The following is a 72,089-nucleotide window of genomic DNA, read 5'->3' on the forward strand; positions in this document are numbered from 1 at the left end:
ATTTGCTTGTCCAGAAAAGGCTAAAGCTAAAATGGAGAACCAGGAGAAACGTCACCATTAGCCTCGATCAGAGCCAATAGGGATTTACTCTGAGAGTAAACGTCGTTTAAATCTGGGGTAAACCTTTAGAGTTATCAACGAAACTGAAAGTAAAATATCTTCATATGAACCAGTTTATCACGAAGGGAAGGTTAGTTTCATCTGGTCTTTATAAATTTTTATGTTATGACAGGTGTAGTTCATGTTATGTTGGGTATACACTGTATAATTTATTTTCTATTCAGGGGATAAAACCTTGTTAAGTTTCTCAGTTGAGTAATTTGTATAATTTTAAACGCATACACTGTAAAAAATCAAACTTGCAATTGCTGAGCTTACAGTCATTTCTTTCACAATTTAACAATAAAAGCTGTTGCCCCATAAACTCAAATACATTAAGGGTTTCAACTAATCCTTTAACGTTTTGGAGCAAAAGTTGGTCTCAGATGAAATTTATTGCTGGCAAAATGAATGAATTCAAGTTTTACATGAGTTGAAGCTGTTGGCGCCTTTCTGTGCCTGAGCACGCATGCGCATTCGTATTTTTGGATACTACGGGGTCTACTTTGCACTTTTGCAAGGACTGAAAGCCACCTGGCCGTCTGCCTTAATGCGAACACGAGGCTTTTTACACCAGGAGCTGGATGCTAGTGATGGGATTTCCAGCTCTTTTTAGAGAACCGGCTCTTTCGGCTCGGCTCACTAAAAAGAGCCGGCTCTTTCGGCTCCGAACCGGCTCCTCAGGTTGTTTTGTTGCTTTAATTAATTTATTATTAACAATAATATAAAATTATGCATAAAAGGAATTACTAATGTAAAAAAAGTGGTTTTATTTATATATGTTTATATATAAATATATGCGGTGGCCCCTAGAGACAAAGCACGTGCAAACTCCAAAACACATTTCTAGCGTTAACTGAATTTCCAAAACAGAGCTACCTAGATCACTTAAATTACACAATTGAAAGCATATGTGTATTGTTTGTGTATTTATACACAAGCACTTGTAAATATTCAAATAATTTACCTTTTACTACCACACACCAAATCCGGTCGTTGGTACTTCCTGGCTTGTGTAGCCACTACACTGCGCCTAGCATCCTGGAGCACTTCTGTTATCTTTTGTACGTGTTTTGGAGTTTTTATGTGTTTTGGAGTTTTTACGTGTTTTGGAGTTTGTACGTGCTTTGTCTCTAGGGGCCACCGTAAATATACTTTTATTTATTCACTCCACATAAAATGTAAGAAATAAATCATATAATACAAAAACCAACTATTTATATTTCAGCTTTTAACTATTTAAATTTTCAGCTTTTTCCTTTTAAACAAATTTATAGTGAAACAATACAAACACTGCAAACCACAACACAATTAAATATAAATTAAAATATGAAAACAAAAAGAAGATGCACATTCTCTGTCATATGGGCCTGCATGAATTTCTAAATCCTTTATCATCCGCAACTGAAAATAGTTGTGGATGATTACTATACCTTTCAAATGTGATGTTGTTGTCCCTGGCTCTCTTTCTCTCTCTCTCCCTCCCGCTCTGTTCCTGTGCTACTGCGAGTGTAACTCCCGCCCCTCCCCCCTCTTCCCAGCGCAAAGCACAAGGCTCGCGTGCGGAGGGAAGTGGAAAAAAAGTGCGAGAGAGAGGGTGAGAGAAAGAAAAAAAAAACCCACGGCTCCCAATAAGGAGCCGGTGTTCTGAGAAACCATCCTACTTTGACAAATCGTCCTACCCGTATTATGATTTTACGGTGACTTGTGACTAAACCTAACCCTACCCTTAACCATAACCATAACCTGTTGAAAGATTTTTATTATGTTTATGTTTAGAAGTACATTTCATTTAAGGTTTTCTAGATGTGTTTGCTCTTTTACTCACCCACATCCTGGGAGCATGGGAGAGGTCACACCTTGTCTTATTGTTTATTGCCATTTATGCTTAGAAATGTTTACTCATATATGCTTAGAAGTATATAATCATTTGTAGATTGAAAGAATGTCTCATCCTAGGAGGTCTGTAACAACTCTGTGTAGCATGAAGAGGGGAGTGCGTTCACTCCTCCTCAGAGTGTTCTGGCATAGATCACACGTCTCCTAGGAGAGGCCGTATCTTCTCTTGCTGATATATGGTATAGCAAACATACGTATATCTGTTTGAGTCTAAGAGCCTTTTGTTTAGATGGACCGCTAGACTCCTGGCACCAGCTTTGGGGAGTCTTCACGGGATCATATCTCACTCCACACACACACACACACACACAAGGTATACATCATATGTTAATGAAACTATGCATATTCATGTAACCACAATAAAAGAGCAGTGTTACGGGAGGGCGGACGAGAGCAACTGAGGTCAAGCGAAGGAACGGCGCCTGTCCAGTTCTCTCCCGTGCACGTTAATTTGTAAAACCTGTCTGAGTGTCACTTATTCCAATCTGAGTTGCATTACAGGAAAACTCCTGACATAACCTTAAGAAGTATTCCGGATGGGTGACAGAAAAAGAAGTTAATTTGGGTTTGGTGCTGTGCGCATGCGCGGCGTCTGCACAGAAACATCGGGTAGGATGTTTTTGAGGTAGGATGGATTACCAGAACACCGGCTCCTCGTCAGCCCGGGCTAGTAATCAGGTCATGACAAGTAAGCTCTCCAATTCTCACCCTCTTCCCTCGTATTATCCTTGCTTTTGCTTCCCCGTACACTGACACTAATCTCTACTCTCCTTTTTCCGTAGACCGTTCGAGCACTTCCTCACAGCCCCAGAATTGTGTTGCTTGTGTCACTGTAAGTATAACCCCCTGCACTGAGTCCAAAACATGTCTGTGTGGTCCACCCGCATCGTGTCATAACAAAGAGAAGAGTTCGGACTGTGATCTAAATGGCAAATTTTCAATGTACTGCAAAAACAAACAAAAAAACATTAACAGCATGTGTCAGTAAAAACATCAACAAACCTCCAGTTTGGTTGAAGCGCTGCTTTAAATTATTAATGGAGGAAAAAACGCAGTGTTCCTCTCCCAGTACTGTGTATCTGCTGCATCGTTCATCCACTGCTGTTTGGGTTCAGCTCTCCTGGTGCTGCTGTCATAACGAATCATCTGAACTTCATCAATCATCTCTGTCACGGACCCGGCTCTGGGGACTCGGGGTCCGTGAGCAGTGTGGGCTATTATTATTATTATTATTATTGTTATTATTTGGTGTGTGTGTCGTCTGCACTGCTACTGTTCTGTCCACATTTGTATGTAGGCAGGTGTGTGTGTGTGTGTGTGTGTAGCTGTTTTCTGTGGCCAAGTCACAGCCACCTTCAGGCCTGGTGGGTGTGGCCCTGCTAGGGGACTGGCCACACCTGAAGTCCTTGCCACACACCTGCTGCTGATCTGGGCTCGTCGGGGGAGCTATTTAGGAGAGCGATGGAGTTTCCACCGACGCGGGATTATTGCGTTAGACTTCATGTCAGTCTTCTAGTTTAGTTTAAAAGTCAGTGAGTGTATGCCTGCTGGGATTAAGTGTTTTAACGGCTGTCTCTATTGTTTTCCTCAGGAGGAGTGTGGAACGAGAGAGAGCAGTGAGCACGGGGAGTGCAGAGACACAGGAGCAGAGAGCACTAAACAGGGACTTTTTGGGAAGAAGACACGACACGGGAGTAAAGGGAGAGCACGGGGATTTATTGTCATTTTCGCACTGTAAATAAACGCACCACTTGCAGTGAAGAGTCCAGCGTTCTGGGTCCTCCTTTCCCCCACATCCCCACGGCTTGCCCTGGCAAACTGTGACAATCCCAACAACCTAAAACTCTGGGAAGTCTTGGACTTGAGAAGACGCAGTGAAGAAATATTTCAAAGAGTGGGTCACTGTAAGAAACAGTTTGTGTATAATTATTTTACTTGATAAGCTGTAGCGATAAAAGGTTTTAACTCTTTATAAAAATGAAAATGGTATTTTGTGGCGAAAATAAAAGTTTTGGTTACAGCCACTAAATTACCAACAGACCCCCTGACTGATGTCAATTACAGCTGTTGGATCGTTTAGAAAGACGGCAGGTTCACTTATAAAAAAGATGTGCAATGAGCAATTTAAAGAAATAGCTAAGTTGATTGATTTGATTTTTTTTTTAATTTGATTTTTTATTGATTAGTGTGGAATAAGGAATATTTTACTGCTACTTATACTTATTATCAGCATTATGATTGCATTAATTAACTTTGCATTAAGTCATGATCATTGCATTAAACCATATAATAATCACTTCATTGAAGCAGTTATTGAAGCTGCTGACATTACATTAAAGTCTGTATTACAGGTGTTATCATAATCACATAATAATCTCTCATTGCAGGCGCAACTGTAATCATGTTATACACATTGCAATTCTGTGCTTATTAAAGAGTTGTGGCTCAGTCAATTAATTAAAAGGATATAAGCTCAGTTGGGCGTGAATGTCCCGGCGAAACATGGAGTAAGTGACTTGGAGCTATGGAAGGTTCAATGCATACATGCCTACAAAACACATATAATACATATAATCAAGAAGCAGGCTTGAGTGAAGGCCTGAATGTATTCAGCTTCTTGTCGCATTTGAGTTTGCCCGGTTACAGGTGACAGAGGAGGTGGCCAGATGACTACCATCCCCAAGGACCATCTGGAGGATGCAGCGAGTGGCCTTATATGGAAAATGTGATAGAGACAGGAACTTCTATGTCTATTTTAGCTTATGAAAATGAATATTTACTGTATCTGACATATCACAATCTTTGTAAACGCATGAGGGGGCGTCAACCCTGATGAATCAAAAGCAATCTGAAGTGTATTTTTGGGTGGAGTTCTACAACTGATGTTTGGCAGTTTGTACCTCCCCGCATGTGTATTCAATAAACTCTTCCGTTTGATTGCATCCTTCTGGGCCTTTGGTATTTTGTTTTGGATCTCAGTATTTTGAATCGGGACATTAGCATTCAAATATCTCAGTGAATACAGAATACAGAATAAGGATTACCACAAAGCAAAAAATCAAGAGACAAGGCTAATCAAAAGGTATTGGCTGAAGCATTTCCTTATTACGCCAACCCTTTTAACAAAAAATCTTTTGCATGCAGCTCCTGTACACAGGGCTCGAAGCAAAGAATAAAACAAAGCAAAAACAAACAAACAAACAAACAAAACAGTTCAAAATATAAACATCATTTCTCATCTTCTAATGCTAAATGCTAATTATTGGGAATTAGCTTGAAATGCGGGATTTGTTTGTTTTATGCATTTATGTATTCACCTCACACATGAACAATTCCCAGTTCAAGACCAGGAGGAGACACAAACCCAGACTCAGGGAGTCATGAGAAAGTCTACTCCTTCAGTCCAAGCAGGAATAAATGGGAGGCTTGTGTCAGGAAGGATATTCAGTATAAAATCTGTACCAGTTAAAGCATGAAGATTGGTCCACATTGGCGACCGTTTGGGAAATAAGATGAGAAGTACATTAAGGTTATAATATAATTATAATATACAGGGATTTATTGCAGCTGAAACAGGCTGCAGTTCTCTGGGGATCAAATGATGCAGAAAAAGGCTGCAACAAATAAAAAGACAAAAACATAAAATTCCTAGATAACCTGTTGTCACCTCCTGTATTCCCAGGAGAAGCAGGAACATCAAGACCATCAACATGTAAACTTTTAAGAGACTTTATTAGTTTTATTGTCCACAAAAAGAGACTCAGTGCTTCCTGCTCAGGTGTCAAAGGTCCATCAGAACAAATAGGAATTCATCCTGAGAGCAAACGTCAGTTATATCTGGTTTAAACTCACACATTGAACCAGTTTTTGATGGCATCATAAAATCTGTTCTTTGTGGCTCATGTTGAATTGGAAACAAAAATATCAAAAATGAATTCACTGAATTTCTGTCATGTGGCGCTCTGTGGAGGGTAGAGCAATAACTGTGTGATCACAAATTTGTGTAGTTATTGAGTCGTGATATTATATTGATTATATGTAATTATATTGTCGAAAGCATCATATTCTTTTATTCATGTCTTCTGTGGTAGTTATGTGTTAGCATTTTAAGGTACTTATTTAGTTTCAGTACAAGTCTAACGTTGGACCTACTTTCAGCTCAGCCTGCTCTCTACTGTTATCATTCTCATGTAACACGCTGTTACCTCTGTACTTCTCGGAAGTGAGACCCAAACAAACAAAGGATAAAGAGTCAAACAATGTTCTTAAACAGAAAAGTTAGCTCCTGTCAGCTTTTTTCTGCAGCTTCAACACTGAAAACTGTTTGACTGAAGAGAAATTTCAAACCTCTGCAGATGTTTGAACACCTGATGCTCTTCTTTTCATTTCCTTTTTTCTTGGTACTTTTAATATTTAAGTTCTAGTTACTTCATGGTTTAGTGGTCAACACGTTTTCTTTACACAGAAAACATCAATACTTTTAGACTTGAAGGTGACACAAAAACCAAATCAAGCACATGGATCCAAAAACATAGTGTAACACAATAGAAATGTGTTTGAACAGACAAATTACAGCTGCTTATAAATTAAAGTGAAAGCAGCATTTAAGATAAGAAAAGTTGAACAAAGGATAGAAATGAAAGAGCATCGTCCAGTCTGTTTTTAGGAGAGAGCTGTTCCCATAGTTCCAACAGAGGTGAAGCAGCTGCTCTAACAACATTTTTTTTGTTTCCGTTACACTTCACTTTAGTTTTAAAGGCACATTATTTTGGAGTGATCTGTGTCAGTGTTTGTATGCAATGCTATGACGTCTTCTCCAACATAACCAGATCATTACTGGAAACTGTTACCTCCTCAGAGACTGCACCAAACCAAGTGAGATTCATCTAAGCTGATATCACATTTTTTCCATCATTTTTTTCATGTGAAAAGTCAGATCTCCCCTTTAGTTACATCATTTTATATTTTATAGTTTAGTTTATACAATAGTTTCTATTATTGAAGCAAATATTCATGAAACTGTAGCTACAGTCACATGGGAAGAATAAACTCAATGTGGATTCACAACAGGACAAAAATTAAGAATATTGTGGATTTTATTAAAAATCATCACAAACAGAAAATAAATTAACAGCAATACTTACATTTATCTAATAAACAAACACCAGATATAAAAAAAAATGTTTACAAGAGAGAGAAAAACACCCTTAAAGTACTGAAATACGAGAAGGAAGTATTTCATCAGCATTCATTAGTGCTGAAAACACACTTCAGTCTCAAAATATTTGAAATGACATTTGAAAGAAAACTAAACAGGTTTATATAAAAAGGTGATAAATTTGTCCAACAAAATAAGAATAAAGGTAGAAAAAAATAATAAAAACTAGCAAAACCAGACAATACAGGAGGCAAAGTCAGTGAGCACACAGGGAACAAAAGGAATGAAAAATGTGTTCACAGCATTATTGAAAAGCTACTAAACACAGTGACAAAGAACTCCATCCATCCATTTCCTGTCCTGCGTTCTCACTGAGATAAAATAAGACAAGAGTGGAGTCAGTCCTCACACACCAGGGCAGAGACGAAGTAACCTTTATCATCAGATTTGTAAGTTAAAAAATAGTTTACTCTAATAAATTCGGTGATTTAAAGTCTCCAGTTAAAAATGTGAAAATCCACAAATGTTACGTTACGGGAAATAAATCACCAAACCCTGTGAGTATATAAGTGTCATGCATGTAGGTGGACCTGTGTGTTTCTGTTTATGTATATCTACATTTATACAACTGATACTGGAAATATTTAATTTAAATTAAAGTCAACAAGCATGATGGAAAAACAATGATTCACAGTTTAGAGGTAACGAGGTAACAGTCCTCGTTTCAGCGCAAAATTTACACAGAAATTTAAAAAGAAAAAACAAGAAAACATTATTTTCATTTCTGCAAATCAGCATATTTACATTGTAAACTGCAAATTGAGAATTTACCCACAATACTGTTAGAGCAAAACTATTTGTTCTAATTTTGTCAGCTTGGTGTTTTTGTAAACATTCTTATTGGTGTTAATATTTATCCAAACCACAGAAGTGAAGCATCTGTCCTGTTCTCTTAAAAATCTCACCTAAACTCACATAAAACAGCAACAATTGTAAAACTAAATAAAAAGTACCTTGTGATTTTTTTAACATCAAATCACACAAAAAACAGAGATTAAAAAAAGGGGGGGAAAGCGGAACACATTTTATGAAAGCTTTACAGTTTCTGGCCAACAAAAGTCACACTAATGTTTCACTGAACTGCCTTTAACTTTGATGATGGCATGCATTCACTTCATTAAGCTTATACTGTTTCATATATTTATTTCAGTGAAATGCACATGTTGAAAATGATGTTTCATGAACCACTTCAATAGTAACTTGAGCCTGATGACTCCTGGCATCAGGATCTTGTCCGTGTCATCAGGGAAGACAAAATGTATTAATGGAAAAATCTGTTCATTCAGTGTAGTCAGGCAGCCAGCTGACCCCACGTTGATGAACCTTGACCTCCGATACATTGGAAGGCTGTTACACTACCCAGGAAAAAGTCCATTTAATGTATGAACTCACTGTGAGCAGTGATGTCTGTCATTTAGGCTTCACAAGGAATCATTTTCTCTTGGACCTCACGGTTTTCTACAGCTGTAGGTCAGAAACACATCGTTAGTCCACAACACTTTTACAAACAACTGACAGATCTGAAAAACTTTTTAATCTACAGAGTGCACATAAAACTCAAAGAAAACAGATCAGAAACATTTCACCTACGAGATGGAGGTCGTTTGTCTGTAATGAAAGAAAGTAAAAAACAGGGTTTGTTAAACATTATGGATTTAACTCTGTGATCTTGTCTTATTATCCAACAGTCATATTCTCAGTAAACTCTGGCTCTGAGCCTTACTGTAATAACTGCTGGATGAAACAGTGTGATAAAGCGATGAGAGACTCGACGACATCTGTATGCTTTTCAGCATCATTTCATTCACACGGTTGCTGTTAACACGCGGTTGCGGCTTTCCAGTTGCTCGCGAACATACACACCAACAACAACACTGAAATCCAGGACACTTTTAACCCGGCGAGGCATCATTGCAGATGCCCTGCAGGTGTGTTCACCTCCCCTGCAGCAGCACTGCCAACCACACCCCGCCACAAACAGATTTAGTGTTCAATGTGAATAAAAGAAAGCATCAACTCAAAGTCCTACAAAATCTGCTTTGTCCTCTCACCTGTCTTCTTTTTGTAGATAATGAATCCAATCACAGTGATCACAGCAAGAACACCCAGAGCAAGAATCATGGGGATGATCATGAAGAGGGAATTTCCTTTAGACCAAAGAAAAACAAATCAGAACCTGAACAGATGAAACAGGATAGAGAAGATCACCAATCAGAACAGATAACAGCACTGATTATAGACAATAAGTCTGTCACTATATGCTTTACCTGCTGTTCATATCTGAATATATTCACTGTGTCTGTGCTTATTTACCCACATTTAACTCTGATGTCTTTGTGTCTCTGGCCCACTGAACTTCTGAGAATAAAAACATCCTTTTTAATTTAGTCAGTAAACTTGATTCTAAAATCAAATCATTACCTCTACTCGTTTTATAAAACTGTGGAGTAACTATACTCTGTTAACTGTGGCTGCTCATTCACAAGGTAAAACATGATTTGGGAAAAAGCATTAGTGTTTGGTAAAGAGTCTTAAATTCCTTTTATGTTCTTAGTTTGGAAATACAGCTCACTCTTATTTTCAGCAGGTTCACATAATTATTTCAAGATGGGAAACATGTCCCAGTCTAGACTTTAAGTGTGAAATAAACTGACAAAGTTGTTCTATTTTTAACACATAAAACTGCACAAACTGCCCTTTACTATGCACTATTATATTACAGTAAACTAAATGTGTGCTTCTGACCTTCATCACTTCTGAGTGCAGACTGACCTTCATTGGTTCTGATCACTGCTCTGTCCAGTCTGGTGATGATGTCCTTATTCACACCACAGAGCTGAAACACAATCATAGCTCCTCCAGTCCTCAGGTTTGACTGATGAAAGAGCCAGATCAGCAGAAATCTGGAGGGTCCCGTCATTGTTGGGCAGGATCTCTCCTCTGTTCACACCCTCATGAAGCTGTTTCCCATCTTTCCTCCAGAACAGTTTGGCTTTGTGTGGATAGAAACCTGTAGCGTGGCAGGTGATTGGAGAGGAGGAGGAAGACTTCTGGAGGAGAGACACTGAGGGAAGAACTGTTGAAAAAATATAAAAGTGTTCGTTATTGTTATTATTACAAATTGTATGTTTGTTGACAATCAATCAACCTATAGTTGATTGATTGTCTTTCCAAGTCCAGTTAAAATCCAGTGTTATTGCACCTGTTCTCCTCAGAGAGCTCCCTGAATAGTTCAGATACTTCTTCAGCCACTCAGGACAAATGTGAGTGAAGTAGTTCTTCTGTCTGGCTGAGAGAGCTCTGTCAGAGTCACACTTCTGTTTAGCGATGACTGCCTGCTGCTTTGGAGCGATCCACGTCTCTGTCTTAAGGTCAAACGCCAAAAAGTCCTCGCCATCGTAACCCAGCTGATCGTAGCCGGTCACATTATTTGTTTCAGTGTCCCATTCGCAGCCATACATCTCCTGATAAACATGCACACCTGAAAGACAGAAACAGTACAGTGAACCAGAGCAAAGCTGCAGCACAGTCTCATATCAATACAGACACATCAACCAATCAACAGTCACTGAAACAGAGGATCTACTGTTTCTCCTGCTGTTTACTGGCTCAGTGGAAACTAATTAAAACAAACTCTCATCAACACAGTTTAAACTTTACAGAGAGAAAACAGAAACAGACTGAGATGCTACACTCTGAGTCCTTATCTAACCTGCACTTCTATAGACATAAACAAATAGGACTACAGGTTACACGCCTATATACATAATATATAGGCACATACAGTATTTAGAGCTTAAACTAATCATGACAGCACGGTGGTTAGCACTGTTGCCTCACAAAAAGAAGGTCTTGAGTTTAATTCCACCATCAGGCCAGGGTCCTTCTGTGTGGAGCTTGCATGTTCTCCACGTGTTTGCAGGGTTCTCCAGCTTCCTCCCACAGTCCAAAGACATGCAGTTAGTGGGGATAGGTTAATTGGAAACACTAAATTGCCCATAAATTGCGAAATGGTTGTCTGTGTCTATGTGTTAGCCCTGCGACAGACTGGAAACCTGTCTAGGGTTTACCCTGCCTCTTTTCCCTAAGAGAGCTGGGATAGACTCCAGCAGCCCCTGTGACCCTGAAAAGTGGATGGATGGACTAATCATGACTTTGAATATTATGTAACGGCCCTGGCCATATTTTGAATCAAGATGTCTGGATTTTGTTCCATATGTGTTTTCTGTGCCTTTAAGTGTCTCTGCAGGTGCTCTTTATGATTGGAGAGATGGGAGCTGCTGATTGATTCCCATCATCAAGTGGCCGCTTTAAAAACCCTCTGCAGCAGTTGTTCCCTGGGAGTAACTGACATTACTGTCTGTCCTTGGCCTCCAAACCCTTAGTGACAAATTGTCATGTGTGTCTTCAGTGAACTGTTGGGTTTGTATATAGTGTTGTAGACACTCTTTTAGTGAAAGCTACTGCCTGAATGCTAACAGAGGTCTATGGTCCCATCTTGTCATTTTGTCTGTGTCCTGTTTTCCTTCTCTCATCCCAACCGGTCGCAGCAGATGACCCCGCCCCTCCCTGAGCCTGGTTCTGCCGGAGGTTTCTTCCTGTTAAAAGGGAGTTTTTCTTTCCCACTGTCACCAAAGTGCTTGCTCATATGACTATGATTGTTTTTCTATGTATCTATTATTGTACGATTTACTGTGCAATATAAAACGCCTTGAGGCGACTGTTGTTGTGTTTTGGCGCTATATAAATAACATTGAATTGAACTGAATTGACTTGACTTGACTTGAATTGTATTGAATTGAATTGAATTGAATCTCAGAGCTTACAGTTTATTTGACCAATAGGAGGGGGAGCAGAGAGAAACTCCTCCATCCAACTTTTTGTCTACTAAAAACTGACATGTGAAAATAAAAATGATAAAAACCAAAAACCAAATAATAAGACAGCATCCAAAGTCCTAATCAGGCCCCATCAAATCTGAAAGCCCTCATCATATCATATTATCTTCCTTCTCACACTACAGGCTTACTTGTGGTAGCAGGCCGAGCTTTAACCTCACTACTATAGGAGCGTTCCCAGTTTGGATTGCAGAGACAGACCTGCTCTACTTTTAAGATTAGTCTTCCTCTGTTTTTTATAAACCACTTCTGCACCTCATTAAACTGCCTTCTGTGTGTTTGATCCCTCAAAGTCACCGCTGCTGTGAATGAGTGCTAAACAATTAAAGTAGTGCGAATGGAAAATCTTTAGGTTTTAGTGGTTGAAAGTTGGATTTTATAGAAACTGAATCACAAAATCCCAGATGTTTCTAAACACCTGTTCATTACTCACCCCCTGTTTCATTAGGCGCTGCTTCACAAATTCAATGTTCCCTTTGAAGATCTGCTCATCTGCGATGGATGTCCGAGTCTGTCTGTCCTAGTACAGAGCTCCTTCACTCTTTGCCATCCAGTCCTGCTTGGGACTCTCTTTTTTTATTTTACTGTCATAGTACGTGAATGGCTGCCCATCTAACACACCCACAGTCACAAACTCTGGAAAATGTGGAATTCCTGATGATGCCGTGTAGAAGTACTGCAGTGAATGTGTAACTGTGGCACAAGAAAATAACACACAGAGGAGCAAACTGTTAAACTTCAGAAACATGATTGTGATTATCATTAGATTTTCCATCATCATGTTTTTTATTAGAAACCTTAAAACTTGCTTTCATTAATACATTTTTGCAAACACCTCACAAATATGCAGATTTATAATAATTTCAAAATGTCTTTTTATTCACTTTATCGGTGAAATATTATGTAGGTGACTATTAACATATGATGTTCACATCCTGAAATCTTTCAGCCATTAAAGCAGACTTTGTACAGGTGCACACACATCGTGTAAATGTCATGCTTGATTTTTGGTTTTGCATGAGTTGTTTTATAATTTTATAGTTCTGTTTTTAATCCCTGTAGTTGTAACAGTCATTGCATTGCACTCAGTTTATATTGCCCAGGACAGCCCCATCCTGCGAGAGTTCATGCCCCAGAAGGACTCCGGCTTTTACCTTCCGGGGTGACCCTTACCAACAATAAGAGAGTCTAGCAGGAGGGATGAGGAGCAAGTCATGGGATGGTTATATTTTAAAGAGATCTGGCCATGGGGGCAGCAGAAAATGTAGCAGAATTAAAATATTAGAGTTCTATAAAGATATTTTAGGCTATAATGTAGATACTATAATCATATAACAGTCATAAAAATACTCACAAATACACCTCTTCATAAATCCTGTTCACTGTGTTTACCAGTTTACCAGCAAAATCAAGACGCTGGCTGTTCCACTCATCTTAAACTAACTTTTATGGTTTGGGATTATAACTTCACCCACAGATGAATTAGTGTTTTGTTTGTTAAATATAATTTTGATATTTTGTTATTTTCTTCAATTTTTTGACCCCCTGGGAAGAGGTGTTTATATATTTACTGTTAGTTTTTTAAATTGTAAATATTTTTAAGTTGTTGTTGTTGTTTTGTTTTGTTTTAACTTGCCTCTGCTTCCTTGGCTACACTCTGCTATCCACCTGTTCAGAAGGTTTTTCCCTTCACATAAACACAATGCTGGTTCGGCTGTTATTATAGAAGATCACTACATGGGTCAACTCACCTGCTGCTGCTCCGGATAGTCCAAGAAAAATCACACTCAGAACAAGGAAGGTCTTCATATCTGCTTAAGAGCTGGTAGATGGACAAATTGGGAATAACTTAGAGCATCGATCTTCCAAGATCAACCTCTACTCAGCCAATAACAATCAGGCAGAGCGGAGCGTCACTTAATGCAGAGGGAACGTGTTCAAGAAGGTCGTTGATAAAAACTGAAAATGAAAGTAGTTTATAGCTTGTTGTAGTTTTTTTTTTCGTTTTGTGGCCAGAGACAGTTGAGGCGTTATTATCATCTGTGACAATTTGCGCAGGTCACACGTTGTAAAATTATTGGTCTTGTGTTTGTAGTTTATCATCATCTCAGTATGTTTATCACAGTTCTGATAAACAGTAGTGGTTTTTGATACGGGCGACACGGGCAGTTGCCGGGGGCGGCATCGTGGTGGGGGGCGGCATCACGGGCATCGGCCAAAAAAATAAATAAATGCTCGTACTCATGCTGCCCCGACGTCAGCATGAGTCGGGGCAGCATGCTGACGTCGGGAATGGCATAGGCGGTTTTCTATCGCCCATTTGCTGGGAGTAAGGCGCCCTTCGTTTGCAAGGTGCGCCTGCTGCTTGCGGCCGGGGCAGCGGGGGATTCTCTGACCGGCTGGAGCGGCATCTAATAACCAACTCGCAAAATAAAACAAATTAAAAACAAACCAACAAACACGAAAACACCAGACATCATGATACAGACTTATAATTTGCACTGATGTTTTTTCGAAATTCTATACGCGAAAAGTGAGCGCGAGAGCCCTCGGTGCGCCTGCTCGCTGCTGAAGTCAAAGTAAACTTTATTGTCATCTCCGCTACATACAGTCCAGTATATAGAGAGACGAGACGACGAGGCTCCAGTTACAGCAGTGCAAGTAAACAAAAAATATATATAAGAAGAGTAAGAAAATGAATATACACTGTAGCACTCGGAGTAAAGGGATCAATAACAATTTAAAATGTATAATTTACAGTTTGATGATTTAAAGTCTCACACACAACCCGTCGAAAGGGGAGGGAGCGGCTGCTTCCAAATAGAGCACATTTCATTCATAATGATGTAAATCCAAGCCCATTATGTATTCATGATTTGAATCCTGGGTTGTGCGAAATCCCAGAAATGAACCCCTTGACAAAGTGAATCTGTGAACTAAGGTGTAGGTCTATTAGGTTATGTTGTGGTGATCCTCGGGTTGAGGGATGGGTGTTCATACTGGAGTGCAAAATTAAAACCAATGGAAGATGGACAAGAAAAGTTCAAAACCATCAGGGGCTCAGTTTAGAAAAAAGAGAAAAGAAGAGGAGGAGAAACGAGCAAAAGATACATAAGCAGATGTGTGATTGGATAATGGCAGGTCATCCTGAAACAATCAGAATCAGAATACTTTATTAATCCCTAAGGAAATAATGTGGGTTACAGTTGCTCCAAGAAGAAATGGTAAAAATAGTAACAGTAACAGACTAAACTCCAAACAATACATTATGTTACAGATTTTAATATTAATTAGTCATTGTCAATTGTTGATTTGTCCTGTTCTCATTGTATGATGAATTATGATGGCTGTTCGGTAGCTGTTTGCATACAATGCATACTCTCTCTCTCTTCATGTCTTTGTGTGTGTGTGTGTGTGTACGTGTGTGTGTGTGTGTGTGGGGGGGGGGGGGGGGTTCGCTGGGGGTGCCAAAAAGGCTAGGACCGCCACTGTCTGCATCACTGATTTGTGTCATGTGATTACGTCTGCATCTTCTTTCTGCCACAGAAACAAGTCCTAATGAGGTTATTAATGACAAACAGCCTCTGTGTGAGCGACTGTAACATCATGACATCAACAACACCGGACATAAAACCTGTTTTCATTTTATCCTGTGCTGCCGTCAATAGACAAACTAGGAAAATCTTACAGAAAATAATACTAAAATACACTATTATTACTACTATTCATATAGTTATTTTTAGGGGAACGCTAAACTGGCCTCTGAGTTGACCCCAGCAGGATACTGGCGTTTGATCTCACTTCATGTTGTAAAATGTAAAGGCAGCACCTTTAACAGTAGAGATGCATCCATCTTTACATACTCAGTATTTCAATATTTTTGGTGTCAGGTTGGAACATGACTCACTTTTCACAAAGTTTCTGTTCATTCATGTTATTGTACACTCCTGTCCATCTGAATACTCGACATTATGCACAATCACAATGTTAAACATTTATTCAGATGTACAAGTGTAGAGACAGTGCAGTAGTCTAACAAAACAAAGACTCATTTCCCTGATTCCATAAATCAAAACACAGCTGACCTGAAACATCCAACATAAATAACATTTACAATAAACACCACATTAGGTACACACACACACACACACACACAGACACACACACATTATAACTTTGATAGCAGCATTAACCGTCTAACACAACAAACAGTAATAAAATATGCACATACATGTCTCTGTAGTATTTACGTAATACAGTTACCATTAAAGTCATGACTGTTCATCACTGTCACATGTACCAGGGTTTGAACAAAACATAAATGTGGCAATAATGGAGTACAGCTTTTCTTTGCAATACCTCATTTATGGCTTTAATCAGCGTATTCATATTTTTATTAAAGATACAACAAATTATTTATGACAACTTTTATAAATCTTAAACTCAATATTTCAAGACATCTCATGTTGATGCTCATTAAAAAAACAGTGATTGTAAAGTGAGTGTAAATGAACTGATCTGCAGTTAATTCAAAGCAGAGCAAATCAGAGAACTATTATTTTCAACTTATTGACCTTAAATCATGATGCCTACAAAGGTGCAGTGGTTAGCATACTGACCTAGTAAGCAAAAGGTTGATGGTTCAATTTCAGCTGAAAACACAAATCCCCTTTGAGGTTGTGTCAGGAAAGTCATCCAGAGTTAAACTAAAATCAAACAGAACTAACTGCTGTAGCATTAAAACTGAATAATGTTAATACACACTCAGACCAAACACTGAGGAAAATAAACACATAATTCCTACAGATGTAGTTTTTCTTCTTCAGGATCATCTTTACTTACTTATTATTATATAAAAAAAAAGACCTACAGTATAAAATTATACTTAAAAAATTTAAAATTGTTCTTTTTGTGTTTTTTTCAGTGTTTTTATTTATGTAGTTTTATTTTTATGTGTTTATGTTATTATTATTGTTATTATTATAATTGTTGTTGTTGTTATTGATTAATTAATTATTTTATTTTTTAATTTTTATTCTGTTCTTAATGTTAAGTATTTTGGTCAGCACTTGCTGTTTTAAAGCACTTTATAAATAAAGTTAGTTTGGCTAAAAAGTAACTTTTCTCACAGAAAATAGTCATTCTTTTTTTTTTCTATGACATAAAAGTAAAAATTTGATTCATTTTTGTTGTTTGAGGTCGTTTGTGTATGTTTCAGTCACAAGTTGTGTCATGGAATAAAAAAAGTCCACTTCCATTACAGCAGAAATGTTTTCTCAGGAGTTCAGTGATGCAGAATCCTCATGAAGTGAAGTTAGTCCAAGTGTTCAAACTGTCTCCTGTTCAGAGAAAGATTCAGCTTTCATTAACGAGGAGTGAATGAAAAATTCTTCATGCATCAGCAAATGCAATCAGTGTGAAAAGTTACGGATTTCTTTAAATGCATTCAGTAAAACACATGGATGTCTGTATGTGGCACATGTGATGTGTTCAGAGACATCAGTTACCTTTGTTGCAGATTTCACTCTTTGTCAGAATTACTCTAAAGAAAAAAACATTCAGGTGAAAAACTCAACATGATGGAAGAGCTGTCACACACACACTGGGCCATGACCATCTCCACACACACTTTCCTCGTCTATCATGTCACTAGTTATACAGTTTAGCTAGTTACTTATTCCTCAGTAAAATCTGTTATATGGCCTCGTTATTCATCATATATGAGGTTTTAGTGGAAGCCACTGATTCTTACTAAGATAAGAAACAGCAACTGGAGAGATGTGCACTGTCATAAAAATGTCTAGTTTGTTATATCAGCATGTATGTTGCTCCCTCTGAGGATGTTGTTTCACTTAGATAAGAGCATTTAAAATCCAAAAACAATCGACTGTAGGAGAAGAAACGTGTGATATGATGGTGATGGCAGGTTTATACCTGAAATCTACAGCTGGTGAATCAGACCAGCTGAACATTTCAGAAATGTTTTTAATAATTCAAAATGCATCAAAGTATAAAGATCCATGAGATTAATGAGTAAAAACATGCAGTACCACACAAAGATTAAGACTGTGTGTCACAGAGAGCCTGTACGTACTTGTCATCAGCTCAGTTTTGATGGTTATGTCTGAAGAAGGTTTTGAATCTGAGGAGGAAAAATACAGAATGATTATATATTAAATATGTCCAACTAAAAAAAATAATATGATCTGTTGACGTTGATGATAGTGTTAAATACAAACAGCATGAACACAAACAGGCATGAGGAGAAAGTTTTCTCAGTTGCAAGAGAATTTCTGTTTCTGTCACTTGAATATTTAACTTTTTAAAATATGTGAGCACTGTTTCATTATGTAGGTCAGAGCAATCTTGGAAAATCTGCAGTGCTTATAAAATGTATTTATGTGAGCACTACAGAAATCTCAGTTAGTGAACATGGAGAAAAGTTTATTGGGCAACATCCAGGCCATGGAAGAAGAAGAAGAATGAGGATGTGTGGTGGTGAAAAATGACAGAGAACGGAATAAATGAAGATCCTGAGGAGTTCAGGGAAACGTTGAAGCTAGCAGACGGATGAGCATTTGCAGCCAAACAGATTAAAGCAGGGGTCCCCAATCTCAGTCCACGAGGGCCGGTGTCCCTGCAGGTTTTAGATGTGTCCTTGATCCATCACAGCTGATTTAAATGGATAAATTACCTTCTCAACATGTCTTGAAGTTCTCCAGAGGCCTGGTAATGAGCTAATCATGTGATTCAGGTGTGTTGACCCAGGGTGAGATCTAAAACCTGCAGGGACACCGGCCCTCGTGGACTGAGATTGGGGACCCCTGGATTAAAGTAACAGGACCTGCAGTGATTCACAGAGCTGGTTTGTTACTGTCAAATATTACTGAACATACTGAACATAGTGGGGCCGTCTATGTTTCCAAGGTACTTGGTTTTAGTACTGATGCTTTAATTGCTTTGTTCTGTTTAGTGCTGTGTAACTATGAACAGCAACTATTATAACTGACTATATGAACACATGGTTTGAATTTCTAAACTTCTACTTTCATATAAATGTAAAAAATAAAGCCACTACATTACAATTTTTATGAGGATACAAAAAAATCCTCCAATCCAAGTACAAACAGACACACCTGAAGGGCTCCTTTCAGGATCATTTTCAGGTGACGTCTTCATGTCTACAAAAATCAGACCAGACAGACAAAATCAAAACATAAAAACTTCAGCAACCAGCTGAGCTGCTCTTTGGTGATGCTGTTGTTAATTTCCAACACACTGCCAGTCATCTGCTTTGTTTCCATGCATTTAATTTTAGTCTCTAATTCACATTCAGTGAAACATTTTTATGTGAACAGGATTCAGCTCAAAATGTCTACATGGGAATTTTACTTACAAGGTTTAGAAGGTTTAGCTGTAAATAAAAGAAAGAATCACATGTCAGTGATCATAGCTGTAAAAACAAAAACACTGATCCCTACACCACTAACTCAAACTGGTTTACAAAGCTCTCTATGTTATTTTACCTTTTACTTTATTTACTATTGGTTCCTTCTATCACTATGATAATACTGTTACAGTCTCATCACTCTGGGGCTTTAAACATCGTTGCTGTACTAGGACCTGAAGCTTGTTTTAATGTGCAACCTGGAAAAACACTAAAAATACTGAAATCATCACTTTGGTTCACTCACCAGTTTTCTTTTTGTAAATAATGAATCCGATTAGTGCAACAACAGCAAGAACAAGAGCAGCAGTGACAATGGGTACGCTGATGGGGACGGCAGTGGGGCTGGAGCTGAGGCTGATCGTGATGTTGGGCACTTCTGTCGAGGCTAAAAACAAACAAACGAAAAAACAAAGAAGAAGAAGAGTAAACAACTGATTTATTAATTTTAAACATTGTTTTGCAAAACAAATACACTCAAATTTTTGTTCAATTATTGACAAAAAATGTTGAATAAAAATAAACATAAAGACAAAACTGAAATTTGTGTCCTTAATGCCTTAATGACTTATACTAATACTAAAATAATATCATAAAAAATCCAAACATTTAAAGTGTCAGTGCTACAACTGCAAACCATGATTGATTAGTTTATGATTGATTAGTTTATTATATATAAAAATTATTTGTGTTAATGTTTTTTCTGTTTTAGACTGTTTATATATGATGTCTCACATGAGGAGGTCCATTGTGGGCTATAAAATGAGTAAAATTACATTTTAAAAAAAAAGTCAATATTTTATGACACCCATCAGCTCAAACACAAAACAATACAAACAACACATCTTCATCATTTCTGATTATATTCTTACCTTCATTTGTCCTGATCACTGTTTTATCCAGTGTGGTGGTGACGTTTTCATTGATGCCAGAGAACTGAAACACACAGTCGTACCTCCTCCAGTCTTCAGCTGGAACAGATCTCAGATCCAGGTTAACACTCATCTGGAAGGTCCCATCATTGTTGGTGAGGATCTCTCCTATCTCCACACCCTCATGAGTCTCCTCTCCATCTTTCCTCCAGATCATCTCGGCTCTGTCAGGGTAGAAACCTGTAACGTGGCAGCTGATGGCAGAGGAGGAAGACTTCTGGAGGAGAGACACTGAGGGAAGAACTGGAGAGTAAAGAGAAACACAGGTCACTGTTTCTGTATTAACATCATGCTAACTTATCATTTCTGTTTGAATGCCGTAGACACACATATTAATGTGCATATAGTACCATGTAAAGGATATTACAGAAAAATATTTGAAGGGAGGGGGAAACACATTGTAAAAGGCTGAAGTGATGGTTTTGAAATTTAACGAATAAATACATTTTGATTATTGTTAAAAAAACACATAAGATTAGCAGACAGAGAGGAAGAGAGAAAATACACTGAACTTAACTGTGTTGGTCATAAAAAAGTTGTATTACTTAATAAAAATGAGGTAAATTATCACACTAAGTCTGGTCATGTGATACCTGTTCTCATTAAAGAGCTCCGCCCATAGTTCAGATACACTCAGGACAAATCTGAGTGTAATAGTTCTTCACACTGGTTATAAAAGCTTTGTTACTGTCCCACTTGTGTTTGGTCACCACAGCCTGTTGTTTAGGAGCGACCCACGTCTCTGTCTGCGGGTCAAATGTTATGAAGTCTTCTCCATCATATCCAAACTGCTCATATCCGTCCACCTCATTTGTCTCATCGTCCCATTCACAGCCGTACATCTGCTGGACAATGTGAACACCTGAAAGAAGAACAGAGGAAAAGACGACAGTGAACCAGAGTGAGATCCAGCATCGTTTCAGTTTTTTTTAAATAACCATTTCAAACTATTTACAGAACAATCAGGCATTCTGCATCAAATAAGAAGTCACACAAAATATTTGTGCCACTCCAAAAAATAGTTTCTGTCCACATCACAGGCCTGACAGCAGGAGGTGTATCACTACTCCTGTGTTCCTCCTGGACACAGTGTGCAGTCTGACTTTGGTGGCTTTTTGGCAGCAACTGTGACATTCAGCAGACGCCTCATTGTTCTGCACAACACAATGACTACACACTCCAAACACGCTAAACGTCTCAAATCTCTCACATCTGTAAACCCGCGCTCTCTCACCGCTGTCACTCCTAAAACTTGCCCCTCTTCCTAAACAAGGCCATGTTGCCATATAAATTTTTGATTGGTCGACATTAGACATTTTTCCACCAATAGGAAAGGGGTGTTTTTTTCTTTTCTTTTCGGTTGCAAGCAGAGAGTGCTTGCTAGCGCTGTCCTTAGACAGTAAACGTGACGATAGTATTCAGGAAAAAACATTGTGGATATTTTTTTTATCATGACTCTAGTTTTATAAATTATTATTTTGTAAAAACACAATTTAAAAACTGGTATATAGTTTGAAGTCCCCACTTTAACACAAAAATGGAGACTCAGGGTTGCTTTGTCATCTTAAATTGGTAATGTGATTAGTTTAACGCGACTACTTTCCTTTCTCAGCCAATCAGCAGCCCTCGTGTGATTGTTTCACCCCCCTAGTTCCCGGTAAGCTAGTAAGAGCTACAATCTAATAGTAAAGCGTCTGCACCGCACTTTCTTGTTAGTAACGATAACGGCGTTGTAACGATAGAAATAGCAATTAGTTAGATCACTAGTTACTGAAAAGGTCTTTTAATGCCGTTATTCCCATCACTGGTCACTACAACTGGTCTCGTTAAACCAGAAACCAGCAGAACCAGTATGAACACTCAGTCCTAAATAATAATAAATTTAGTGCTTCTATTCCATTAAATCTATTGGGTTTGTTTTAATTATTCACCCATTAAATGTTCAAAATGACCCAGCACGTGTTTGAAAGTTTACTTATTAAAATGCTGAAAACATTATGATCATCATTTCTTTTTTTTCATGCCATGCACATATACCAAATACAAGCTGTGTAAGATGTGATCTCAGTACAAATGCTGTTTTCAGAATGTTAAATAAAAGACAGATAAACATCATTTGACTTCACAATTCTTCATTTCTTCTTCTTCCTCTTTTGGTCACTCTCTTTATGGGTCGCCACAGCAGATCTACCTCCATCTCACTCCATCCCCAGCACTGTCATCCATCACAACAATCCTCTAAATGTCCTCCTTCTCTACAGCCATGAAACTCCTCCAAGTTCTTCCTCTTTCCATTCAGTCGATCAGCTCCATATTCATCATCCAGACGATCCCAGCTTTGCCACTTGGTCACTCCCGATAAAAACATCATCAGCTCTGTCACCTCCAACTCAGTGCCATCATCTCCACATCATACATCGCAGCAGGCTTTACTACCATCTCGAAAACCTTCCCTTTCACTCTTGCTTGTACCACAGATCACACACCCTGACACCCTGCACCTCTCTTGTGCACTGCCTGGTACTTTGGATGGTTGACTTAGTTATTTAAATTAATAATCATCATTTCTGCTTCTTGCATCCTCTCTGTGACACTGTTCTCCCTGTCATTTACACATATGTACTCTGTGTTGCTTCTACTGATCTCTCATTTCTCATTGTCACCAGTGTATAACCCCATCCCGTCCACCTGCTCCCTGCTCTCACTACAGATCACAACACTGGAAACATCAAAGTCCATGGAGACTTCAGTCTGACCTGTTAACCTGCCCGTCCCCATTACAAACAGATCTATGATGTAATCCCACCCCCACCTTGAACCCATCTGTCACTCCTACCACACACAACTGTGTCTTACTGTACAGATACATGTCCTGTGCCACCCTCACATACTTCTCTGTCATCCCTGAGTTTCTCATGCAGCACCACAGTTATCTTTTGGCATCTTATCATATGCTTTCTTTGCAACACCTTCTGACCTCCTCTAAACTTTTCCATCAACACTGAAAGAAACATCACGTCTATGGTGCTCTTTCTCAGCATGAAGCCATACTGCTGCTTCTTCCCCATTACTCTGCTCCTCCTCAGACATTAAACAGTCTGGTTAAAAAGTCCACTGCTCCCTCTCCTAAACATCCCCATAACTCCACAGGGATATCATTTGGATACTCTTCATCCTCTTACAGCTGCCCTCACGTCTTCTTTACTCATCCTCTGCGCTTCCTGATTCACTAGCTGCCCTCCATCTGCCCTTTACTTTCATTGTGAGTCATCCTGTATTTAAATCTTTTTTATTTGAATGCAGCATTTTTAAAGTGTGTGTATGAAAATCTATTTACGACTAAAATAAATGCTGAAAACATTAACAGCAAATATCAGTAAAAAAACAAGAAAACATAAACAAACCTCCAGTTTGGTTGAAGCGCTGCTTTGCAATTTCAGTGTTGGCTTTGAACACCTGCTGGGCACTTACAAAGCCCCCAGTCTCTCTCTCCCAGTACTGCTCATCTATATTTCTGTTCATCCAGTCCTGTTTGGACACAGTTTTCATGGTGTTGCTGTCAAACTGAACCATCTGAACTTCATCAACCATCCCAACAACCACGAACTCTGGGAAGTTTGGGACTTGAGAGATTGCAGTGTAGAAATACTTCAGAGAGTGCTTCACTGTAAGAAATATTTAATGTAGTGAGAAACAGCTTTAAAAATCAGCATATTTTCAAAATAAAAAAACTACCCACATAGCAAGCAGGTCTGGCCCGGATCTGGTGTCAAGCCAGCACTGCTGGCTGACTTCTGGCATGATAAGACATATGTCATCTAGATGTGGGCCAGGCCTGGCATAGATGGCACTGTTTATGTGATGGCATGCCACATCTGGCCCGATTGTAGTTTGGTTTATGTGGCCCAGGCTCACAGAAAACGCGTCTGGCCCAGATCCGGCATCAAGCTGGCACTTCTGACTGGCTGGTGTCATGGCAAAGTGTATGTCATCCAGATGTGGGTCAGGTCTGGCAATGATGGCACTATTTATGTTCTTATTTTTCTATTTTAGTTAGGAGACTCAAATGCCATGTTGCAATACTATACTGCTATAGTAGCCAAAGTTTCAAATGCAGGTTTGACAGGTTTGTGAGTGTACACTTTATACAAAACTAGTGACGGTTTACTCATTTTTGTCAGTGGGTGGCTGTAACTCAGGAGGTAGAGCAGGTCACCTACTGATCGGAAGGTTAGCGGTTTTATCCCTGGCTCCTCCAGTCTGCCTGTCAAGAGTGTGAATGTAGTTAGGAAACACTCAGTTTAGAGAAAGTGTGAGATTGGGTGAATGTGACATGTTGTATAGAGCACTTTCAGTAATCTGGGAACGTGAAAAGCGTTGTATAAGAATCTGTTCATTCACTGTCTGAACAGAGTTTTGTCATGTTACTTTTGCACTATTATGCACATGTTTTTATTACATGGCTTAATTAAGGTACACATTAGGCTGACATCTGGGGCCAGAGTTGAAACTCTTCTGGGCCAGCAAAGGACCACCAGTGTGTCTGCAACTGGCCTTGTGCTGGCCCATGTGTGGGCCGCCTCTGGCGAACCAGATCTGGGCCACCAAAGCGCCATCATCCTTTGCAGTATGTGGGCCACGTGTAAGCACATTGTGTGGGACAGATCCGGGCCATACCAATTTTGCTATGTAGGTAGTGTCTCCTCTATAAATACAAAAATAGATTTATGAATCAATGTTTTATCTTTTCAGATCATCTTATATTAAAAACTTACATTTTGTAACTACAATATTGTTTTGTAAAAACTGGTGTTTGTAGGTCATTTTGATTTGATTATACTTTCATGATGCATCAGTAATGATTTACAGTCCTTATTATGGCATTAACCTGACCATAGGCTGCCAATGAATTCATTTTTTTTAGTATTGTGCAGAATACAACTGTTTCTTTCCCTTTTTGCTTATATTACACTTCTATACCTTACACCATAAAACATTATGAGCAGCGTAATTTTTCTTCTTCTACAATGAGAAATTTAATTTCAACAAAAATAATTTGTAAACCAACACTCATTTAGGTTTTGATGTTTGTAGCTGTTTGTAGGCTTTCTGCAAACAGCTACAAACATCAGGGACCCAAACCACCCCTGTCGCGGCCTGTTCTCCCTCCAGCATCTGGAAAGAGGTGCAGGAGCATCAGCTGCAGAACCAGCAGGATGCTTGAAGACTTCTTTGCACTAACAATCCTTATTTTAGATTTGTTATCACTGTATTTTATTTCTTTTACTGATCATTGTACCGTAGAGGCTGGTGAGAAGCAACATTTTGTTGAAGCCTGTGTATTTCTGTAAAAAAAACAAAACAAAACCCAACAACAACAAAAACAAACAAAATAAAAAATAAACCTTAAATCTTGAATACATGCAAGCCGAGAGTCTATTTACAGTAACACCTGAGCCACCTGAGAGCAACACTATCTCTAAAGAACAGTTTCATTTTTATAAAGCTTACCTGCAGTCACAGGCACAGCCCAGTATAGAAGCAGCATCATAAACGTCCTCATCTTCAATTCAATTCTCTCAATATAAGAAGAAAAAATTAATACAACCGTTTATTGTTTTAATTTTGCAACAAAATGAAACTACTGCCTCTGAGTCCGCATGTGCAGTGACTCCTCTCTGACCAATAGGAATTCAGAGCTGAATGCGCCTCACCAGTAACCAGGCAAAATGTGAGAACCGAGGTTTATTTATTTACTAATTTATTTTGGAAAGTGAAACGCTTCAGGCAGAAACAAAGAGCTAGTAGCGCGTAATCTGTGATTTTGATTAGAGACCTAAAGTGACGTAGGGATTAAAGACACATACAAATCATGTATATTTGTGTCACAGCTGTTATCACATGTTTTCTGAAGTTATTTGTACTTAATCATATTCTTGTTAATGCCATTTTAAAAGTAGTTTAAATTATGCTCATGTTTACACAACTATGCAATTAACCTTGAGTTCCCAGAGCAATCCAGATACAATTATTCATCCACCCACAAATTTAGCTTGCAACCTATTCCACCTGATTTGGGACAAGAGATAAGGTACACCCTAACAGGTCTCGCCCAAAGAGAGAGAAAGAGCAAACCACACACTCTCACATCCACACCTATGCTTCATTTAATCACCAGTTAACCTAAAATGCACGTTTTTGGACTATGGGATCAAGTCAAAGTGAAAGACGTGTAAAAGAATTGTTCCACAAACAAGCATCCAACAATATACCAAAGTAAAAACACATTTTTACAGGTAAAAGTCTTGCAGTCAAAATCACATAAAAATCTCATAAAAGTCACGAAGCACCAACGGAAGTAAAAGATTTATATTTATCATAATTGAAGTTTAAGAGATTATTGATTTGTAAGCAGTATTCATAGTATAAATACTGCAGTATAGATTTTAGACTGTGTTATCTGGTTGAGGTCCATCAAATACAGTTTAGCAGTTTAAAGTTTGGCAAACCACCGGGGTCACCACCTCTGTGTAACCTGAGAGTTTGTGACATGAAAGCCTGCACACTGAAAACATGAGAAGAGGTCAAGATCAGATAAAGCTGACTCTTTAACATACTCAGAGGTTTCAGGTGCAGGTGTCATGTGCTTGTAACTGTTGTATTTCATGAGCTTATAATATGATTTAAATTCCAGAAAAGTCAATAAAGCTGTCAAATATAAAAACCAAAGCAAAAAAGAAAAGATTTTATTTCTAAAATATTGGGATAGACAGACCAGAGAAAAACATGCAGTGATGAAAAATGTATACACTTAATAACTCGGGTAAGGTTAGACACTAAATGCTGCAATGTGAGGAGAAAGCAGTCAGAGCAGAGTAAAGGTGCTCAATATTCAGAGATTCTCATATTTTATCTCAGAAAAGCAGCAAAGTAACCAGTTTAACCAGATTACAGAGGCTGTTTTCAGCATTATAACGTGTCGATGATGAATTAGAGCTTTAATTATGTAGAGAAAATGAGCAGGTTTTTAAGATGAATTCAGAGAACGTGAAATGTCAAAGAACAAATGAACAAAGTGAGTGATCTCATTTAGCTTCCAGCAACATCACATCTTTTAAATTTGCCTGCATATGTAAACTTACAACTTCTATCATTCTTTAATTTCTCCTGTCTTTAAAGTGTGAAGAAGTATATTGTTTTCAAACCACAACAAAGGAATCCACCTAAAATCAGACAGAGCTCAGATGCATTTCCTGTTTTTATTTTGAGACATTATAAAAACACAACACCCTTCTGAAGCATGAGTTTGTGTTTCTTTGTGACCCTCCTAAACTTAGATTCACACAGCATCACCCTCACAGAGATACATGCTGCTGTGTGTTGTCACTACGACACACCCAGGTGATGCTCTTCTGGCTCTTCTGACTTGCAAACAACAAAGAAATGACATATGTTGAAGCTCCAGTGGAAAGCCTCAGCAAATCTTCTGATCATTCACGGTGTTAGAGCGCCGCCACTGGACTCAAACAGCACTCCATCTGTGCCGCTTACTGAGAAACCACGTGATGACTCTGTTAGGCTTCGTTTTTGTGTTTATGAAGCTGGATCTGGTTTGATTTGCAAGCGCCGGCACACAAACAAAGAGGCTGTTATCTAATTTAAGCGCCAGGTCGTCAAAGCTTTTTGTCTTCCTGGTTTTGCAACATTGCTGCAATGATAAAGAAATGAAGCTAATAATGATTAACATCAGAAAAACTTTAGCAATGTAGAACTATGTATGTATAAAAACACATAAAACCACAATATTTAAGTATTATTGTCTGAATTCAAGGGTTACAGACATAATATTATACATTTGGAATATAAAAACAAAGTTGTATGTTTGTGGATTTTAAGACTTTTTACTAGTTCTGTTTCTCTTGTGCTCATCTGACATTTTTTATTTGTTTTTGAGTAGGATTTGCCACAACATCCAATATATTTATCTCTCTCTCGCTCTCATTAATAAGATTTGGATTTTTGAGATGTGGGTCAGCAGCAGAATTCAGTGGGTGGTGGTAATACACCTGACTGTAACAAAGATGGAAAACATGTCTGTTTGTTGTTTAGACTCCGGCACACTCAAAATAAAACTGCCGCATGCGCAGAAGCTCCTCTCTGACCAATAGGAATTCAAAGCTGGCTGCATCTTAACAGTAACCAGGCAAAAAAGGGGAGCTAAGGTTTTCTTTGGAAAGTGAAACTTATCAGGCAGAATGACCTCAGAAACAAAGAGCTAGTGGTGTGTAGTCTGTGGGCCTCCGTCTTTAACCACTACGTATTTGTTACAGCTGTGACACACTATCTATTTGTGTCACAGCTGTTATCACACATTTTCTTAAGTTATTTATACTTAATCACATTCTTACTAATGCTATTTTAAAAGTAATTTAAATTATGCTCGTGTTTACACTCATACACAAATAACTTCCCCAAGTAATCCAGATGCAATTATTCAACCACCACAAATTCATCTGGAAACCTACTCCAGCCAAATCAGCTGGAATAGCTGTGTGTCCTTCTCTTTCTGCAACGTTGCTGCAATGATAAAATAATGAAACGATCAATTCCTAAAATCAGAAATGTTGAATTTTTTTATGTATAAAAACAAATAAAGAGGCAATATTTAAGTATTATTGTCTAAACTGAAGGGCTACAGACTGAATATTATGTATTTACATATAAAAATTAAAATATAATGTTGGATTTTAAGACTTTCTGTTATTTCTGATTCTCTTGTCCTCATCTGACCTCTGCCCTCACAGACTCTTTCTCATAACTTGCTGCCTCTCATATGAACTCACTTCAAGTTATAATCCCACTGTTCATAAATAATCCACTCATTCTGCACATAAACCTGTCTAAGCATCAAAGACTATCATTAAGCTCTGCTGCAGGACTAGCTTTCTCCACAATGTGCTGCTGGGTTTGGTTTGTCAGATGTTGCCATCTAGCAATGGGATTGTAGTACTGCTGAATATAAAAGTAAGCTTTGTCTTTAAGTGTTTTCTCCCCCCCCCCAATCCAAATGCATAATGCTAGTACGGTGGCTGCCACAAGACAAACTAGTTTTAGTCAGCGAAGACTAAAAACATTAAACTGCCTCCATCTGCTAGCAGAGCTCCCTGTAGAGAAACGGGCCTTCTCTGGACTGTGAATGTGCAACCTCTTGTTTTTAAACTGAAAAAGACTCTTTGATGAGAGGTGAAAAGGAAAGCACCGATGAATAAAGAAATAGTGTTTTTGGATACAGAACAAAAACCTATGATGTGGTCTGAAAGAATGATTATTTATTAAACTTTAAAAAATGGGTGTAAAGGGTAGATTGTTTAATTGGGTCAGAGACTTTCTGGATAAAAGATCAACAAGGTTTTGTATAAATTGTACAGAATGTTTTAAGTTATTTCTTGTAACCATGTAAATAATTCTGCCATCATTCACTTTAGTTGTCTTCTGTGGTCTTTCAGGCCTTTTGTTGTTGCCCAGCTGGTCAGTGCGTTCATTCTTTTTAATAATGCACCAGATTGTTGATTTGGCCACTTGTACGGTGTTGCCCTCTCTGAAATGTTTATTTGGGTTTCTCAGCCTAGTAAAGTCTCCATAACTTGCACCAACATCTTTTTGTGCTCACATTTAAAATTGGAGTTATATTATCCATACTTAAATAAAAGCTCATCAAAATAACAGTAGTTTGACTTTTCAGTACACTGCAGACCAGCTCCCACCAGGACCAAACCTGACAACAATCTGCTGGCAATGCTAAAGCTACATGATTGTGTTTGGAGCAGAAACAACTAAGAACAGCTGCGGCTAAATGCACACTACAGGCGGTTATAGCATACAGCTTGATTCATGCTTTCCTCAGGGCATGGTCATGTAAAGTTAACACCTCTTTTGAGAAGACCTTTAAGCAAATCGTTGGAAAGTCACATCAGCTGGTGGAGTTTTCTAACTTCCAGGAGGATCAATGTTTTTTGGATTATAACCTGCATTGTTGCAGCATCTGCTCTTCATGTGAAACATCCAGCACACAGAGCAGCTGTCTCAAGTAGATCCAGTGACGTCTCCACCGAACTTCTAGTATGAACGACGGCATCCAAGAGTTTTGCTCTTTAAAATGTCTGAGTTCTCACACTCGTCTGACGTATCACTTTCATGTAGGACTCATGGCAAATATTAAGTGAATGAATGGTTTCATTTATTAAAATTGCACAAGTGGAATTGGATGCTTTTGACTGGCATTCCCAGAGACCTCGAAAACTTTATATTTTTTAAAGGACTAACCAAAGTAGATGCAGAAAATAATGATGTGACAAAATCATTAAAAAAATGCAATGATTTTTTTTAAAGGGAAAAACTGTGAGATATGACAAAAAATGATACCACTGTGGTCTAGAAGAATCTCAGTCAGTAGGATTCAGTTTAAACATGTCCTCAGTTGCCTGATAAAATTATTAAATAATAATAATTAAATAAATAAATATAACATAGAATCCCTCCACTGTTTACTGTTCTACAAATGATTTTATATATAAAATCTGTACAAGTTCTGAATATCATACATTGTGCAAGGATTTCATTAATAATCGCAGCTCTATGATGTCTGTAATCACAGAGCTTAACAAAATGTGTGAAATAAATTAATTTGAAGGAGAACGTTCTTGAAAAGAAACTGTTCTTATAAAAGATAACATTATAAAGTATATAAATTATAACAGATCCAAAACAAAATGACAAAAGAAGCATAAAAAGAAAAAAGAAACCAACTTCTCATCATAGACAAATGTCCCAAAAATGTCCTTGTGTTTAAATAATTTAGGATCTACATCTGTGATTGTTGCAATTTCTGAGTGAAAAACACAAAATCACTGATTCTGTTCATCTGGACGGAGCGTTTTCAGTGGGAGAAACGTTTCGTCGCTCATTCAAGTGACTTGTAAACTTATAACCTTATAAACAGAACATTTGCATAATGACTGGAATTAGCACCACTGACTAGCAATGGGCCACGAGGTCAGTTTTATGATTGCTATTAAGTCATGACCTTTGCTCAGTAGTCCTGAGCACCATTCACAGAGAGTCGGGGCTGCAATCACAGCTGTGCCCTTCGGTCCTTCCTCAGTTCAGAGATGGTTGTCTACTCTTTACTGCTCTCCTGTCAGAACAGAAATATTGAGTCTGTTTAATGCAGTCATTCATTTTTTACTTCATACTTTTTGGATTTGGAACATTTATTTTAGATGTATATACATTTATGTAATAATAAATAATATTTAAAATATTTTAGGGATGATATTAAATAGTGTAGTTTGGTGTGCTGTACTTACATTAGGATTTAATTACTTTTGAGTCTGAATCTTCAAGTCACAGTATCAGAAGCTTAAAAAGAAGAATTATATTTTTAGATGAATAACAACATTAGTTATTTCTGTCAAGCTGACGTCAGTGACTTTACGAATCTTTTTACATTCAGCACACAAATCACATTCAAATATCTTTAAACACATTTTAAAAATACTTACTGTTTGCACGATTAAACCCTGAAAACAGACATTATCACAGTTATTTATTTAGAAATTAATCAGACAATAAGTATTTTACATAATTTAATTAGTAAGTGCTATCTAAATTATTAAATATTCCCAATTTATGATTTTTTATGTCATAGGAACAGGGCATGAATTATATTAATTTATTAGAATATTAACACCAAAAAAAGTAAATATTTCACATGAATATCATTCATAAAGCATAAAAATATATTTTGCTCATTACCATTTCCTCGTAACTTGAAATAGATTCCGATACAGACGGCCAGGAGAAGAACCGCAAGACCTCCGATAACACCACCAACATGAAACCCTGAAGGACCTGAAACCACAATATTTACAATATTTCTCTGACTGACCAGTGAGTAATCAGACTGTGTTCATTACATTTACATGACATTAGTCCTTTGATTATTTTAAAAGTATTGCAGGACTTAAACAACCTGATATATTCTCAGTGTAGATCAGTGAATAATGAGTTTTAGGATGAGTTTAGTCAGAATAACTGTTTTAATCACAGTTACTGTTTGATTCTCAGCAGCTACATCATAATGACTGACCCAGTGAAAACTGTGTTACAATACTGCATATATTTATGTTTTTACATGCTGTGAGAAGGCAAGTTATAAATAAACATCATGGAAAGTTGATCTTTCATTTAAAATATCAGCATCAGATCTAACCTGTGCACAGTTTAGGATCTCTAATGAACTTGATGAGAAACATACTGTGAAAATACTAAAATACACAAATGTAAAAAATAAAAAATAACATTTTCCCAAAATGCATAGTGAGAATTAAAAAATAAAGCTGTTTATATATTTTTTGGATCTTGACATTTTGTCCCATTAACTCTGAAATTATTTATTTAAATCAGATTGTAATTAAATGGCTGATTAGTTTTTGTGACCATTTACTGAACCACTGTGGTGATGACAGGTTACAATGTACATGGAATAACAAAACAGGCCAGAAGAAAGATAAATATATATTTTTTTAAAGATTAATAATCTTCCTCTGAATTACCTGTACCTGTCTTACCTGTATTGGTCTTGATTTTTGTTTTGTCCAGTTTGGTGACGATCTCCTTGTTGACACCACCGAACTGAAACACACATTCGTGCCTCTCCCAGTCTTCAGGTTTGACTGATGAAAGTTTCAGATCAACACTCATCTGGAAGGTCTCATCATTGTTGGGGAGAATCTCTCCTTTGTGCACACCCTCATGAAGCTCCTCTCCATCTTTCCTCCAGAACATCTCAGCCACGTTAGGAAAAAATCCTGTAGCGTGGCAGCTGATGGGAGAGGAGGGAGTCTTCTGGAGGAGAGAGACTTTGGGGACAACTGTGGAGTAAAGACAAACAGTTCATTCTTTCTGTATTATTACTATTACTTTTATTTGAGCTGGAGAGGCGCACAGTGCAGACGAGGGGTGAAGAAAAGAGTGCAGACAAGGTGGAGTGGATGGAGACGAGCAAGAATGGAAAGTAAGGTTTACAAGATGGCAGTGAGACCTGCTGTGATTTAATATCTGAGGATGGTGGCACTGAGACAAATACAGGAGACAGAACTGATGATATTAAAATTATCATAAGGAGTGAGAAGGGATAGCAATGAGTATATCAGAGCTAAAACTGTGGATCTGCTATGACGACCAGGAGCAAAAAGATTATTATTATTATTATTATTATTATTATTATTATTATTATTATTATTATTTAAACCATACCAATTTCTTTTGATGTGATGTAGTTTACAATATTAAATTAAATTTAAAAAATGTGTCAAATTTATATATTAACCCTTTCACACATAGGGGTCACTACAGTGGACAACTACTCAAAGGCTGTTTTCTTGTATTTGTGTCAGTGTTGATGGTAAACTTGCACATAAACCACTACATTGGACACTGATGTGTCACTCCATGCCTTGCAAAGTTATCGTTGTTATAGTTGTTACATATATTGTTATACTGTTATAAAATAGATTTAAAATATATTTTAAAATATATTTTTGTTATGTTATAGTTTTTACACAGTGTATATTAATTATTCATTTGTCAAATTCATAAGTCAAAATGTTTATTGTACAACTAAGTGGACATGTAAAAATACTCTTTGAAAATGAAAAGTTCATGTTTAAAAAACTGAAGTTCAAAAATATTTTTTTCATGCCTTAAGATGAATAAAAATACTCAAGAAAAAAAAGCCCTGATTGAGGTTTTCATAATTCATGCATGAAAAGGTTAATTTAATATCATATTAAGTAATAAACTGAGACATATAACTTTTGGTTAACAATCTAATTCTGGTCATAGATTTTACCTGTTTTCATCAGAGAGCTCCTCCCATAGTTCACATACTTCTTCAGCCACTCAGGACAAATCTGGGTGAGGTAGTTTTTCCTCTGAGCAGTCAGAGCCCAGTCATGATCCAACTTTATCTTTGTCATGACAGCCTGTTGTTTTGCAGCGACCCACGTCTCTTCCTTCAGGTCAAAGCTTATGAAGTCCTCTCCATCATAACCTTCTTGGCGATATCCATTCACTTCACCTGTTTCTTCATCCCATTCACAGCCGTACATCACCTGGTTTATGTGAACACCTGAGAGAAACACAAAGACAAAGACTGCAGTGAACCAGAGACAGACTGCACTAAAGTCTTATACTGACACAGAGACATGATCAACATATAGAGGATCTACATTTATGGCTGCTTTTGTCTCAGTGAAGATTTTTAAAACCAGTCATCATTAACAATGTAGATTTTAGAAAAAGACACTGGAAAAAAACAGAATTCATTTTCTCCTGTTAGCACATCTACGTCCTGCCTGCAGAGATATCACTGCATAGTTTATCTATGCTGTTGTAGGTGGAGACACTTCCTGTGAGCTGCAGGATCAGACAAACACACTAAGCTGAGTCCTGAACAGCCGACACAGATCCTGATTCTAGATTTACTTTCCATCCTCTGAAACTCTGCAGCCGTCATCAGTCCAACAAAATCCTTCCTGTGAGAAACTAAACACCAGACTGTCCTGAGGTTTTTCTAGACGTGTCTCTGTTTAATATGATCATGTGATGTTAATCTAATCTGGAGTTCTACTTACAGTATTTCAGGTTCCAGCAAATGCTTCATGTCATCATTGATGACTATGCAAGAAATAATTTTTGATAAATCAGTTAATTTCTTGTGCTGTGACCTGACAAAAAGGTGAAAAAGGTTCCCCTAAGATTTAAAACCACGTTGTCATTTTTATTACATTTACTAAGAGCAGAGGACTGAAACAATACTTCAGACCTTGAATTTGACTCCATGCTGGGACACTTTTGGTGTTTTCCACAGAGAAGCTTTAAGTTTGTCACCGATTTATTTATGGAACCTCTGCTAATGAAAGATAATCCTGAAAACATTTCCTCATGAAAACGGGCTGAATGTCTGTTTCATTTTCACAATGGTTGATGCATTTAGTTAAATTCATTCATAAAGAGGCCGTGGACAGTGAACGGGTCATTGAGCTGTCTCTACTTTCAGCCTGTTACAAAGTCAACCCTGTTTGATTCTACTTTTTGTATTAAATATAACATTATTATTATTATTATTATTATTATTATTATTATTATTATTATCATTATCATTATTATTATGTGTTTAATGGAATCTGGAAAAACTGCTGTCAAAACTGTGACATCACAGCACATTTAACATCTCAGCTAGATGATAAATTATTTCATCCTAAGATGCTGTTGATGGTGTCTGACATATTTTCTTTTTCTATAATTTATTACAACATGTGATTATTTGTGAGGGTCGTCTGAACTGAGACACGGAGCGACTTCCTGTGAGCTACAGGAACAGACAAACACACTAAGATGGATCCTGAGCAGCAGACACAGATCCTGATCCTGGGTTTAAGTTTCCATCCTCTGAAACTCTGCAGCCTCCTATCGTTCTAACAAAATCCTCTAACTGCGGGAAAACTACACACCAGACTGTCCTCAGGTCTTTCTAGAAGCTTCCACTGAAGGAGAGTTTCAGTCCAGGACTGTTTTTATTAAAAGTTAAATATTAGTTCACAATAATTGTAAAACAAATACACCTCAGACTGATTATTTAGATCCAGCTGATTTTCTGGAGATTAATTTCTGAATAATCGATTATTAAGAAATTGTAGCAAAAACAACCATCAAGGTTTCAGAGGCAAAAAATCCTAAATATAAACAGAAAACTTCAAATGTCATGAATTTATCTTCATTATTTGATTATTTTGATCAACTAAACAGTTAAATTATGTCAGTTCATACAAACATGATCCTTAAAGCTGTTTGAATTAAATTAAAGCTTCACAGACCGTAGTTCTACATTTATTACGAATTATTATGTTAATAATTTTAATCTGTAATCTGAATGAAACATTTAATGTGTGCAAACCTGTTTACTACTGTAAACAAAACACACTGAAAACATTAACAGCAAATATCAGTAAAAAATGAAACATGAACAAACCTCCAGTTTGGTTGAAGCGCTGCTTTAAAATCTCAATGTTGGCTTTGAACGTCTGCTGGGTGCCCTTAAAGAGCCCAGTCTGACTCTCCCAGTACTGCTGATCTGTGTTCCTGGCAAACCAGTCCTGTTTGGGTACAGCTTTCTCTGTGTCGCTGTCATAATATTCAATCTGAACATCATCAACCATCCCAACAGTCACAAACTCTGGGAAGTTTGGGACTTGAGAGGATCCAGTGTAGAAATACTTCAGAGAGTGGGTCACTGTAAGAAACAGTTAATGTTGTGAGAACTCAGGAACACAGACTAATAAATTATTTTAAATAACACAATAAGAAAAACTTCATCACATTAAGGACATCCTGTAATAATCCTGCTGTCCCTTCAATAAACACAAAATAGATTTATGAATAGATATTCAGTGGTTAATGTAATGTTTTTGATCCTCTTTTCTTCAAAACTTCAAATTCTAGTTTGAACCTGATTATTCACAGAAAGTTTTAAAACTGGTGTTTATCCTTCAGTTTGGTTTAATTCAGTTTTCATGATTGATGGTTTGAACTCATTATAGGGTTTAATTTAACTATATTTTTATTTTGTTTTCATTGTTAAACAAAATACATATTATTTTTAATCTGTTTTGCTTTTGTTACGCAGCGTGACTTCTGAAGTGAGTTGTTCTCTTTTGCATTTCAATTTTTGATATTTCAAATTATATGAATTGATTGAAGCATATCAATGCTTCTTCTTTGTTTATATTATTTTTATATTTTTTTTAAGCTTAAAATAATATTATCAATAAAACCAAAGCTAATGTTAGGTAACTATTATTTGGGGAATATTATCTTAGCAATTGTTATTGGTGGAGATTGTTTATAAATTGCAAAACTTTTCTGGTATTTCTCACCTGCAGCTTCTTATTGATCATACAAGCTGTGATAACAACATTAGTTCATGCTGGTATGTGTAGTGTATTAATGGAAAAATCTGTTCATTCAGTGTAGTCAGGCAGCCAGCTGACCCCACGATGATGAACCTTGACCTCCGATACATTGGAAGGCTGTTACACTACCCAGGAAAAAGTCCATTTAATGTATAAACTCACTGCCACAAACTATATGATATTATTAAGTAATAATGATTTATTTTGCATCTCAATTGAATTGAATTGAATTGAATTGAATTCTATTTTATTTTATTTATACACGTCACAACAAAAGTCACCTCATCGCGCTGTTAATAACACCAGATACACCAGAAAAACAGTGAACTTCATATCCGGGTGTAACTACTCGTTAGTTACGATATGTGTGCGCATGTTTGTCAAACAGAAAATATTCACAAGCATAACACTGGTGAATAATACTGAAGACAATACAAAGCAGGAGTCTTTTAACTTTTAATAGACTACATCAAATGACATGTGGCTCTTCATATAGAATAGAATAGAATAGAATTCAACTTTATTGTCATTGCACATGTCACAGGTACAGGGCAACGAAATGCAGTTTGCATCCATCCAGAAGTGCTTTAGTGATATAGATATATTACAAGATATATTAGCAATAATATAGATATGTAAGTATATTACAGAAATGGGTCTATTATGGCATGTTATAATGTACACGGTATGAAGTATGTTGTGAATATTCTATAACTATAAGTATGTACAGGCTGTAGTGAGTACAAGCTATGTACAGGCTATGAACAGGATATAAATATGAAATAAAAAACTATACAGAATATGAAATAAATAACTTTACAGAAATCTGAGTTATACAGCTATACAGAAATGGGAATTATGCAAGTTGTAAACAGTTGTAGGGTTAAAAATTATTGTATGTACAGAATGATTATTTACACAGAACTATACAGTAGTGCAGTTAAGATAAGTGAGGGTGTGGATAATTTCTACAGAGGCTATATAAAATGCTAGTGGTTGTGAGTGGTGGTTCAGTCCATGTTATTATTGTGTGTTTGAGGGTACAGTTGTCCATTGTGTGTGTGTGTATGTTCAGTCCATGAGTTAACGTGGGTCAGATGTCAGGAGGCAGAGTTCAGGAGTCTGACAGCTGTGGGGAAGAAGCTGTTCCGGTACCTGGTGGTCTTAGTCCGGAGGCTCCTGTAGCGCCTCCCAGAGGGCAGGAGGGTATACTGAACAAATAATTTTTAAATAATAGTAAAATAAAAATAATATTTATAAAGATACTTAAATGAACTTTAGTTAACTTTAATAAGCAGCTGTTGTGTGAAAATGTTTTAAACCCTCATGAAAATTAAAATGCTACTTAGTTTTTAAAATAAACGTTTTAATTATTGTCACCAGATTATCATCAGACCTCCTCACATGTTTTATTTGTTGGACTGTTTGGAGAGACAGCAGAGCCGCAAAGCCGGAAATCATCAAATAGTTTTGGACATAAGTCGCCTTGTTTTAATCTTTGCCTTCATCTAAACTTTAATGTTTATTATTAGATATTGAAGAGATAAACAGACTTCAACTACCTGTATAATATAATCGACTGTGTCTAAACATTGACATTTTCTACTAGGATCCATTACAACTAAATGTTTAGCGTACAGGAACTTTCAGGGGAGCAAACAGTCCGTCCATTTGTCTTTCAAATTACACTGTTAGCCTTTGCAGTAATTTCCATAGCTTAGTACTGCAAAATCAACAGTGAAAAACTCTAAAGGATGTTTGCAGTTTAGTACTGTAATTTGCAAGTAATTGTGGGAAAATTCCATGAGATTACATTATTTTTACGGTAACTCACCGTACTCATGGAAACAGCTGTAAAATACAGCAAATGTAACAATTGGTGATGTTACTGAGATTATACTATTACACCATCGGGATTTCTGTTGTTTTCTACTGTAGATCTAAGAGTAATTACCTAAATCCTCATTCAGAGTGTATTACCATAAAATGCAATTCATTGTGAGAGTAGTATCACATGTAAACTACAATATACAGCATCATTTTTAACTTGAGTAAGTTGCAGCTACACTATTTGAAGTATTTGAAGTATAACTGAAGTATACTAAGAAGTATAACGAAATACCCAGCAAGCATTGCAGTGCTTTAACTGTAAAATTAAAACAACTATGAAACAAATAATTGATGTTTTAAACAAGAATTTGTCAGAAATTCTTGTGTAATGTCTTTTACCTTCTGAACAGAGTAAGTGGGATAAAAAAAAAAATGTTTAAACCGTGAGTGAAAACGGTTAATAGTTAATAAACCTCAACTCTCCAATCATTTTCTCACCTGTTTGCAATATAATTCTGGTACTTGAACTATGAGTGTAGTTCTCTGCAAAGGAAGCCTTCTGATAGTTGGAACTATTATCTGACTGTCTGGGAAATGGAGTGATTTGTTACATGTGAAAAATATGTTTCAACTGGATTTTAATTACTATGTTTCAACCAGAAGTAAGCCAAATATAAACTAAAAAGTAAATCAATAGTATACTTGTAAGTTTAGTATTGTGTTAGAGTAGAGTATATTTTAAGTATACTCTTATAGACTGGAAAGGACATTATGTTAGTACAGTTATAGTGAACAAAAAGTACATCTAAAAGTTCCTTTCAAGTATACTTCTATATACTAAAACGGGGGCCAATGTAGTCCCCAAGAAGCATTAGTAGTATACCTACTAGGTAACGTATACTTAGACTGATTTCCTTTCTATATGTTACATTCAGACTAATGGTTAAAAGTTACTTCATTTAGCAGGGTGTAGCTTTTTTCTCTTCTTATTCTTTTTTATACTGGAACTTCATTTTTTCTGTATAAGGTGGTACTTTTAAGACACCTCTGCCTAACTACAGTGAACTAACCAGAAGTCTCGGAATATGCTCTGGTGGTCATTTTACACAAGTTCAGGTGTCACATCCATGAAACCTACACCACTAACCAGCATCAGTCCTACAACTTCACTCTCAAATTTAATAAATTCTGGGACAAGCAGAAACTGTATTTTTAGCGGTGCATTTTGTGGCAGGCCAGACTGCTATAAAATGCACTCTCCTTGTAGCACCACTTCATCTTGGTTCAGAAGAGATGTCCTGGATATACGTGATAATGTAACACGGGTGTTTTTGTTTGTTCATGTTTAGCGCGTTGGGTTGTGTTTTTAAAGCGAATGTTACGTTTTTAAAGCGTGTTATGCGACAGGTGTGTGTAGCACTGGTGACACATCTCAATGGGAGAGCAATAGTCGAGACCACACCTTTACCTGACGTACAACGTGACGTATGGCGCACACTTTCAAAACAACAATGGCGGATAGAAAATATTGATCGAGGCGGCTAATGCTCCTTTCGCTGGTTGCCAACCACCATTAAATAACAACAAGAAGAAAATATTTATCTGCTTTTCTTAGTTTTGCACGTTTAAGACGCAATTCAAACTCAAACAAAGCTGCAAAGCAGGAGAACAACATGGCCATCAACTATTCTGTGCCACAGTCCCAGTTTGCTGCAGCACAGAGTGATGATGAGATGGTGGAAGAACAACAGAGACAATTTACGGACCGTTAAGATGTGCAACTTAGAAGTAGTCAGAGGTAACTGGATGGAGTTCAGTCAGGTTAAATGCACGGTTGATTGGATTATATCTGAAGATCGTATGCTATTCGTGACAACTCTGCTAGACTCCAAATTTCTCGTCCATGAGGGAGGATCTCAAAAGTAAATGAAACAACTAAACTTAACACTTTTTCCCTAAAACGGACTGACATGGGAAACATTAAAGTTGGACTGACACCAGCTAATCAGTCTGAAGGTAAGTGTTTTTTCACTTATTCGAGCGAAGTCAGAAATGCGTTCTTATTACTGTTTGTTTTGACTTTTAAGCTACCCAGCCAGGTTATTTTCATTCAAATGCTAAGACAAAATGTCAATATCTATGAATGTGGAGACTCAAAAGACTAGTTAGGTAATAGTTGCCGATGGATTTATGAGACTTGATAGAAAGTTGGACGTTTGCAACAGGTGAATCGGTGAACTACCGAGGTTGCGCCCAAATGCTTAAAGCTGTTAGCTGGTCAGTATTTTCAGGTGTGCTTGTACTACCTGTACGGTGCGGGGTGCTGACTTAGTCAGGCTAAACCCATTAAAGCGTCGAGCTCAAATATCTTTTCATTTTTGTGCACTGCTCTCTTGTCTTTTGTCAGCACACATTTTCTGTTTATTGAAGCCTTTTGTTAATAATTTTGATCATGTAAAAACCGGGAATTGGTCCCTATTGACAATACTCTCATTATTTATTTATTTTTTTTTTTGCATTGCATATGTCATTTAGGAAAGGTAATTGGTCATTGAACTTTTTGCAACTATGTGTATTTGTAAATTTTGTGGCTTCCGTGCACACAAATTTATATTGTTCAGTTTGCATGTTAAAAGCCACAAACATGTAGCTAACTATAGGCTTTCTCGTGGAACTGAGAACTGTCCTGCCACTTTCAGAACATTTTCTGCCTTTCATTCACACATGCCTAGGAATCACAGAACAAGAAGGGAGACCACTGAGGAGAAGTTCTATGAGTTCACGGGTGACCTCAGCTGTCAAGTTCCTGGATGTGGGTATGCTGCACAAAACTTTACAACTCTGTGCCCATCTCAGATTTCACATCAAAGACGGGAAAAAAGTATTATGTCCATTTGAAGATTGCTCTAAATACTTCAGTGTCCGAACATCATTTTCCAGCCGTATTTCTCGAAAACATAAGTAGACAGTTCAGCAGTCAAGGGCAACAAGAAATTGGGGAATTTGCCATAATACAAGGACAGGACATAGTTAATCTATTAGAAGACAGTTGGCTTTGTGTAATTTAAAAATGCAGGCTAAAATGCTCTTGCCAACCAGCACTATACAGAGCATCATAGAGGAATTTCAGGATCTTCTCAGCTGTGTAATGCACGATGTTCTTGCAATACTGTCTGACAAACTCTTCATTTAATATTCCACAAGCAGAAGTAGACAAAATCAATCAAGAACTTTTTTCATAGAGGACTATATATATCTGAGACACAGTAGGTTTCCTGACAAAGCTTTAAAAGCAAAACATCACTATTTGTTACATTATGTAGAGCTTATCCTTCACTTTGGACCACTCATTCGTTTGTGCACCCTTAGGTTTGAGAGCAAGCACTCGTATTTCAAAGCATGTACAAGAACAGTGCATAACTTTGTCAACTTATGCAAGACTGAACGGCATCAGTTACTGCAGTCCTACCTCTCAGTGGGCCAAATGTTTCCACCTATAGTCCAAATGATTGGAGAAACAAGAGATTAGAATCATCATCTTTACAACACTCTCATTCAAGAAGCTGTGGCAAACTTTGGATGTGTCAGCAGTTGTCTACAAAGGTACCAAGTATGTCAAAGGCTATGTTTCCATTGTACATGACACTGATGATGGCTTGGTTTTTGGGAAGATAGCTGTTATACTTGTTAACGATTCTGAATTGTACTTTGTGCTCGAGTTGCATCACTCAGTACTTCTCATTGACCTTGGACTTCACTGCTTGCGTTGCCCTACAGAAAGAAGTGTTTGTGTAAATGCTGACAGTCTGATGGATTATTACCCACCACCACTTTATAACATGGCAGGCCTTTTTGTTGTCTCCCTACACCATTCAGTTTCCTCTTAATTCTCTTTCAGGGATGGAAATTGAAGAGGAACTCACAAGCCTCCTGCCGACACTAGACAGAGAGAAAATAATCTGCATTGTAGAACATCTGACGGACGTTATTGGTGTACAACAAAAAAGTGATCTTTTGTTTGTGGAGGCGGAAGATCTCAAACCCTTTCTCACACCAATTCAAATACGTAAACTACTTCTTGCATTTAAAGGAGGTTTTTGTAGGTTCTGTACAACTCACAGACTCATAGACTTGAGTCTGTGATTTGAAGGTCACTCATAGACTCATATGTCACTGATTAGCTTGATTAGCTTTTTTTTTCTCTTCACCATACTACACATGTACTTTGACAGTATAATATTGAAGAGCGTTTTGGGGCTCACATTGTCTGGTAGATACTTAACACGGAAAACATAAAGAAAAGTAGACACTAAATCTAACACCATTAACCTTTCATTGGTAGTGGTACAACTAAGGGTTTGAAATTGTGACATACTGTAAAATATATTGACTCAAGGTCTTTTCAATGCAAGACCTTGAGTTTGTAGTTCTTTTGCAGTCCTGGGATTGCTTCTTTTCATCTTCAGACAAGGTCCCCAAAACTGCCTTGCCGTTACTACTCAATCCTAATTGAAGGGTTCATCTTTTAGTGAGGACATATTTGTTGACATAGTAGCTTTTTAAGGTAACTTTTCCAATGATCTTTATTTATTTATTTGTTTAGATGGCAACAGACCAGAGAACCTGAATGACACCATTACTCTGGAGCCTTGCCCTGCTGCATCAGCTGAAACATCAAGCCATCCACCTCACCCCTCCTCCTCCACGTCCACCACTATGTACAACCATTATTCCAGCTCTTGGGTCTCACACTTACAGATTCCTTGGGAAAGATTTCCACTCCGACTGTCGCATGCAATCACAAGAGGAGACAGAGCTCATCCAGAGGACAGGAGAAGTATGATTAGAATTGTTGTGGAGGCCATGCAAGTTCACTGCAGGAACCCTAAACGTGCATCTTGTGAAGAAGTTGCTAAAATCATTGTAAACAGATACCCTCAAACATTTGCAGATTTTACTGAAAAGGGAGAAAGACTGGGTTGTGGACATTATTCACTACTGAGAAGCATCAAATCTAGAGTTGAACATGTTAATCGAGATAATACAACACATAGACTTCGTCAAACAAAGAGAACCAGGAATGAGGAAGACTGCAGTCCCAACAGTAAAGCAACCTCACCTAAAAAAGTTAGATGTCTTGTTGATAGCTATGGTTGTATAAATTGGCAACCAGTTGAACTTCCTGAGGAGGAAACGCCAGCTTCTTTAGAGGAAAAGAAGCACATCTTGTTAACAATTTTTAATTCAGAAGGACCTGGAGCTGTGGAGAGACCTGATGTGCATGACTTCATGTGCCTCATATATATTTCTCAGCACCAGCTTATCAACAGTTGTCCCTCACTTTCAGTAGCTGAAATTCAGGAGCAGTGGCCATTCTTGTTTACTCGGAAAGGTCTTTCGAACCACTTTTACAAACTCACAGGCATCAATATCAGTGAGCGCTTAGGTCAGGCCCTCATAACCAAAGGCAGAAGGATTATTAACTATTTCTCCAGCCAGAAGCTCAAATGGAACCTTGGTATAAGGACACTCATCCAGCAGATAGAAAGTGAGGGAGTTTTGACCAACAACAAGGTTGGCACAGCAACCATACTTCTCATGATGAAGTATTACAAGGAAGATGAAGACTCCCTCTTTGTCTTAGCAGATGTAAGCTTCTTACATACAGCTCTATGTTTAATGCTGTTGCTTGCTGTCCTGTTTTTGTTTTGTTTTTTTACATAAATTGTCTTGGTCCTTTTTCTGGCAGGAAACATCTACCAGGATGTCCCTTGAAGCAGAGAGCAACCTGCCAATCACCCCAAGGCTGATTATGCTTGGTAAGAAGTCATTAATGAAACAGAGCTGATTAGATCGTATTAAAATTTCTGTTTGGCACAAGAGCTTTTCGTGGACACAGGTATCCAGTCTCTTTTTTCGTAGCTCAAATTTCTGTAATTTCCTTTATAAACCAAGGTTGTTGGACATGTGTCTCAGTGAACCCAGCAAGGTAACAATATCAAGTTTCACATTACATATTACTGATCAACATAGTAGTCTAGCTACACCAACAGCAGAAATACTGAAGTCAATACTGTAAAGTTTAACAGCAGCACAAACTATAAACTCCAAAATAACCATACAGTTGATTCATCTCCGGTAATTTAATTGGGCTGACTCTTTGTTAGGTGTGTTTAATGCGCAGAATAATTCCCAATTATGTACAATTATAATATGTTAAAATGGACTTATGTACATAAGGCCACTGATAATTAACTGTACGTAGCTATTTGCTTTATGACTATCTAGACAGTGTGAAGAAGTGAAGTATTGAAATTATTTTATGTTGCATAATGACAATGTTGCCCCTATACATACAGGACAAAGTTCAATAACCGCCACCTGCTGGATGGTGAGTGCAGAGGGGCGTGTAATTGTTGAGCTGGACAAAGAGAACACCTTTGCTGATGCGATGTCAGTCTTCTTTTGAACCTGGAATACCAGGAGTCAGCGTGTGCAACACTGGAACTAATTCAGAGGTATGTTTGAACAGTCAGCTAACTGTGATAGATGATGAATGAATTATCCCTAAGTAACTCATTATTTCAAATCACAACTCAATGTTACTGTATGTTACTGTTTATTATGGCATGTTTTAAGGTTTTTTGTAAGGATAAACCCTGAAGAGGGAACAAAATGTACCTCCAAGGTTGGGACAAGCAGAAAGACTGGGACCACTGTGAAGCGAAAGGTTGCTCACATTAACCCTCATGTCACAACTTTCCTCCAGCGGCTTACTGAATTTGAGTGGAGAACTTCAAATTAGGCAACTGTTGTTGCCATTTTTAGTGAATTTCTTGTATAATTTAAGTGACCAATGTGTTGTTACCTGTGTCTCCACAGATGATCCATGGCCCATGCTTTCTGGACATTTACACAAGACAAACACCAATGAAGACAAGCTCTCTCGCCATCTTGCAAGACGCTGTCTCTGTCCAATAGGTTTTTTTGAGTGCAACAGTTTTGATTTTCTTTTTCCTTCTTTTACCCGTTTGTTAAAAATTATTTCAGCTACTTACACTTTAATTGTCACATGTATTGGCTCACCCTACAAATCAATGAACTCAGTCCACAAAGCAAGGTCAGGGTTCAGTGCAGGTCAGTCAAGTTCCTTCACACCACACACGCTCATCCATGTCCTTGTGGACCCTGCTTTGTGCATTGATTTGGTGGTGTGAGCCAGAATTTTGGACAAAGTGTATATAAAGGCAGAAGTGTGGGGCTTGATATTATATTCATTACAATTCAGTTTATTTGTATGGTGCCAACAAAATGAATGCCAAGACACTTCACATTGTAGGTTTAAGACCCTACAAAACATAACTAAGAAAACCCAACACTTGAGCATATGTTGTCTGCCATGATATGGATATGACATAATATCGTTATTGTTTGTATAACCATCTGAGAAAATAATGGATTACATGGTTTAGTAAAAACAAGTGCTTCCTCAGTGAAAATATGTTTTCAGTTCTTTTCAGTTCTTGATTTTGGAAATGTGTATTTCAGCAGGGAAAAATCAGAACAGAAATAAAAAGTGGTGTAAAGCACATGAATTATTGTGTGTGTGTATCTATCTATCTATCTCGATCAATCGATCTTTAGTGGGTATATATATGTTTTTATGTAAATAAATAAATGGTACCTTTTTTTTTAATACAATACAATTTTTTTGAACCCTCCAGTCTCTTACAGTATGTTACTGTTTCCTTAAATTACGGTAAATTACGACGTGTTAAACAGTAAATGACCGCCAGTTGGGACACGGTATCCTCTAGCAGAGATGAATATTTTTGGTACTGATGATGCGTGATAACGGTAAGTTACTGGTAAATATATTGCAGTTTATTACCTTGCAGCGGGCTTACAGTGACATACCGTGAATAAACGGTAGTATACCAATTTCTTAATCACAGTATGATGATACTTTGTTGACGTAATTTATGACATAACGACATAACGGTATCTCACTGGCGACAGTGACGCCAGTGAGATACCGTAAAAAAAAGCTACGGTGCGTTACCATAATTTCTCCAAGAGTATTACAGCAAAAAACGGTATCATCCTGCAGAACGGTAAGCTACAGTAATACGGCGTCACGGTATGACGCTGGCAACAGTGACGCCAGTATGTTACCGTAAAGTGGAGATGAAAAGTCTAACAGTGTACATAAATCTGACATATAAAAAAACAGAAATATAACAGTCAAACTGACCTGCCGCTGCCCCCTGTATTCCCAGGAGAAGAAAGAAGATGCAGGCCTTCATCTTCTTCATTGTGACCATAAACAGCCAAACATTTAACAGACTTTGCGTCCGCTTGTCCAGAAAAGGCTAAAATGGAGAACCAGGAGAAACGTCACCATTAGCCTCGATCAGAGCCAATAGGGATTTACTCTGAGAGTAAACGTCACTTAAATCAACGAAACTGAAAGTAAAATATCTTCATATGAACCAGTTTATCACGAAGGGAAGGTTAGTTTCATCTGGTCTTTATAAATTTTTATATTATGACAGGTTTAGTTCATGTTATGTTGGGTATACACTGTATAATTTATTTTCTATTCAGTGGATAAAACCCTGTTAAGTTTCTCAGTGGAGTGATTTGTATTAATTTTAAACGCATACACTGATACACGCTCATCCCCCCGCCTTCGATGCTTGTCCCCTCCCGGGACAGATGGCGGGTCGACTGGACCAGCGCAGACATGCTGCAGGACCGGTGTTCTGGGAAACCATCCTACTTTGACAAATCGTCCTACCCATATTATGATTTGACGGTGACTTGTGACTAAACCTAACCCTACCCATAACCATAACCTTAAGAAGTATTCCGGATGGGTGAGAGAAAAAGAAGTTAATTTGGGTTTGGTGTTTCTGCGCAGACGCCGAAACATTGGGTAGGATGTTTTTTGAGGTAGGATGGATTCCCAGAACACCAGCTCCTCGTCAGCCCGGGCTAGTAATCAGGTTGTGACAAGTAAGCTCTCCAGTTCTCACCTCCCTCGTATTATCCTTGCGTTTGCTTCCCCGTACACTGACACTAATCTCTACGCTCCTTTTTCCGTAGACCGTTCGAGCACTTCCTCACGGCGCCAGAATTGTGTTGTTTGTGTCACTGTAAGTATAACCCCCTGCACTGAGTCCAAAACATGTCTGTGTGTTCTGCTCCCGTGGTCCACCCGCATCGTGTCATAACAAAGAGACAACTCATTTTAAATTGTATTTTTGAGAAATTTGTTCCTGGCAGCTTCTCACAAACAAACACATTTGCTTGTTGAAATGGACTGAAAATCGGTGGCAACAGGAACGGTAACAAACAAGTTAAAGTACTGAGAACAGCAACTAACAGGTAACTGACAAGGTCACGACAGAAGTACAGCACAGGAATCCTGAGTTTGTCTGAGTGACTTTCCAAGAGAGTTTTCCCTCCAGAGAGAGACTATCTGTGGATCTGTTTGTGCTGGCACCCTGGACACGCTAGCAATCATTCCTTTTGTTTGTAACCCTGTTTTGCCTTCACCGTAAATAAACACAATGTCACTGAACCTTTAAGTCTCACACTCTTGAGTCCGATCCTTTCCAGTGTCCATGACAGTTTAATCGATTAACTGAGAAATTGTAGAAAAAACAGGAACCTGTAAATATTTGGAGTTTAGTTGGATGAAATACTTTCATCATGATTTAATCATCAAACCTGCTGTTGATTAATTTTCCTTTGACCATCAAATTGAGTATTCGGTTCAAGACTAAGCCACTGTGGTCAAGGCAAGTTAATACCATCTAAACAAGAGTTCGGACTGTGATCTAAATGACAAATTTTCAATGTACTGCAAAAACAAAAACAAAAACAAAAAAACATTAACAGCATGTGTCAGTAAAAACAACAACAAACCTCCAGTTTGGTTGAAGCGCTGCTTTAAATTATTAATGGAGGAAAAAACACAGTGTTCCTCTCCCAGTACTGTGTATCTGCTGCATCGTTCATCCACTGCTGTTTGGGTTCAGCTCTCCTGGTGCTGCTGTCATAACGAATCATCTGAACTTCATCAATCATCCCTGTGGACCCGGCTCTGGGGGCTCAGGGTCCCTGAGCTGTGTGGGCTATCATTATTATTATTATTATTATTATTGTTATTATTATTATCATTATTATTATTATGTCGTCTTGATGCATTCTCAATCATCCAGGAAAGTAAATCTCCAAAAGTGGAGATTATTATTATTTGGTGTGTGTGTCGTCTGCACTGCTACTGTTCTCTGTCCACATTTGTATGTAGGCAGGTGTGTGTGTGTGTGTGTGTGTGTGTGTGTGTGTGTGTGTGTGTGTGTGTGTGTGTGCATGTGTTTTCTGTGGCCAAGTCACAGCCACCTTCAGGCCTGGTGGGTGTGGCCCTGCTAGGGGACTGGCCACACCCGAAGTCCTTGCCACACACCTGCTGCTGATCTGGGCTCGTCGGAGGAGCTATTTAGGAGAGCGATGGAGTTTCCACCGACGTGAAATTATTGCGTTAGACTTCACTTCAGTCTTCTAGTTTAGTTTAAAAGTCAGTGAGTGTATGCCTGCTGGGATTAAGTGTTTTTACAGCTGTCTCTATTGTTTTCCTCAGGAGGAGTGTGGAACGAGAGAGAGCAGTGAGCACGGGGAGTGCAGAGACACAGGAGCAGAGAGCACTAAACAGGGACTTTTTGGGAAGAAGACACGACACGGGAGTAAAGGGGGAGCACGGGGATTTATTGTCATTTTCGCACTGTAAATAAACGTACCGCTTGCAGTGAAGAGTCCAGCGTTCTGGGTCCTCCTTTCCCCACATCCCCACGGCTTGCCCTGGCAAACCATGACAATCACAACAACCACAAACTCTGGGAAGTCTGGGACTTGAGAAGACGCAGTAAAGAAATATTTCAAAGAGTGGTCCTCCCAAAATGTACGGCAATATGTCTGTGAAGATTCTCAGTCATCCAGGTTATCGTAGTCAAAGGAGCTTGCAAAGAAGCTTCTTCAGTTCGAACTGAAGAAGCTTCTCGGATGAGAGGTGAAACGTCTTCAAGCAACTTGAAAAAGTCCAGACGCTTTTCTTTGCAAATTCCTTTGACTTCAAAGAGTGGGTTTGTGTATACTTATTTTATTTGATAAGCTGTAGCGATAAAAGGTTTTAACTCTTCATGAAAATGAAAATGGTATTTTGTGGCGAAAATAAAAGTTTTGGTTACAGCCACTAAATTACCAACAGACCCCCTGACTGATGTCAATTACAGCTGTTGGATCGTTTAGAAAGACGGCAGGTTCACTTATAAAAAGATGTGCAATGAGCAATTTAAAGAAATAGCCAAGTTCAAAATATAAACATCATTTCTCATCTTCTAATGTTAAATGCTAGTTATTGGGAATTAGCATGAAATGCAGGGTTTGTTTGTTTCATGCATTTATGTGTTCACCTCACACATGAACAATCCCCAGTTCAAGACCAGGAGGAGACACAAACCCAGACTCAGGGAGTCATGAGAAAGTCTACTCCTTCAGTCCAAGCAGGAATAAATGGGAGGCTTGTGTCAGGAAGGATATTCAGTGTAAAATCTGTACCAGTTAAAGCATGAAGATCGGTCCACATTGGCGACCGTTTGGGAAATAAGATGAGAAGTACATTAAGGTTATAATATAATTATAATCTACAGGGATTTATTGCAGCTGAAACAGGCTGCAATTCTCTGGGGATCAAATGATGCAGAAAAAGGCTGCAACAAATAAAAAGACAAAAACATAAAATTCCTAGATAACCTGTTGTCACCTCCTGTATTCCCAGGAGAAGCAGGAACATCAAGACCATCAACATGTAAACTTTTAAGAGACTTTATTAGTTTTATTGTCCACAAAAAGAGACTCAGTGCTTCCTGCTCAGGTGTCAAAGGTCCATCAGAACAAATAGGAATTCATCCTGAGAGCAAACGTCAGTTATATCTGCTTTAAACTCACACATTGAACCAGTTTTTGATGGCATCATAAAATCTGTTCTTTGTGGCTCATGTTGAATTGGAAACAAAAATATCAAAAATGAATTCACTGGATTTCTGTCATGTGGCGCTCTGTGGAGGGTAGAGCAATAACTGTGTGATCACAAATTTGTGTAGTTATTGAGTCGTGATATTATATTGATTATATGTAATTATATTGTCGAAAGCATCATATTCTTTTATTCATGTCTTCTGTGGTAGTTATGTGTTAGCATTTTAAGGTACTTATTTAGTTTCAGTACAAGTCTAACATTGGACCTACTTTCAGCTCAGCCTGCTATCTACTGTTATCATTCTCATGTAACACGCTGTTACCTCTGTACTTCTCAGAAGTGAGACCCAAACAAAGGATAAAGAGTCAAACAATGTTCTTAAACAGAAAAGTTAGCTCCTGTCAGCTTTTTCTGCAGCTTCAACACTGAAAACTGTTCGACTGAAGAGAAATTTAAAACCTCTGCAGATGTTTGAACACCTGATGCTCTTCTTTTCATTTCCTTTTTTCTTGGTACTTTTAATATTTAAGTTCTAGTTACTTCATGGTTTAGTGGTCAACACGTTTTCTTTACACAAAAAACATCAATACTTTTTGACTTGAAGGTGACACAAAAACCAAATCAAGCACATGGATCCAAAAACATAGTGTAACACAATAGAAATGTGTTTGAACAGACAAATTACAGCTGCTTATAAATTAAAGTGAAAGCAGCATTTAACATAAGAAAAGCTGAACAAAGGATAGAAATGAAAGAGCATCGTCCAGTCTGTTTTTAGCAGAGAGCTGTTCCCATAGTTCCAACAGAGGTGAAGCAGCTGCTCTAACAACATTTTTGTTTTATTACCGTTACACTTCACTTTAGTTTTAAAGGCACATTATTTTGGAGTGATCTGTGTCAGTGTTTGTATGCAATGCTATGACGTCTTCTCCAACATAACCAGATCATTACTGGAAACTGTTACCTCCTCAGAGACTGCACCAAACCAAGTGAGATTCATCTAAGCTGATATCACATTTTTTCCATCATTTTTTTCATGTGAAAAGTCAGATCTCCCCTTTAGTTACATGACTTTATATTTTATAGTTTAGTTTATACAATAGTTTCTATTATTGAAGCAAATATTCATGAAACTGTAGCTACAGTCACATGGGAAGAATAAACTCAATGTGGATTCACAACAGGACAAAAAATAAGAATATTGTGGATTTTATTAAAAAGTCATCATAACAAACATAGAAAATAAATTAACAGCAATACTTACATTTATCTAATAAACAAACACCAGATATAAAAAAAAATGTTTACAAGAGAGAGAAAAACACCCTTAAAGTACTGAAATACGAGAAGGAAGTATTTCATCAGCATTCATTAGTGCTGAAAACACACTTCAGTCTCAAAATATTTGAAATGACATTTGAAAGAAAACTAAACAGGTTTATATAAAAAGGTGATAAATTTGTCCAACAAAATAAGAGTAAAGGTAGAACAAAATAATAAAAACTAGCAAAACCAGACAATACAGGAGGCAAAGTCAGTGAGCACACAGGGAACAAAAGGAATGAAAAATGTGTTCACAGCATTATTGAAAAGCTACTAAACACAGTGACAAAGAACTCCATCCATCCATTTCCTGTCCTGCGTTCTCACTGAGATAAAATAAGACAAGAGTGGAGTCAGTCCTCACACACCAGGGCAGAGACGAAGCAACCTTTATCATCAGATTTGTAAGTTAAAAAATAGTTTACTCTAATAAATTCGGTGATTTAAAGTCTCCAGTTAAAAATGTGAAAATCCACAAATGTTACGTTACGGGAAATAAATCACCAAACCCTGTGAGTATATAAGTGTCATGCATGTAGGTGGACCTGTGTGTTTCTGTTTATGTATATCTACATTTATACAACTGATACTGGAAATATTTAATTTAAATTAAAGTCAACAAGCATGATGGAAAAACAATGATTCACAGTTTAGAGGTAACGAGGTAACAGTCCTCGTTTCAGCGCAAAATTTACACAAAAATTTAAAAAGAAAAAACAAGAAAACATTATTTTCATTTCTGCAAATCAGCATATTTACATTGTAATACATTAAAGTCATTAAAGTAAAAACTGCAAATTGAGAATTTACCCATAATACTGTTAAAGCAAAACTATTTGTTCTAATTTTGTCAGCTTGGTGTTTTTGTAAACATTCTTATTGGTGTTAATATTTATCCAAACCACAGAAGTGAAACATCTGTTCTCTTAAAAATCTCACCTAAACTCACACAAAACAGCAACAATTGTAAAACTAAATAAAAAATACATTGTGATTTTTTTAACATCAAATCACACACAAAAACAGAGATAAAAAAAGGGGGAAAGCGGAACACATTTTATGAAAGCTTTACAGTTTCTGGCCAACAAAAGTCACACTAATGTTTCACTGAGCTGCCTTTAACTTTGATGATGGCATGCATTCACTTCATTAAGCTTATACTGTTTCACATATTTATTTCAGTGAAATGCACATGTTGAAAATGATGTTTCATGAACCACTTCAATAGTAACTTGAGCCTGATGACTCCTGGCATCAGGATCTTGTCCGTGTCATCAGGGAAGACAAAATGTATTAATGGAAAAATCTGTTCATCCAGTGTAGTCAGGCAGCCAGCTGACCCCACGTTGATGAACCTTGACCTCCGATACATTGGAAGGCTGTTACACTACCCAGGAAAAAGTCCATTTAATGTATGAACTCACTGTGAGCAGTGATGTCTGTCATTTAGGCTTCACAAGGAATCATTTTCTCTTGGACCTCACGGTTTTCTACAGCTGTAGGTCGGAAACGCATCGTTAGTCCACAACACTTTTACAAACAACTGACAGATCTGAAAAACTTTTTAATCTACAGAGTGAACATAAAACACAAAGAAAACAGATCAGAAACATTTCACCTACGAGATGGAGGTCGTTTGTCTGTAATGAAAGAAAGTAAAAAACAGGGTTTGTTAAACATTATGGATTTAACTCTGTGATCTTGTCTTATTATCCAACAGTCATATTCTCAGTCTGGCTCTGAGCCTTACTGTAATAACTGCTGGATGAAACAGTGTGATAAAGCGATGAGAGACTCGACGACATCTGTATGCTTTTCAGCATCATTTTATTCACACGGTTGCTGTTAACACGCGGTTGCGGCTTTCCAGTTGCTCGCGAACATACACACCAACAACAACACTGAAATCCAGGACACTTTTAACCCGGCGAGGCATCATTGCAGATGCCCTGCAGGTGCGTTCACCTCCCCTGCAGCAGCACCGCCAACCACACCCCACCACAAACAGATTTAGTGTTCAATGTGAATAAAAGAAAGCATCAACTCAAAGTCCTACAAAATCTGCTTTGTCCTCTCATCTGTCTCCTTTTTGTAGATAATGAATCCAATCACAGTGATGACAGCAAGAACACCCAGAGCAAGAATCATGGGGATGATCATGAAGAGGGAATTTCCTTTAGATCAAAGAAAAACAAATCAGAACCTGAACAGATGAAACAGGATAGAGAAGATCACCAATCAGAACAGATAACAGCACTGATTATAGACAATAAGTCTGTCACTATATGCTTTACCTGCTGTTCATATCTGAATATATTCACTGTGTCTGTGCTTATTTACCCACATTTAACTCTGATGTCTTTGTGTCTCTGGCCCACTGAACTTCTGAGAATAAAAACATCCTTTTTAATTTAGTCAGTAAACTTGATTCTAAAATCAAATCATTACCTCTACTCGTTTTATAAAACTGTGGAGTAACTATACTCTGTTAACTGTGGCTGCTCATTCACAAGGTAAAACATGATTTGGGAAAAAGCATTAGTGTTTGGTAAAGAGTCTTAAATTCCTTTTATGTTCTTAGTTTGGAAATATTTTCAGCAGGTTCACATAATTATTTCAAGATGGGAAACATGTCCCAGTCTAGACTTTAAGTGTGAAATAAACTGACAAAATTGTTCTATTTTTAACACATAAAACTGCATGAACTGCCCTTTACTATGCACTATTATATTACAGTAAACTAAATGTGTGCTTCTGACCTTCATCACTTCTGAGAGCAGACTGACCTTCGTTGGTTCTGATCACTGCTCTGTCCAGTCTGGTGATGATGTCCTTATTCACACCACAGAGCTGAAACACAATCGTAGCTCCTCCAGTCCTCAGGTTTGACTGATGAAAGATCCAGATCAGCAGAAATCTGGAGGGTCCCATCATTGTTGGGCAGGATCTCTCCTCTGTTCACACCCTCATGAAGCTCTTTCCCATCTTTCCTCCACAACAGTTTGGCTTTGTGTGGATAGAAACCTGTAGCGTGGCAGGTGATTGGAGAGGAGGAAGACTTCTGGAGGAGAGACACTGAGGGAAGAACTGTTGAAAAAATATAAGTGTTCGTTATTGTTATTATTACAAATTGTATGTTTGTTGACAATCAATCAACTATAGGTTCATTTATTGTCTTTCCAAGTCCAGTTAAAATCCAGTGTTATTGCACCTGTTCTCCTCAGAGAGCTCCCTGAATAGTTCAGATACTTCTTCAGCCACTCGGGACAAATGTGAGTGAAGTAGTTCTTCTGTCTGGCTGAGAGAGCTCTGTCAGAGTCACACTTCTGTTTAGCGATGACTGCCTGCTGCTTTGGAGCGATCCACGTCTCTGTCTTAAGGTCAAACGCCAAAAAGTCCTCGCCATCGTAACCCAGCTGATCATAGCCGGTCACATTATTTGTTTCAGTATCCCATTCACAGCCGTACATCTCCTGATAAACATGCACACCTGAAAGACAGAAACAGTACAGTGAACCAGAGCAAATGCAGCACAGTCTCATCTCAATACAGACACATCAACCAATCAACAGTCACTGAAACAGAGGATCTACTGTTTCTCCTGCTGTTTACTGGCTCAGTGGAAACTAATTAAAACAAACTCTCATCAACACAGTTTAAACTTTACAGGGAGAAAACAGAAACAGACTGAGATGCTACACTCTGAGTCCTTATCTAACCTGCACTTCTATAGGCATAAATAAATAGGACTACAGGTTACACGCCTATATACATAATATATAGGCACATACAGTATTTAGAGCTTAAACTAATCATGACAGCACGGTGGTTAGCACTGTTGCCTCATAACAAGAAGTTGTTGTGAGTTCAATTCCACCATCAGGCCAGGGTCTTTCTGTGTGGAGCTTGCATGTTCTCCCTGTGTTTGCGGGGTTCTCTGGCTTCCTCCCACAGTCCAAAGACATGCAGTTAGTGGGGATAGGTGAATTGGAAACACTAAATTGCCCATAGGTGTGAGTGTGATTGGTTTTCTCTGTCTCTGTGTTAGTCCTGTGACAGACTGGCGACCTGTCCAGGGTGTACCCTGCCTCTCGCCCTAAGACAGCTGGGATAGGCTCCAGTGCCCCAGGAGACCCTGAAAAAGAGAAGTGGATGGATGGACTAATCACGACTATTGTGTAACGGTCCTGGCCATATTTTGAATCAAGGTGTGTGGATTTTGTTCCATATGTGTTTTCTGTGCCTTTAAGTGTCTCTGCAGGTGCTCTTTATGATTGGAGAGATGGGAGCTGCTGATTGGTTCCCATCATCAAGTGGCCGCTTTAAAAATCCTCTGCAGCAGTTGTTCCCTGGGAGTAACTGACATCAGCAGCAAACCTGTCCTTGGCCTCCAAACCCTTAGTGACAAATTGTCATGTGTCTTCAGTGAACTGTTGGGTTTGTATAAAGTGTTGTAGATACTCTTTTCCACTTGTAAATAAGCAGGAGGGGTGAACTGCCTTATTGTTTTCTGTACTTTATCTCTTGTTTATTAAATTAGGGAATTAAAGGTAGTGCTTGTCTTTTGTTTGGTTTTTGTTTCATGCAGGGTTTAGGTAGAACCTCCCTTTTTGGAAAAGCTTGTTTTGTTTATTATTTTGACCTTTGTTCACCCGGAGTTAATGCTTTCAGTTTTTGGTTGCAATAAAAGCATCTGTAACAGTAAATTGGCTACTGGGTATGGCTTTGGGGACCGGAACACCGTTTTCTTAACCCTTATGTTGTGCTCCTGTACCCCTGGACTGAGAAGTAACAATTATTTATTTACTGATTTGTTTTTATTCAGAAATGAAATGTTTTAATCAAAACACCAATTATGAACATATAAACAAATGGTTTTCATCCCTCTGTTAGAGTTTCATAGACTTGTTAAATAAATACAAAGAAACCCTGAGACTGTTCTGAAAGCAGGTGATAGTCAAACACTTTTCTAACTCACTGTATCTTGTTTTCCTTTAATCTGACACCTGTCCATACTGTATGTTACTGCTCTGCTTCTGGGCTCTTACTTTTCCACATTTCCAGACATAATGATGAAACTTATTTTAGAAAGCTACTGCCTGAATGCTAACAGAGGTCTGTGGTCACATCTCAGACCTGCCTGAAGGATGTGACTGACAGTTTATTTGACCAATAGGAGGGAAGCAGAGAGAAACTCCTCCATTCAACTTTTTGTCTACTAAAAACAGACATGTGAAAATAAAAATGATAACAAACCAAAAACCAAATAATAAGACAACATCCAAAGTCCTGATCAGGCCCCATCAAATCTGAAAGCCATCATCATATCATATTATCGTCCTTTTCACACTACAGGCTTACTTGTGGTAGCAGGCCGAGCTTTAACCTCAGTACTATAGGAGTGTTCGCAGTTTGGATTACAGAGACAGACCTGCTCTACTTTTAGTCACAGCTGGCGAGGCAGGGGAACGTAAACAGAACGCACTGACATCAGACAGGGACCTTCAAAGTAAAACAGGAACACAAACACGCAAAGACACAGACTAAGAAACGCGAACTAAACACAGAGACCTTACTACACAAAAGGGGATACACAGGCAGGGAAAACACCAAACAGAGGGAACACAACTAAACCCTGGTAACCAAAACACAGTCATAATACATAAAACTATCAAAAGTAAAAGTACAACAACCAAAAACACTGGATCACTGACCCAGGACCATGACAGGTCCGTCCATAAAAAAAAAAACAACCCTCTTTTCTCTTTCTTCCACACACTTGGAGTTTTTAACCAGACCAAACTCTATAGCCAAAGAACTAAAATAAAAGGGTTTTCACTCGGACCACCTGTAGGGACGCCCCTATTTGCTGGGCCCAGCTTCCACTTTACGAACAAGCGCGTCCGCTGTCCGGCCTTTCTGCCTTTTTTTCGCTGGTGCAAAAGTGCTATAAAAAAAAAACACACCATACACTAGAAGACTCAACTTGTTGAGCTTCTAAGATCCTGCACTTACCACTGCAACAAGAATACCCAAACTGAGTTTCTAGGAACCTGCACCCAATAATTGCAGCAGTAATGACGCGAGGCTTTCCCTGTCGGTCCGATTGAAAATCCTCCCAAATCAAAACAGCTCACCGTTGCAGATCCTTTGCAGTTTCTCTTTTGGTTCTTTTAAAAATTTCCTGCATGTGTGAGTCGCTGAAGCACACCCCGCGGTTCCCCCCTTTTTGAAAACAAAGGAACGGTGTCATGATTCGGCTGTGTGGCAGGCAGGAAGTGGACCCAAACGCAAGCTCACAGAGGCAGGAATGAACTCAAAACACAGCTTTATTGCTGGAGGGAAACGGCGAAACAAACTGATAAGAAACTACACCAGGAAACAATACACTAGCACACAGAGAAACACACGGCCATGAATGAGGGAGACGCAGACATAAATACACAGAGGGTTAACGAGGGGAGTGGGAGCACACGGGGAACACAGGTGACACTGATAATCATAACAAGACACGGCAGGAGTAAACGCAACACTGACGGGAGACTGTCAAAGTAAAACAGGAAGTACACAGAGGTTCAGACAGGAGGAGAGAGAGCACGGGGAGAGCACAGACATAACGGGCTGGGGAAAACATGGAATAAAACATGGAATAAAACACAAGGAGAGACGAGGGCTCACAGATACACAGAGGGGCACACAGGGGGTAAGAGTCACAAGGGGAAAACACATAAGGAACAACGTAACAGAGCAACCCAGGAAGCATGGCCTAAATAAGGAACAAAATACAAAAATACATGAAAACTAAGAATACTGGGCCAACATGGCCCAGGGCCATGACAAACGGTGGAACTGAGGCAAATTTGCCCGTGGTTCAGCGAAACTCACCAGAGGAATCCTGCCCGACAACGCCAAATTGTTGTGGAAAATTTTAACAATAACCTGCAACACACCCAGTGAGCTTGATTTGAAGTGGGCTTAATAAACACATTGCAATGTGGAGAGAGCATCCCAGTGAAACACCAGGACCATCTCTGAATTTTGCCCACCGCCCTTACATCTTATATACAGACACACAGAAAAGAACATTCCACAAACTCTCACATATTGGTCCCTCTCCCGGGGGGGGGGCTATACCTCCTCCCTCACAGAGAGAATTATGACCTTATTTTCTGCTTGGCCGTCACCTAAGGATTTACATCCCTGATAAGCAGAAGGAGTCTCACTATCTCACTGGCCTCACTGTGTTAACATTCCACATGCATGCAAACTGGTGACAGGAGTGCTCTTACTATAGTAAAGTGAGAAAGTGATATTACTATAACTAATGTGATATGATTAAATATGTGATTAATATATGAGAAAAGAAATCTGCCACCACAGAACCATAGTTGCAGGGTGGCAGGTGACTGGAGAGGAGGAAGTCTTCTGGGGGAGAGACACTGAGGGAAGCTCTAAGGAATTTAAAAAATAAAATAAATAAATAAAATATCACAGCTTATAACAGCATACTGAGTTTACCATTTCCATTTGATGTATTTTGAATGTCTTAGACACACAAATTAATATAAATGCCAGTTAAAGTGTAAGCAAATGGGGGAATAGTAAACAAGTGAAGGAAGTGCTGTAAACAGCTGCTGTGATGGTCTTAGAAAAGTAAAATAAACAGAAACTGTGACAGGAAAAATGAAAAGAGATAAATGTGATAATTGTATGAGAGAGTGACAGAAATAGTGATGGAAAGAAGACAAATTAATACAAACTCACACAAAGTGGACTGTTTATTATGGAGTCACATTAAATTAAAGTTGTGTATTACAATAAATCAGGTCATGTGATTTTACCTGTCCTCATCAGAGAGCTCCTCCCATAGTTCACGTACTTCTTCAGTCACTCAGGACAAAGCTTGGTGTGATAGTTCCTCAGATCACCTGAAACAGATCTGTCACTGTCCCACTCGAGTTTGGTGATTACAGCCTGCGTTACTGGAGCGATCCATGTCTCTGTCTGCAGGTCAAATGATATGAAGTCTTCTCCATCATAGCCATACTGATGATATCCGTTAACTTCAGCCGTTTCATCGTCCCATTCACAGCCGTACATCATCTGGTTAATGTGAACACCTGAGACCAAGAGGAGCAGGAAATATTTGATATTTTCCCACAGATGAGACATTTTAGTTTGGTTAAAGAGCTTCATCAAAAACTACACAAATACACATAATCAGCCTTTTAGATTTGGCTAGTTAAGCATCCATGAAAGGCGCTAACAAGCTAGCTTGCGTCTGTAACAATAAAGGTCTTTAAATCCTGGAGAGATTTTATTCAGTGTCAGCAGTTAGGTTAATTAAAGCTTAATTTTATGAATAAAAAGTGAAAGAGAAACAAACCTCCAGTTTGGTTGAATCGCTGCTTCAAAATGTCGATGTTGCCTTTAAAGACCTGCTGGGTGTTCATGAGCCTGTTAGTCTGGCGTGCTGAGTACTCTGGATCATCTTCTGCAGCTTTCTCCATCCACTGCTGCTTAAACTCTGCTTTCTGTGCGTTGCTGTCATAGTGAATCATCTGAACATCATCAACCAAACCAACAGCTACAAACTCTGGAAAGTTTGAGACTCCAGAGGAAGAAGAGTAGAAATATCTCAGAGAGTGAGTCACTGTAAGAAACAATGACTGTTTCAGCTTTTAGACTCAACAAAAACACTGATACTGAGATTATTTTATGTTTCAAATTATTTTGTCTTAAAATGGTACTTTTCTAAAGTAAAAAAATATATTTAACTTAGCTATTACAATCCCTGTATATTCCATAAAAAACATCACCACCCGTTTCATTACTAGATATGTAAACATGAGTTTACTTTTCAGTTACTGGCGACGTTGGGGAATAATAATACAACACATAATTATGACCAAAATGTGTAAACATAACAGATGAATTTTATTTTCTTAGTCCAAAACATATCATGACCTTACATCTTACACTGCAAACTGTTATTTACTAAACTTTTGTTCTTCCTGAGATTTTTAGTTCCTACTGGAAGCAATACTAATGTAAATTATTAGTGGGTTGTAATGTTGGGTATTTATACCGATGTAATTCTCAATGACATTTATCACCATTTCATTGTTGCCTAATTAGAAAATATCAGATTGTATTTTTTGTTAAACTTTATTCTGAGAGTCTAGTTTAAAGTTTCTATTGTTTCTATTGTCTCTGTGTTATTAGGCTACATTTAGAGTGAAAACATTTCCTAATAAAATGTCATCAGAGGACAAACACAGAGTGTTTTATTGAAGCTACAAGGACTAAAACTGTGGTGAAGTGCTCCCCTCAGTGCTTCAAAAGGAAAACAGGTTATACATATAAACTGACCAGACACTTTATTAGGTACACTTATTGAACACCTCATTAACACAAATTTCTAATCAGCCAATCACATGGCAGCAATCCGATGCATTTAGGCATGTAGATATGGTCGAGATGCCCTGCTGAAGTTCAAACATCCAGCTTCTTCCACTTATCTGGGTTCAGGTCACGGGGGCAGCAACCTGAGCAGAGAAGCCCAGACTTTTCTCATCCCGGGACAATTACCCCCAGAAACTGTGCATTCATTGTATGGTGCTTAATTTCCAGATAAAATTTCATTAGCAAAATCTTACAACAGGAACTGTTTCTTTTTTCTATTTGCGGTGTCATTTTCTCTTTCACAACACAGCTTAGTTGCTCTGTAATAAATGGCACTTGAGGAAACAGGAGACCTTATTTTTGCTTTGAGTATGTGAAGTTTATGAAGACTAACATAATTACAGTAGTAGGTTAATGCCACTGTTATTTCACACAAAGAGCAAAATAAGTAAATAAGAGGAAAAGTTGGTCCACAAGCCTCCAAATCAAAATTATGGGGGCAAGACTTCATGTAGCAGACCGAGGGGCGATTCTAGGGTCAGACTTTTAGAGGGGCTCAGCTCCCAATCATAATGCCACGCATACACTGCCTTGTAACTAATATTAAGAGAATATGCTACTTGCAAATGTCATCAACCATTTTCACATTTTCAAACCTCAATTCAATTTGAATTGAGGTTCAGTTCAATTAAAACGTTACCTTCAAAAGCAGACTTATTAGTTGGATGACGTATTGTAATGTTTAAAAATAAATCAGAGTGAATAATCAGAGATTTTAATCTCATCCACCTGTTTTAGGGCGGAGCCTTTAGTTACCCAACCCAAGGCAAAGACTTGTTAAAGAAGTTAAAGAACTATTTGTGGCAAAGCATTAAGTTAAGATAAGATGAGAAACATTATTTCAGTCTCTTCACCACACAGAGGCTTCCACCACATCATCAAGCACTTTAAGTGGCGTTATTCAGTACAGACACTGGAAAATCACGCTGCCACTCCACAGACCAGTACATGAAGAAAACCGGTAATAGAGTTGTTTCGTATTAAAGTTTCTGAATTCATCAAACCCTCCCTTTGTCATGCAAACACAACACAGGGCATCATGTAGTCCAGTTTTATGAGTGGAGAACAGATTTGTAGCCCATCACATTGTTGTAGTGGCAGCCATCCTGTTCAGCCATGTTTAGAGTGAATCCTGTAAAATGCTGCCATTCACACCAATATGCTCTGTTTAGAATGTCCACTGGCAGGTTTTACGTGTGCAACTGGAAAACAAAGTCTCCATGAAATACATGAAAAACTACTTTTGTTTTTCAGCTGACTTTACTGTCTGCTCCCTCATTCTTCCTATTCTTATACAACCTCTCTTTCCATCATCTGCACTCAACTAGGAACTAGAAAATTTAAAAATATATAATCTTAGAATAATTATTATAAGATCATTATTATTATTATGATAAGGCCAGGTTTAGGATCCATAATTGATAACAGCATAACACACTGCTTTGTTATGTTAAATCTTTATCAGTGAATGTGTGTAAAACAGAAGCTAAAACTTTATGCTGTTTGGTGAATTTGACCACATGTCCACTCTGTTTCTTTTCCCTCTCTCTGCTCTTCATCCTGCTCTCTCCCTCTCTGTCCTCCTCTCTCAAAAGTTAAATGTTACAGTGAATAAAAGACATAAACTCATCCATATAAGTTTATAGTAATATTCAAACTGAATACAGACTGATGCTGGACACTGACAGGTAACATAATTTTGACTTACTGTCACTTGGATCTAGAGCTGAAGCCCAATTCGACCAGAATTGGAATAGAAATCTTTAACAAACTAAAATTATAAAGTACATCATCTCCTTGGCTGCAACTCACGATATCCCAGTGATTTAAGCTGCACTATCAGAACAGTTTGCTCTTTTGCTGTATTTCAGTTAAAGTGTGTTTTAAATCTGCATCACTGATTTGTGTCATGAAATTACGTCTGCATCTTCTTTCTGCCACAGAAAAAAGTCTTAATGAAGTTATTAATGACAAACAGCCTCTGTGTGAGCGACTGTAACATCATGACAGCAACAACACTGGACATAAAACCTGTTTTCATTCTATCCTGTGCTGTCGGCAGTAGACGAGTTAGGAAAATCTAACATTTGAAGACAATTACAGAAAAATAATACTAAAATACACTGTTATTACTACCATTAATGAAGTTATTTTTAGAGGCGCTCTAAACTGGCCTCTGAGTTGACCCCAGCAGGATACTGACGTTTGATCCCACTTCATGTTGGAAAATATGAATGCAGCACCTTTAACATGAAAGTAGTGATGCACCTATCTTTTACATACTCAGTATTTCAATATTTTTGGTGTCAGGTTTGGAACATGACTCACTTTTCACAAAGTTTCTGTTCATTCATGTTATTATACACTCCTGTCCACACTCTGAATAGCCGACATCATGCACGACCACAATGTTAAACTTTTATTTAGATGTAGACACAGTATCGTAGTCTAACAAAACAAAGACTCATTTCCCTGATTCCATAAATCAAAACACAGCTGATCTAAAACATCCAACAGAAAAAAATCTTTACAATAAACACCACGAGGCACACACACACACACACACACACACACACACACACACACACACACACACACACAAACACACACACTGTAAACCTGATGTATAATTTTGGCAGCAGCATTGACCGTCTAACAGAACAAGCAGTAATAAAATATGCAAATTCATGTCTCTGCACTATATTTGTAGGACAGTTACCATTAAAGTCATGACTGTTCACTGTTCACATACTTAGTATTTCAAGATGCCTCATGTTGGTGCTTATAGAAAACAAACTGTGATTGTAAATGAACTGATCTGCAGTCAATTCAAAGCAATTCAGAGAACGATTATTTTCACATTATTGACCTTGAACCATGATGTCTCCAAAGGTGTAGTGGTTAGCATACTGACCTAGTAAGCAAAAGGTTGTTGGTTTAATTCCAGGTGAAAATCCCCTTTGAGGTTGTGTCAGGAAAGACATCCAGAGTTAAACTAAAATCAAACAGAACTGCTGTAGCAAAAAATGGCCAAAAGCAGCATTAAAACTGAACTAGAAAGCGAAAATTTCAGAAGAAATTTTATGTGTGCCTATGCCGCTCCTAATCACTGTAGTTTCCCATTCATACGGCTACAGAGAGCAAAACTCAGAAGAGCAGCCATTCTCCACCATGAACTATGGTAAAAACAAACACCGCTCACGCTTCACAGATGACAGCTTACAGTTTTGTGTAAAGATGAAGTTACTTCGTACAGCGCCGATTTGCAGACGCTGTGCACACAGGTTCATGAGCAGAAGTCCCATTGTACCACGGCAGACCTGACAATGTTTGCATGAACACGCTTTGAAGCATTACGTTATGGACCACTTTTCACACATGGTTGGTGTACCCACACAGCCGGCTGTGCATTCACTTTTTGTTTTTTGTTATTTTTACACAGTGTTCTCAATGATGAACAATGGTCTACAGCCAATCTTGTGTATTAATATACAAACTTTGGTTGTAAGATTCAGATAACTATTTAATAAAAGCTAAATATTTTATACAGGGAGTGCAGAATTATTAGGCAAATGAGTATTTTGTCCACATCATCCTCTTCATGCATGTTGTCTTACTCCAAGCTGTATAGGACTCGAAAGCCTACTACCAATTAAGCATATTAGGTGATGTGCATCTCTGTAATGAGAAGGGGTGTGGTCTAATGACATCAACACCCTATATCAGGTGTGCATAATTATTAGGCAACTTCCTTTCCTTTGGCAAAATGGGTCAAAAGAAGGACTTGACAGGCTCAGAAAAGTCAAAAATAGTGAGATATCTTGCAGAGGGATGCAGCAGTCTTAAAATTGCAAAGCTTCTGAAGCGTGATCATCGAACAATCAAGCGTTTCATTCAAAATAGTCAACAGGGTCGCAAGAAGCGTGTGGAAAAACCAAGGCGCAAAATAACTGCCCATGAACTGAGAAAAGTCAAGCGTGCAGCTGCCAAGATGCCACTTGCCACCAGTTTGGCCATATTTCAGAGCTGCAACATCACTGGAGTGCCCAAAAGCACAAGGTGTGCAATACTCAGAGACATGGCCAAGGTAAGAAAGGCTGAAAGACGACCACCACTGAACAAGACACACAAGCTGAAACGTCAAGACTGGGCCAAGAAATATCTCAAGACTGATTTTTCTAAGGTTTTATGGACTGATGAAATGAGAGTGAGTCTTGATGGGCCAGATGGATGGGCCCGTGGCTGGATTGGTAAAGGGCAGAGAGCTCCAGTCCGACTCAGACGCCAGCAAGGTGGAGGTGGAGTACTGGTTTGGGCTGGTATCATCAAAGGTGAGCTTGTGGGGCCTTTTCGGGTTGAGGATGGCGTCAAGCTCAACTCCCAGTCCTACTGCAAGTTTCTGGAAGACACCTTCTTCAAGCAGTGGTACAGGAAGAAGTCTGCATCCTTCAAGAAAAACATGATTTTCATGCAGGACAATGCTCCATCACACGCGTCCAAGTACTCCACAGCGTGGCTGGCAAGAAAGGGTATAAAAGAAGGAAAAACTAATGACATGGCCTCCTTGTTCACCTGATCTGAACCCCATTGAGAACCTGTGGTCCATCATCAAATGTGAGATTTACAAGGAGGGAAAACAGTACACCTCTCTGAACAGTGTCTGGGAGGCTGTGGTTGCTGCTGCACGCAATGTTGATGGTGAACAGATCAAAACACTGACAGAATCCATGGATGGCAGGCTTTTGAGTGTCCTTGCAAAGAAAGGTGGCTATATTGGTCGCTGATTTGTTTTTGTTTTGTTTTTGAATGTCAGAAATGTATATTTGTGAATGTGGAGATGTTATATTGGTTTCACTGGTAAAAATAAATAATTGAAATGGGTATATATTTGTTTTTTGTTAAGTTGCCTAATAATTATGCACAGTAATAGTCACCTGCACACACAGATATCCCCTAAATAGCTAAAACTAAAAACAAACTAAAAACTACTTCCAAAAACATTCAGCTTTGATATTAATGTGTTTTTTGGGTTCATTGAGAACATGGTTGTTGTTCAATAATAAAATTATTCCTCAAAAATACAACTTGCCTAATAATTCTGCACTCCCTGTATGAGAGTAAGAAAGAAAAGTATATCTTTGTGTCCACCTTTCTCTGTTAATGCCCTACCTGGCCCCCTGGCAAAAGCTTTGCTAGATCCGCCCCTGCACAGTTACCAGCTGTCAGCTAAATAAAAAAAGGAGCTTGGTGTTTATTTCTCTCAGAAACAGTTCATAACTTCCCTTCAACTCATTCATGTCACCTAAAAAAAAGGTAAACCTGTTTCTCCATCACCAGTTCAGCTCTGATGATTCAGTAAGGTCATCTCCTGGTTTCGACCAGCCGCTTCTACAGCTGTGGCTCCAGCAAACATCAGCTGATACTAGAAATTAAAATCAAATGAATTCTAACAACAGCTGATCAAGCTTAAACGTGCTGCTGTTGTTTAGCGCGATAAACAAACAAGAGAGAAAAGCCGATCATTGATCAGTTTCATGACTGAAGTTTGAACAGGCGAGAGAATGACAGGGGAGGCTGTCATAAAGTTCAACATCAGTGACTTAGCGCGCACACAGCTGTATAGAAACTCCATCGTGCTAGCTACCACGCAGTACGAGTTATTATAACTGATTGTAAAAAGTCAGCACAACGAAAATAAACTACACCTAAACTCGGTTTATATCTGACCCAAATAGAGTGCAGGTCATAACTTCTTACCTGAAATTCAGTTCACCTCATGCTCCGACCGGCAGCCGCCTGCTTCTCCTGCCTTCGGTTTCCCTGATCCACGATCTACCACCGGTCGATCGGCGGTCGCCTCGCCGCTCGTTCCCCGCATGTTCTTTCTGACACACACCGGTGGATAGCTGCCCTCGGTTGTAGCTCCGCGTCAGCGACTACCAAACAACTCAGTTATTTTTTCCACATCGACCAGCATCTGGACAATCCACCGCCTTTCACTGTTTGTACCGTTACTAAAAAAAACCCCTCATCGGCTCATAAAAACGAAAAATAAGTCCAGCTATGACCCTGAGTCAAAAAGACAGCCAGCTCGGGTTAGCTAGCTACCTGTCTAGCTCTTTGCAGGCACCGAAAACATCAGAGCTAATATGGATGTCTTGGTAACACGAGCAGATATTTGAAGTTTACATCTGGCCAATCCACCACCTTTCACTGTTTATACCGTTACTAAAATGAATAATAAATAAATCATCGGTCCATATAAACGAAAAATAAGTCCAGCTGTGACCACGAGACATTGCGAAGGACCGGGGGTGAAACCATAGTAAGCCGCCCTCACTGTCATCCAGGCCGGCTGTAGCTTGTTAGCAAAGCCGCGCTAGCTAGCTAGCCAGCTAGCCTCAGGCAGAAACGACATCGTCAGAACAGTGTTGCTAATATGAGATGTTTTGACAAAACGAGCAGATATTTGAAGTTTACACAACTACATTCTCGCCTGAAAATATCTTAAAGTTTATTTTGTGACCTAGAACAGTATTAAGAGGAAAATAAAACTAAGTGATGGCCGCCATTGTTTGACTCGGCAGAGGCCTGCTATGATTGTGGGATATTGAGTTTTCCACCAAGCATTACCGTAACTTTTGAATGATTTGCGCAACCTTAAAATTCCAATGGCTCCTGAAAGCAGCGACGCTGTGCGCACCGTTGAAATTGTCATCATTACGGTAATCCAAATAAGGGTAGACAGGCTGTACCACTCCCGGCATACCACTAGAGAGAGCCAACACACCACAAATGAAGTTTGAAATTTGTTTCAATGGACCAAAGATGGAGCCAACACACCACAAATGAAGTCTGTTTATTTGGCGCCAAAAGATGAATTGGCCTAAATTTGCACTAAAATATTAATATTTAAAAAACTATAAAAGTCATGAACACCAAAAGTCATGACATAATAGTCCAGCTCCAGCCGCACAAAATGATCTAACATATGTAACCCTAATGTCAAACTGTTCGGCAGAGGAGCGCGGGAAAATTTTCACTAAATATTAATATTTAAAAAACTATAATATTCATAAACACCAAAGTCATAGCACACCATTCCAGATCCAGCCGCACAAATGAGGTAACATATATGAAGCTTGTCTCAAAACTGCGGGCGTGATACGTGCCGAAATTTAGGCGGAAGATGGAGAATAATAATAACTAGAAAGCGAAAATTTCAGAAGAAATTTTATGTGTGCCTATGCCGCTGCTAATCACTGTAGTTTGCCATTCATACGGCTACAGAGAGCAAAACTCAGAAGAGCAGCCATTCTCCACCATGAACTATGGTAAAAACAAACACCGCTCACGCTTCACAGATGACAGCTTACAGTTTTGTGTAAAGATGAAGTTACTTTGTACAGCGCCGATTTGCAGACGCTGTGCACACAGGTTCATGAGCAGAAGTCCCATTGTACCACGGCAGACCCGACAATGTTTGCATGAACACACTTTGAAGCATTACATTATAGACCACTTTTCACACATGCATTCACTTTTTGTTTTTGTTATTTTTACACAGTGTTCTGAATTATGAACAATGGTCTACAGCCAATCCTGTGTATTATTATACAAACTTTGGTTGTGAGATTCAGATAACTATTTAATAAAGCTAAATATTTATATGAGAGTAAGAAAGAAAAGTATATCTTTGTGTCCACCTTTCTCTGTTAATGCCCTAGCTTCCCCCCCCCTAAAAGCTTTGCTAGATCCGCCCCTGCACAGTTACAGCTGTCAGCTACACAAAAAAGGAGCTTGGTCTTTGTCTCTCAGAACAACTCATAACTTCCCTTCAACTCATTCATGTCACCTAAAGTGTAAACCTGTTTCTCCATCACCAGTTCAGCTCTGATGATTCAGTAAGGACATCTCCTGATTTCATCTTCATGCTCCAGCAAACATCAGCTGATACTAGAAATTAAAATCAAAAGAATTCTAACAACAGCTGATCAAGCTTAAACGTGCTGCTGTTGTTTAGCGCGATAAATAAGAGCGAACAGCCGATCATTGATCAGTTTCATGATTGACGTTTCAACACGCGAGAGAATGACAGGGGAGGCTTCGTAACGACAGAATAAATCATAATGTTTTCTCTGAATGTGGGACGATTCCGTTTGTACGGCAACTCTATGAACTAACCCTAATGAATAAAATAAAGTCCAACGTCAGTAACTTAGTACGCACACAGCTGTATATAAACTCCCGTGGCATTACGATTGTAAAAGGTCAACGAAAATAAATTACACCTAAACTCGGTTTATATCTGACCCAAATAGAGAGCGACCGGGTGCTGACACGAGTTTCACCCGCCTCAATATAAGCCAGCCTGGGTGCTTTTTCACGAAGGGTTGCTAGCGGCGCGAGCTAACTATGCTAGCGGCGCTAGCTAGCTAGCCGGCTATCAGCAACACATAAGAGAACTGCTGCTAAATAAACTACACCTAAACTCGGTTTATATCTGACCCAAATAGAGAGCGACCGGGTGCTGACACGAGTTTCACCCGCCTCAATATAAGCCAAGCTGGGTGCTTTTTCACGAAGGGTTGCTAGCGGCGCGAGCTAACTATGCTAGCGGCGCTAGCTAGCTAGCCGGCTATCAGCAACACATAAGAGAACTGCTGCTAAATAAACTACACCTAAACTCGGTTTATATCTGACCCAAATAGAGTGCAGTTCATAACTTCTTACCTGAAATTCAGTTCACCTCACGCTCCTGCCTTCGCTTTCCCTGATCCACGATTGACCACCGCGTTAGCAATCGCCTGCCCGGCCTCATATGTCTCGTTGGCGGCATGTCCTTTCTGTCACACACCGGTGGGTAGCTGCCCTCTGTTGTAGCTCCACCACCAACAACTCAGTTATTTTTTCCACATCCAGCTGTAACTCCGATTCTATGCGAGCATTTGCGAGAGACCAGGAGGTGAAACGACAGAGAGAGTCCCTCGTATCATTTGCAGCCAAGTGCGGCAGCTAGCTAGGTAGCCAGTAGGTAGCCGGCTAGCTGTCAGGCAGGACCGACGTAGTCAGAGCACTGTCGCTAAATATGGGATGTCTTGATAAACAAGCAGATATTTGAAGTTTACACACCTACATTCTCGCCTGAAAATATCTTAAAAGCTTATTTTGTGACCTAGAAACACGAATAAAAGACATATAAAACGAAGTGGTGGCCGCCATTGTTCACTCTGTAGAGGCGTGCTATGAATTGTGGGATATTGAGTTTTCCACCAGCATTACCGTAACTTTTGAATGATTTGCGCAACCTTAAAATTCCAAGGGCTCCTGAAAGCAGCGACGCTGTGCGCACCGTTGAATTGTCATTACGGTAATCCAAATAAGGGTACACAGGCTGTACCACTCCGGCATACCACTAGAGAGAGCCAACACACCACAAATGAATCTGTTTATTTGGCGCCAAAAGATGAATTGGCCTAAATTTGCACTAAAATATTATATTTAAAAACTATAAAAGTTATAAACACCAAAAGTCATAACATAATAGTCCAGCTCCAGCCGCACAAAATGATCTAACATATGTAACCTAATGTCAAAACTGTTTGGCAGAGGAGCGCGGGAAATTTTCACTAAAATATTATATTTAAAAAACTATAAATTCATAAACACCAAAAGTCATAGCACACCATTCCAGATCCGGCCGCACAAAATGAGGTAACATATATGAAGCTTGTCTCAAACTGCGGGGCGTGATACGTGCCGAAATTTAGGCGGAAGATGGAGAATAATAATAATAAGAACTAGAAAGCGAAAATTTCAGAAGAAATTTTATGTGTGCTATGCCGCTGCTAATCACTGTAGTTTGCCATTCATACGGCTACAGAGAGCAAAACTAGAAGAGC

At 38.4% G+C, this 72,089-nt stretch overlaps 3 protein-coding genes and 1 pseudogene across 4 annotated transcripts; 1 reads left to right on the plus strand and 3 right to left on the minus strand.

The window, feature by feature from the left end:
- Positions 1-7,076: 7,076 nt before the first annotated feature.
- Positions 7,077-14,076, minus strand: LOC100699357 (major histocompatibility complex class I-related gene protein-like; annotated as a pseudogene).
- Positions 14,077-16,093: 2,017 nt separating this feature from the next.
- On the minus strand, positions 16,094-49,200 carry LOC100699631 (class I histocompatibility antigen, F10 alpha chain). The gene is given in 12 exon segments (XM_025904550.1): positions 16,094-17,453; positions 17,622-17,656; positions 18,209-18,256; positions 19,251-19,295; positions 19,511-19,528; positions 19,809-19,949; positions 20,434-20,736; positions 21,087-21,125; positions 21,128-21,355; positions 36,587-36,847; positions 47,611-47,662; positions 49,196-49,200. Coding segments are annotated over 10 exon segments (1,140 nt in total). The 5' UTR covers positions 49,196-49,200; the 3' UTR covers positions 16,094-17,453; positions 17,622-17,651.
- On the plus strand, positions 40,313-46,262 carry LOC112845030 (uncharacterized). 2 transcript variants are annotated; one of them, XM_025904549.1, is made up of 7 exons: positions 40,313-41,372; positions 42,089-42,172; positions 43,255-43,449; positions 43,960-45,005; positions 45,106-45,175; positions 45,312-45,345; positions 46,239-46,262. In XM_025904549.1, the coding sequence occupies exons 1-7, from the start codon at positions 41,327-41,329 to the stop codon at positions 46,240-46,242; spliced, it is 1,479 nt and encodes a 492-aa protein (XP_025760334.1). In that variant the 5' UTR covers positions 40,313-41,326; the 3' UTR covers positions 46,243-46,262. The 2 variants fall into 2 exon arrangements, with proteins under 2 accessions (XP_025760334.1, XP_025760333.1); XM_025904548.1 differs by lacking the exons at positions 45,312-45,345; positions 46,239-46,262 and adding an exon at positions 45,716-45,863.
- Positions 49,201-52,592: 3,392 nt separating the features above from the next.
- On the minus strand, positions 52,593-61,400 carry LOC109200724 (H-2 class I histocompatibility antigen, Q10 alpha chain-like; the record flags this gene model as incomplete). The annotated part of the gene is given in 8 exon segments (XM_025904551.1): positions 52,593-54,218; positions 54,345-54,896; positions 55,509-55,579; positions 55,581-55,809; positions 55,934-56,212; positions 58,738-58,854; positions 60,564-60,842; positions 61,109-61,400. Coding segments are annotated over 7 exon segments (1,389 nt in total), but the record flags the coding sequence as incomplete, so codon positions are not given.
- Positions 61,401-72,089: the final 10,689 nt, after the last annotated feature.

Source organism: Oreochromis niloticus, unplaced genomic scaffold (genome assembly GCF_001858045.2).
Source record: "Oreochromis niloticus isolate F11D_XX unplaced genomic scaffold, O_niloticus_UMD_NMBU tig00002470_pilon, whole genome shotgun sequence".
Taxonomy (NCBI): Eukaryota; Metazoa; Chordata; class Actinopteri; order Cichliformes; family Cichlidae; genus Oreochromis; species Oreochromis niloticus.

Coding starts and splice junctions, on each gene's coding strand:
- LOC112845030 (XM_025904548.1), top strand. CDS start 41,327: ATGGGAAACATTAAAGTTGGACTGACACCAGCTAATCAGTCTGAAG. Junction 43,450..43,959: donor ACTTCTTGCATTTAAAGGAG/GTTTTTGTAGGT, acceptor TTATTTGTTTAG/ATGGCAACAGACCAGAGAAC. Junction 45,176..45,715: donor CCCAAGGCTGATTATGCTTG/GTAAGAAGTCAT, acceptor CTATACATACAG/GACAAAGTTCAATAACCGCC.